The sequence below is a fragment of the Pelobates fuscus genome, chromosome 7, assembly GCF_036172605.1.
Source record: "Pelobates fuscus isolate aPelFus1 chromosome 7, aPelFus1.pri, whole genome shotgun sequence".
NCBI lineage: Eukaryota > Metazoa > Chordata > Amphibia > Anura > Pelobatidae > Pelobates > Pelobates fuscus.
In genome coordinates, this window is record NC_086323.1 from 2,457,125 (window position 1) to 2,529,213 (window position 72,089).

A 72,089-nucleotide genomic window follows, 5' to 3' on the forward strand; every position below is an offset into this window, starting at 1 on the left:
GTATAACTAACTGTAACCTAACCTACACAGTGCATCTAACGTGTGTGGGAGCCTGGAGTGTCCCTTTAATAATATAAACCCACCCAGTATAACCAACTGTAACCTAACCTACACAGTGCACCTAACGTGTGTGGGAGCCTGGAGTGTGCCTTTAATAATATAAACCCACCCAGTATAACTAACTGTAACCTAACCTACACAGTGCATCTAACGTGTGGGAGCCTGAAGTGTCCCTTTAATAATATAAACCCACCCAGTATAACTGTAACCTACCCTACACAGTGCATCTAACGTGTGTGGGAGCCTGGAGTGTCCCTCTAATAATATAAACCCACCCAGTATAACTAACTGTAACCTAACCTACACAGTGCACCTAACGTGTGCGGGAGCCTGGAATGTCCCTTTAATAATATAAACCCACCCAGTTTAACTAACTGTAACCTACCCTACACAGTGCATCTAACGTGTGTGGGAGCCTGGAGTGTGCCTTTAATAATATAAACCCACCCAGTATAACTAACTTTAACCCAATATACACAGTGCAACCATTTTGTTTACAGGTAAAGTATTAATTTAGCATCATAAACCTAATCTTTCTGACTCACTTTTCAACCTGCAACATTTCCCTTTTGCACCAAGGATACGGCTACATATGGTTTTTTGATGAATTTCAACTTTAGAAAACCTCACAAATGAATTTGACTACAGATCCCATAATCCCAGTCACAAATGTAGAATAAAAATAATAAAAAGAAAGACAAAAGCTAAAGAAACAAAACAAAAAAAAATACACAGTCCTTTTATTATGAGTAAAAATAAAAATCTAAAAAAAAAAAAAGCTATCACTGAGTATTTAAAATGCATATAGACTTAATTATTCCATATATACATACACACACAAACACACACAAACACAGGTAAAACAAACTGATAGGAAATTGTCAGATTGCTTCCCATCTGCAATGAAGACACACAAGAATAAGCTCCACTGCACCACTTCTAAAAAGGAGCCACAATGGGATCCACGCGGGCCGGAAACCAGAGATGTCCATATGGGGACTGCTGAGATTACAGCATTATTGCAATTTTTGCCCATTTTTATGATGCCAAAGATAGAGGAAGCCGGTCCAATCTGGCAGAAATTTACAGTGTTTTTCATAAAAGTAAAATCGGCTTCTTTTGTAAGACTTTTGGTACCTGCAAGTCAAGATAACATAGGTCCCCTTACTAGCCGGGAAGCCTTGCGCCTGAATTAGTGTGGGGACAATGCATGTTCACAATCACAAGTATGTTGGACAAATAAGAATGAAGTCCTGATATCAAGAAATCAGCAATTTAAATAAGAGCATTAAATTGATAGTATGCAGTTTTACCACCCCCCAAAAGTGCTTTGTGATACGGGAAGGTAGGCAGCAAACATTTGTAGTGATTCTACAGATCAAGTCATATCCATTATTATATCACAATGCTTAGATGGGATCTGGCCCACCTTCAGCAAAGAGGAAATTATATTTAAAGTACATTTCATAACATTTAGAAATAAAACTTAGCAGAAGGTCAAGGCATTTCAACCTTCACTCAGGAGTTTATAAAGGCATCAGAACATTAGCATTACTTTAAGGCCATTAGGTTTCTTTGCAAATCACACCCTGAGAGGAACTTAGATTCTGGACCACAAATACGTAGTGGAAAAAACTTATAGACACCTCCAACATACAGAGGTGGACATTAACCAAAATAGCAATACCAGCTGTGAAAAAAGGTTTTTAACTATCAAAATAAAATCTACCAAAATTGATTCCTTGTCTAATATTTACAGCAGGCAGTGAGCATTGCATAAGAATAAAGGAGAGAGACACAGAGAAAGGAAACAGGTTATTCTGTTACATATTCACCAGGAGAAAGAACAGTCATGTAACAGAAAGAGGTGCTAGTCTCAGGAACCTTTCTTTTGGATCCAGACGGCATGAACTGGCCGCAAGGTATATCCTCACTTTAGGGAATTGCTGCATTAGGACTTCTGGAAGAGCTGGAAGGGAGTGAAAAAGAAAGGAAAGTTAAATTATATCCCAGCAAACTAAAAGCCATCGGATTCGAATACTTCCCTAAGACAATTCCAAGCTTCCATTTTCAAAGAAAGAGGTGGAATACAAAGCTTACGGGGTGAGTTTTTAATTTGCAAAAAGGTCCTCACTATACTTCAGTCAATCATAGCCACTTAGTAGGACTGAGCAGAGGAGAATTAAACAAAAAGCTACCCAGAGAACTTTGCTACAAAAGGCAAAACACATGATAAATGTAAAGTTCTTTGTTGCCACCAGTGTATTAATGTAGAACTGGCTCTGTTCATACAGTACGTTAGATTATGTAGTGGTCAGTGTCACTCTCTGTTTTTACCTGTCTCTCTGTGGCTGGCGATGTTTGGAGGACGGGGCAGGTGGCAGCAGTCTGACAGATTCTCCCAGACATACGGGCGGTTTGCGCGGATATTTATTTTGTGACACATACTGTTCTTGCTCCGTACCTGAACGGGTTGAAGAAACCAATTTTGGATTAGAAATCAGTGTAATGTAATATTACCAGTTCCCCATATTATCCGCTACCTCCTACTGGCCTTTAATAGTGACGATTTGGGCTCTGCAAAATTAAAGTGCCTGAGCCATGTCACAGAATTACAGACAGATCAGGAAATGTACTAACGAGTGATGGTTCCTCCTGTTAGAGCATAATCTATATCCAGAATAACACAGGACAAGCGGCCGGTCAACTTTCGGGACTTCCTGTGCAAACAACAATGAATGCTCCCTCCAGTCGGTAATATCTTTCTCCCGAACAGGGATCTCCTGACTTGTCTGTGAGCAGAGCAGGCAGGGGAACAGTTTTAACCGAGGTTCGAGGGATCGCGTATCTAAAAAGGGTTCCAGACGCTCTATGACTATGTACCACTGCCTGCATTCGGGAGACAAAATGGCCACCATTCACTAGAGCACGTGTGCTCGGTTATACGAATGGCAGCCACCCAGAGAAAGTACTGGAGCCAATTGCTAATTTGCAGTTAACAAGCCACGGGGTGGTCGGTGTTCAGTGGCTATAAAAAGGGGAAATTAATATTCGTTCAGGAAACAAATAAGGGGTGCACGGACAACCGAACAGAGAGGGGAACAAGTCTGCTACACCTATTGACCATTGCAATTACAAAGTAAAACCTGAAAGCCACGATGTATGCTTAGAACACTTACTAAATAAGGCACTTTGAGGTTTACAGTGATCTGAGCTTTTCCGATCAGAACACACGGTCATGTGCAAGAACTGGTGCTTTAGCCAAATGGCTCTGTCCTCCTCAAAGGTCTTCCTCTGAAAAACAAAAATTCAGTCAAGAGAGGCTGAATACATCCTGGTGAATAGACTAATCATGCAAAGCAGAAGTGTAAAGAATTTAAACAGTTTAATAGCAGAAACCCCTTACTTCGTGACCCAGTCGGATTGCAGCTTCAGTAAAACTCCTCCTTTCACGGTCAAAGTTTTTCTTCTGTTCGTTGAATAACTGCCATTCCTCACGGAGACGTTCCCCATCCTCTAGAAGGTAGCAGTCCTGAAGGATTGTTGAGGAGTCATAGCTGGGCACATTAATCTGCTGCTGCATGAGAAGAGACTGGTCACTGTTACTGTACACATGAGTGCGGGGTATTCAGTCACAGCTCACAGATGGCAACGTGCCAATTTAAAATCAGACAAAGCTCCAATAACTGCAGATATACAGCACATAGAGGTGCTGATTTAAAGGAACACTCATACACCATAATCGCTTCCAGTAGAGGTGCTTCCTAATGAACATTTTCTAAGTTCTGAGGTCTTCATGTATGGAAGCATCATGCTGTTAAACACTATAGCTTTAAGAATACAAAACTGTATTACCAACGGTATACAGTAAGCCCCGGTCTCTAGCTTTAGGTCCACTGTGGTCAACTAGTAAGAAGTGGGAAACCCCCCCCCTTTTTGTCACTTTAAACCAGCACCAAAGTCCCTCAGTGCTGGTTCCTCACTCTCCAACATCATGGTGATGGAGGAACCTAATGCACGGCGTGTGCCATGAATAAATGCTTTCCTGTGGGGATTTTTAAGATGCTGGACAGCCTGGGAGTGGGATATAGATATGAGGTGGGCATTAAGAATACTCAATTTTTATTTATTCTTATAAAAATCAGTCAGCGGTTCATTTGCCCTGATGAAAGTCCCCTAGGAGGGACTGAACCATCGACTGATGTTATATGAATTAATAAAAGTTATGCATTATTAATACTCGCCTCCTCCGGTCTGAAGTCCTTTGAGTGCGGTCAATTTACTTGGATTCTGGAATTAGTCAGACCAGCACCAGGCACAACAAACAACTAGTAGATAAAAAATAACTTCATAGATAAGCCCCAGTTAACACTGGTGACTAACTACCACAGTTAAATGCTGAGACCTGGTATGGATACCCTAACCACTATGTGACTGCAAGAAATAACCGCCACCTGCGGTTAAACAAATAAATAAAAGTTGAGTGCCTATTGAATATACAATAGTGTTGCAGGACTCTGTGGAGATGGTATTTAACGGTAGCTTAAATATGTATTTCACAAACTGGCAATATTCTGCATAAAATGTATCAGCTAATTGTATCTTTTCTTCCCATATTGTGGTAAGGTCTCAGCATTTAACTGTGGTAGTTAGTCACCAGTGTTAACTGGGTTATCTACTAAGTTATGTTTTATCTACCATTTTAACCACCAATTGAGACCAGATATGGCTTTGAACAGAAATTTGGATTTCATTAGAGAAAATAGGAGAAATGCATTCCACCAAATGATGTCTAATGAAGTCAAAAGTTCTGGGATACTCCCATATCACAACTAGGAGAACTATTGGAGAAGGAAACACAGATCTGGTGGGATATCACAAGTTTTGAGTTCTATGTGTCAAATAATTTAGTACCTAGAGGGTTGAGGCTGCAAAACCCCCTGGCCTATAAGAATAAAGATGAAAACATAATGAAGAAATGGGATCAACTATTAGATATGGGGTCCTTACTGTTAATCATCTTTCCTCATAAATGAAAAGAAGAAAGAATTGGAACAATTAGAAGCTCAAATTGAACAAATTAAAAAAGGAGATATCCTCGGAAACACGGGATGGCCAATATGCAGAACCTTTAGATAAGATTGAAAGAAAGGTGAAAGACTTGGATAACAGAATAAGAGAAGGCAAAAGGAAGAAAATCATGAGGGATAAAGAAGACTACGATAGAGGAATACAGAGAAATTGGAGGAAGCAAGCTAAAAGGAACGTAACATCAACAGAATATTACCATCATGAAGGAACATCCAGTATAGGATGGAATCAAGTAAGAAAACAGAGGAATGAAAGAGTAGAATATCCCAGAAGGGAGAAAGAGAGACCACAACACTATCACAACCGGAGTTATTCCCCAAGAAGAGAGAGAGAGAGAATCCATTCCTGGAATAGACCCACACACAATGAGAGGTGGAGAATGAGAACACCACATGAGGATAAAAAGATTGAAAAAGAAAAAAAAAAAGAGAAATTTGATTCCAATCTCCCAAAACGAAACACAGGGATTTTTTTAGGGGATTTTTTAGAGAGACGAGAAGAAACAAGGTCAGCACTGAAGAAAACATGGAGAAAAAGGAGAGATCCACCACGATCTCTGATACAAAGAAAAAAGAATAAGAAGAGAAAAAAACAGAAGAATCGAATCAGAATTAACAACTATACTAGATAAAGATGAAGTTAAGAGTGTATTCAATTTATCGGATCATAATCTGGATAATCATGAAATGGCCTTACTTAAGAAGGGCCTTAAATTTGCTCCGAGTGAAAAAAATTTTTCACAGTTTAACACCTTCATTGATCTCCATAAATTAATCAGGAAACTTACTGTGAAAAAATATTTTTGGGAGAATGAATACACCAAGAATAATGAACAGGTAGAATATATCCACACAGATCTTCACCCACAACAAGTAAAGAGTGACAATATCAAGGCATTTGAAAGATTGGTTGAGAAAGACCTTAGAAATCTGAATAAAGGAAGCAAGAAGAAAGATAACTTGACCCGCAAAGAAAGACAAGTGTTAAAAACACTAATGGAAAACCCTGAAATAATTGTAAGGTCAGCAGACAAGGGAGGGGGAGTTGTAATTATGAATATCACAGACTATGAGAAAGAAACTACAAGGTTATTAAGTGATCAGAATACATATCTACCCCTCACAGAGAACCCTCAGAAACAATTTATGGCAGAATTCCTCGAACTAATTGATGAAGGAAGAGAGAGAGGAATTTTGAACAAAAGAGAATATGATTTTATACGTTGCAATCATCCAAGGACGGCAGTTTTTTATCACCTGCCAAAAATCCATAAAAGTCTTGTCAATCCTCCTGGGAGACCTATCATCTCAGGAATTAATTCACTCACAGCAAATTTGTCACAATATGTGGACCAGTTTCTACAACCGATGGTGATCCAATTACAATCGTATCTGAGAGACACAACACAAATAATCAATGTTCTCTCAACTATCAAATGGAAAAAGGAGTATTTCCTTGTGGCAAAACTAGCCACTTCTGGACTGTAGTTATTAAAGGTTGTCCGTAGGCTGAATATGTGCTGTGTATTTTAACCTGTGTATGTACCGTATTGTGGCCGTTCGCATGCTGGCAGCCGTATGCTGCCAGCACACCAAGCATTCATACGACGAAGCACGGCTATCCTGGCCGTTCGCCGTACGAATACGGGCTCCCCAGGTCGACCACACATTCCCAAGTCGTGTGGTACCAATTCACCGATTGCAACATTGTTGCAATCGGTAATTAAGGGCTCTCCGAGGGGGCCGTCGATCCACTACCGACCATGCGGCGGTCGGCCATCTTGGACCCTTTGTCCCTGCAGCGGTGTTCGGTCGTCGAGAGCCTGGAACTGAAAACGGCTACTCGATGATTTGAACGCCGCTGGACTTCCAGAGCGTTCGGGAGTCCCGCGTTCGGTACATTGTATGTCCCGTACTTATTCGGTACTTTTAAACTCACTTTAATGTTTTATTGTATTATGTGCGGCGTTCGGTCAATTCAGCTGGGATCGGAGCGGTATTCTCACAAAGTGTGCGCTCCGACCTCAGCTATCTACCGAACGTTCAACTATTGCAGAGTACCGAATATTGTGTAATTGCTGTATTTTAATGTCAATTGTCGGTTTTGCTGCACGAGGAGATAATCCACTTAGTCGTCCATTTTAGTGGGAGTATCTTTCTCGTGCAGCAAGGCCTGTTGGGAAAGTCACAGTGCATGGTGGGAGAAATCCCCTGGAATTACTGTCTGGAAACCCCTTGCATGGGGAACTGTATAAATATGCTGCCTGTGAATAAACCGAGTTAGTTGACTCCCAAACTGTGTTTCGTCCGGTTATTGGGAGGATTGGGAATATTGCCTTGCTTTCTACTCTGACTGTGGATTTCCTAGATGTACCAACGGATATCGTATGCTGATACATTGCATTCCGTTACATTCCTAGTTACTGCAGATGTGGCATCTTTATACACAGTGATTGAACATCTTCAAGGTTGCAAAGCCATACAACATTCTTTTGCCAAGTATTCAGAATTAAAAAAAGATCAGTTTTCTTGTACAGTGCATCGCTTTTATTTTAAGTCATAATTCATTTTGGACACAGCAGAAGTTTTATCTCCAAATAGAAGGCACCGCCATGGGAACCAGGTTTGCGCTGAGTTACGCTAATCTTTTTATGGGAAAAGGAATTTATTTGGAATAGTTCCCCATTCAGTGCAAACCTGGTCCTGTGGCGGCGCTATATAGAGGATTGTATTTTTATCTGGGAAGGAAGTCTATCCTCACTTGAAGATTTTAAGAAATATTTAATTTTTAATCCATACAATTTAAAATTTATTTTTACCCATTCTCAAACCTCAGTGGATTTTTGGACTTCGAGATATACATAAAAGAAGAGATGCTTTTTACTAAAACTTAACAAATCCGTCAACTGCAACAGTTTTATCCCTTCAGACAGCCATCACAAAAGGACGTTGCTTGATAATAACCCGTATGGACAATTTAGACGTAATAGGCGTAACTGTACTGAATTGGATATCTGGAAGGACCAAATGGAGAAGATGAAAACGCAATTCATGAAGAAAGGATATAAAGAAGAGAGATTGATTAGTGCTATGGAGAAGGCCCTTAACCTGCCAAGACAAGAAACCCTAGAAAGGAGAAAAGAACCATGTAAATTGAATATGGAGACCCCAGCATTTATAACTCAGTTTAGTAATCAAGCAGGAAAAGTGAAAAACATTCTGAATAAACATTGGAAGGTTTTAAAGGGGGACAACATATTAAGCACAATATTGGAAGAGAAACCCAGAGTGATTTACTCACGTGCACCAAATCTTAAAACAATGCTAGCCCCAACACTAAAAGAAGTAAGACAACATAATGGCAATTCGGAAGACATGGGTTTCCACAAATGTGGTAAATGTTTGGGATGTAGAAACAACCCAACCCAAGCATCAATAATCAAACAATTTCAAAATATGAAAGGGGATGAGGATTTTAAAATTAGAACAAATTTAAATTGCAATTCCAGTGGGGTTATCTACCTTTTGATATGTCCATGTGGAAGACACTATGTAGGACGAACATTTTTCAAGCCATCGCAAAAGTGAATGTACATTGGAGGAGGAGACCCAGAGAAAGCGCTGGATAAAATTGAAGCACGATGGATTTTCAAACTCAATAGTCTTGAACCATGAGGTTTAAACAAAGATTTCGAATTGAATGCATTCCTTTAGTATACTCCACCCGCCTATTTAAAACCGCCTTTTTTTTTTTTTATACAAGAAGATAAATTCTGAGTTAATAATATATATATGAAAGAATACTGTAACGGACCGTTTCAGCATAAAAGGGAATAAAATCCGTTTAGGCGATAATCCCCTTTTTGAGAGACAGGCACAGCTACTGCAGAACACCAAACTCCCGAACTGGATACGAAATAACACTCCGAACAAGAAAAGCATACAATCCGCTTACACTCCTGGCAGTCAGCTTACAATCCAATTCCCCCCAAGAACGAGACGACACTTCATTTTGAGGGTTAAACAGGAACTGAGGACTGGCTCATCCAGCCTGGCTTTTATTTCCAACTCACACATACAGGCCACACCCAGGGGGAGGCATAAAAGAACCAATGACATAGATGTTACCTCCCACACATCCCCTCCCCTTAGTGTGACACATAATCCCATTATGCATACAGTTTAAAATATACTTTTACACAACTTTCATAACTCTAAAACCATACATCACATTCACATAAAAATACATATCCACAATCAATCCATTCAGGGGAACAACATTAAAAAATGGCATGGATCAGACCAGGGGTTCAAAAGTTAGTAAAGTATCTTTTAAAACCCCTAGCTTTCCAGCTCAGACTGTTTTTTACAGAGCCTTCTCTGTGCTGGAGAAGTAATCTAATTATCTCCAGCACATAGACAGACTCCATTAACCACATGGTTACAGAAAGACATAAAACACTTTAAAATACAGAAAGTTGAGCAGAGCAGCACACAGGACGTGTTTATGTGGAGCTCCTGCTTCACTAATCAAAAATTGACCCAAAAAGCCACAAATCTACCGAGCAGAGACCCAAATACCTAGCAGTAACAAGTTTTAGACCCCCTACAGAGAGATGGGGAAGAAAAACAAAAAAAACGCCCGCCTGGAGAGCTCACACCAGCCCGACATCAGGCGAGCTTTTGAAAGGCCGCAGCACGCTCCACAGGCCAAAATGGCGCAGGGTAGGCCCAGAAACGCCAGCGAGTCTGATTCATCCATGGAGGAGAACATACAGAGCGCGACCCCGGCCACCGCATTATATGGGTCGGAGTCGTCGGACTCGGATGACTCACCTTCAACAAAGGGCGATATCAAAAAGCTCCTCCTGGACCTCCGAGAGATGTGGAAATCGGACTTGGCCGGTGTGAGGACAGAAGTGACCGACATGAAGGGGCGCCTGGAGGCAGTGGAAACCCGGGAGGGACAAAGAGACGTCTTACTTACCGACTCCAGAAGGCAAATAGACGAACTGACACTCCAACTCCAAAGACTCACCCGCTCGGTTACGGTGATGGAGACGCACCACCGCAGAAGAAATGTCCGCATACGCGGAACCCCTGAAGATATAGGCCCGGAGGCCTTATTAGCCTACGCAAACAAAGTAGCTGCGACTATGGGGGCAAAAAAGGAGGGAGAAACATGGCCGATTACGGCAGCGTTCAGAATCCGAAAAGCCCCGACCGCCCCAGCGGACGCACCAAGGGACATCATAGCCGTTACCCAAGATGTCACAATCAAAGCGGCAATGATGGCCTCCTCCAGGAAGACCCCCACCGTCACCGTGGACAACCATCACATACAAGTTTTTGCTGACATCCCATTCACAACTCTGCTGGAGCGGAGAAAATTTCTGCCGATCACCCGCCAACTGAGAGACAAAGGCATCAGGTACCGGTGGGGAGCAGCAGGCACGCTAGTGGTCCTACAAAAGGATTCAATCCTCACACTATCTGCGGACGAAAACCCGGCAAGATTCATCCAGGCCCTCCAGCTGCAGCAGCAAGTGCCCACGGACGGGGCGGGCGAGACCGAGAACCGGGAGACAGGTCCGAGAGAACAACACTAGGGCGGAGAGGAAGCGGAGCAAACAGCACTCACACAACCCCCTACAGACCTGAACAGGTTATTTTCAACCACATGACGGGATACCCCCCCCTCATATGCCGGGACTCCTGATTATTAATGATGACTGCCACTGTTACGTCCACAGATCTAACCACAGCAACCCGGGGCTCAGCACCACGACCCATAAGACTGCGCACCTCTGCCATTAATTTTACACTGTTACCCTCACTCCACTAGAGATACGTACAGGGGCTGTCCAGAAGGGTGCCCAAATTTTATAAGTGTCATCGCCGCAGTTTGCTGAAGAGTGTATTCTAACTCTATATGAGCGGCTTACAAACAACACCTGTAGCCACACTAAGACCCCACACACCAAAAGGGCCACACCATAAGTGCTATAAAGGTCTATAAGACTATCAGGGTCACCAAGAGGAAGAACCTCAGCCCTTTATTTTATTATTCACTATTCTAGTTATATACTCGGTCCTGTGCACTCATACCAGTGGCCAGTAAGCTTTAACCCCTACAGGGGGGACCAGCGCGAACCGCCATACGGTCCACTTTGGGTCCGTCTAAGCTGCCAGCATGTTGACCCTGACAACCCGCGCTGCGCATCCTAAATCCGGCTTACCAGCTGGCAAGACATGTTACCTGTGTAAACCCTGAGTCCTCACGAGTCGAAAGCAGGGCATGCGGTAATGTACACCTTAAGCCCAATAGTGCTACTAACCGAGAAGCCAACCCGATATTCTCGAACCCACACGGAGTGCCAAAGAGCTACAGTGCACTGCACACCATGAGTCCGCATAGGCGGCGGGTGTGTTCTACAGATTTGGGTTAATACAGTTCCCTCCCTGTGAGTACCAGAGAAACTAGCGAGTTCAACCAAGAAACACCCATGTTTATTATTAATTATTGTGATGTTTAATTTGTATTCCATTGTATTCCTTTTATCTACCTGTAATGGTTGATTGTAAAATACCATCAAAACCAGTGGGACTGTTCCCACCACAAAAATAAAGAATTAATAAAAAAAAAAAAAAAATACAGAAAGTTACTTTTTATCCATAACACACAGACATTTCACATATCCCCAGATAGCTGGGATCTGAGCACACAAAACTACCGAATAGCGCGCAGATCCTATTCACACAGTACAATTGCCATGGAGCTAAAGTCTTTCATTATATGAATAGGCTCCATGGTATAGCTATCTGGGGTATCACATTCCCATAAAGTCTGGTCCATAGTCCAAAGGCAGCAGGCGGGCAACCAGGCTTCTCCAGTTCACAGTGGCGAAGTTGGTTTCGCCACAAATACGATAATTGAAAGGGAACCTATTGTGGATTGGGAACACAAGAACCGAGTTTATATGGCCATTATCACGTTTTTTTAATATGACGATTTTTTTATGTGTTAGAACATTAACGAAAAATTTTATGTTTTTCAGAAAATTCCTCCAAGGAGAATAAGATATCCCATGATAGAATGATAAAGTGGATTATGGAGTTTAAATATTATAGAAATATGACTTATTTATAATTAATTACATTTTATGGTTCACTGTTTTTAAAAAGTACTAATGTAGTTTTATATTAATGCCATGTGTGCAAAATGTATTATGAAGCAAACGTTCTCTTTTAAAATGAAATGACCGTGTTTACTTATCCCTTTCATGGTTTATATTAAATTAATTATGCTTAAGTTGGATCTACCTTTATACTTTGAAGATGCACAGTGAAGTTCATATAGCAGCATTTCATTTCCAATAGTAATATATTAGGAGATAAAGGGTTAATACGAGATTAGATAGGATATAATAGTTTAGCAAAGGTTTCCTCTTTTTGAATATGATGATATTATTCATTTAATCATTATTATCCTATTGTGGACATCATGTTAAAGTGCAATATGCATTTGTATATTTTGAAGATGAAGAGTGAAAATGTATGTAGTAGAATTTCGATTTTTTAGTAACCTATTAGTAGATAAAGGGTTAATATTCTAACTGTGTAATGAGACCAGACAGTATATAACAGAAGGGAGAACCGAGATTGCCATCCTCTGATCACGAAACGCGTAAGGCGGCACTCTGCACTAATTTCCAGGAGAGCAGGTTGGAACGCATCCGGAGCCGCAGTGGAACGCACGCGGCTGGCAGCAAGTTCTCATACAGCACGAGGAAGTCTATACTCGATACATCCGGCCGCTGAGAGAGTGATTTACATCTTTTGGACCCTCAGACTGTACACTTGTTAGCAACTGCTCTTCACATTGGGAATTTAATTGTTGTTTTTTTATATCAAGTGTGTAAGTTTTAGACAGTTTATTGATGTGAATAAAATCCTTTATATTTTAAAGAAATCTGTCGACTACACAATATAATTAACCCAGAACCTTGAATTTCTACTACAGTGGGATATTTTATTTTTCCTACCTACTATATTTTACCTTATAGTGCATTGGTTTATTTAATTAATAGAACCTTTACTCAGCTATTTTATATTCTTCTTACCACAATATGGGAAGAAAAGATACAATTAGCTGATACATTTTATGCAGAATATTGCCACTTTGTGAAATACATATTTAAGCTACCGTTAAATACCATCTCCACAGAGTCCTGCAAACACTATTATATATTCAATAGGCACTCAACTTTTACAAACAAACATCTATCTACCAGGAGTGCAAGCACATTGGATCTATATATTTATTAAATTAAAAGATCTCTTTATTTTATCTCAATTAATGTATTAGTTAAACCTATACTTCAGAGAAACTGTTCTACAAAATAAGCTGACAATTGGTGTCAAACTAAATATTACTTATAGGACTAGTTAACTGATGCTAGATGCCAAGTAAATATAGGATATATTTCATGCAATAAAAAGTAAAATCAAAAAGTGCAGAATGCTTAAAACAGTCGAAAGAGGGCTCAGTCAAAATAAATAAAAAAAATACAGTACAATTACCACACAAAAAGGAGTGGGAATTCAAGAGAATCCAGACAATAAAGACAAATATCCAAACTTCGATGTGCCAAAATAGTCTCGATATCAAAAGAGGTAAAAGCATAGTCCAAATCTCTCTGAGGTCTGACGATAAGTGATTACCAGTTAGTCAGCCCGGGGGTCCATTCCTTGCAGAGTTATTGGAAGAGTCCAGCGTGCCGACACATGAGGAGAGACTATTCTGGATAATTGGATTTTTACCTATATGAAGTGTCTTTATCAGTCATGTTACGGTTTTTTAGTCCCATTCTTGTGAGTGTGACTAGTGAACAGTGTTTCGTACAATGACCGTTTTGTCAAAGTACTTTTTTGGCGTTTTAATCTCTTTATTAATGGAGTTATTCACTAGAACCTGAATGTTATGAGAGTTGGGGGCAGGGCCGGACCGCCATGCTGCAAGGTCGCATAACAGAGAAGCTCCTGAAACTTATAATATTTTCAGCCCACAAAAACTGAAAAGCTGTGGCCCAGTGTAAGAAGGCATCCTGGCTCTGAGGAGAGGCTTGCTGACTGGTTTTAGTCCCTTGGAGGGGTGCTCTCCGTCGTCCACGATGGGGATCACTCGGGCAGGCGGTGGGGTGGACGGCCGCTGCCCCACTATCCCGCTAACAGTGCCATGCTAGAAGTACAAAGCAGTGTAGGGCCGGCCCTGTTCCCCTCCCCCCCCCCCCCCATGGGACCGGTGGGGGTGCAAAGACACCGGCGTACGGAGCTGTGGCGGTGTCTACACGAGGCTCAGAGGCCGCACGCAAAATGGCGGAGTCCGCATGACGAACCACCACTACCAAAAGAGAGACCAACAATCTTAACACACCAGCACATAGCCAGCGCTGGCCACATAAATATCTACAGGTGCCTGCAAAGAAGCAACTCAGAACCCAGGCTCCGAGCCCGGAACGAGCCAAGACGTGGAGGAAGAGCCAGAGATACACTAAGCCACCACATGCAGCGCTGCAGAGATCAACGGAGGCTGACTCCCACACACGTTCCACCAAGCCCAACCAAGAGCACGGCTTACAGCATGAGATACTGCGTTACAGCAATGCCTGCTATAATTACCCATCTGCCGTGAGAGGACCGCAACGCTCGGGCCGACTACTTACAGCTGAGGGGCTGGAAATACAGAGCAGCGAGGCCGGGAGGATCCACATCCTGCCCACGGAGGGCATTGGTTAAACCGCAGGCTAAACATAAGAGGACCTGCCACTCCGGCGCCAGCCGCAACTACAAACACTGTACTGCATCTCATGATACCGCTTTTAGGCTCTAGCCTGAATACACATGGTCATCTTAATAGCGAGGGGGCTACCAGGGGGCTGATCTTGACTGACATACCCACACCTGTCTGGGAACTTGCCTACTGTTACTTTCAAGTTGTCTAATAAGCCATCCCCAGATGGGAAGCCTAGCAACACAAGCATTTGGATCAACAGCAAAAAACATATGTGAGGAAGGCTGAACTTGATGGACGCAAGTCTCTTTTCAGCTATGTAACTATGTAACTATGTAATAATGAAGCGTCTGCCTACTCAGAGATATACACTCACTCATTCATTCACTAAGCGTCTGCCACACTTATATTAACAGGGCCACTAGATAAGCCTAAACACTCTCTCATACTCACACACTGACCTACACAACTCTGTTTACTCGTATTAAATTGAAAAAATGTGCATAGTTTCTCCATGCCATTTGTATCTATATGTATGAGGAAATCCTGGCATTAGCTATTGTGGCATTGCTGGCGTACATGTAACCTGTATAATCCATGCACAACAAAATAAAGAATTAAAAAAAAAAAAAAAAAAAAAGGACTCATAGTTCGTATATTTAAATTATAGTAGTTAAATGTTTATTGGCAGGTAAAAAACAAAAAAAAAAAAAACAACAACTTTTCATAGGTATTCCCTAAAGTCATGTCTTACCTGGCCCTGCGCTCCCCCACCACAATCTAAAGAGGTGGGTGTTACACTTCCGGTCCGCACGCACTCCTCCGATTTGCCATGCATAGGTGTCACAGTTCTCATCCAAACGAGGTCGCCCCAGAAGTGAACCCGGGTGCTTTATGCGTTCCTGCCTCTGAGCCACTTCGGTCCTTGATTTGGCCTGAAGTCTCCAGCACTGGGTGCTGGACTTAACCTGTGACTGCTCCTGTCAATCGTGGTCCAGCTGTAAAGCATCACTGATTAGCCAGGTACTCTCCCTGAGGGCAGTGTCAGTTCATTGACTCTGGTTCTGCTGTATGGTTCGTTTTTTGTGTATCCAGATAGTTTTGCTCCTGACCTTGGCTTATTCGCATCGTGTATTCTGATTTCTGGCATCCTCTGACCTTGGCTTTCTTACCGTATATCCTGACTTCTGGCATCCTCTGACTTTGGCTTACCCTCGACAATTCTCCTGCTTGTGTCCTTACCTGTACTGCAACTTGGAGCAATATCCTGCACAGCCCCTGTGCACAGACTCACAGGCCAGGTAAATTCTTACATGACCACCGTGGCCTGTGTTTAATTGCAAAGGTGAGCATAAATCTCTGCCTACCGGACTACCAACTAAGGTAAGCCGTGACAATAGGGAACCTTCCTCAAGCAGGGCCAACCTCCATGACGCAGACACGTTGGATTTTATTGCCTGCATCTGAATGGAATGACGTCACGTCACTCCATTCCTACACACCCTAGCAAGCGCCAGCTCTGGAATTACCATAGCAACCACAGAGCAAGCGATTAGCTCGCTAGCCCATTCCTGGGACTAGAGGACTGTGTTGGAGACAGGATCTAGAGTTTTAACATTTTTTCATGGGTCCGGTTTAGTGGTACCTTCCCTACTTATATGCAAGAAGTACCTGCATCTGATTACAGGGAGTTCTTAAAACTACAAAGAACTAAGAAGCATAGATCAGGGTGTTGGAGTGGATGTGATCTACTTGGATTTTGACAACGCGATTGCTACGCATCCTCACAATAGGTTAGTCTTTAAACTAAAAGAATTTGGTGTAGATGGAAATTCTTGTTCTTGGGTAGAACATTGGCTTAAAAATTAGAGTATGACGAGTTGTTATTAATGGTAAATTTTCAAGATGGACAGAGGTGGCAAGTGGTGTCCCTCAGGGTTCTGTTCTGGCACCGCTTCTATTTAACATATTTATAAATGATCTTGAAATGGGCATAAAAAGCCATGTTTCGGGGTGGAGCTTGCTAACCAAACAGAGCAGACGCCAATATTGTAAAGCGCTACGGAATCTGTTGGCGCTATATAAATGGCAATAATAATAATAATAATAATAACCCTCCAGCTGATCTCCCTGATCGGATCTGCATCGATAGATGGCTTTCTTTCACATGCCAAAGCACTAAGCCACTGCCTACTACACCCTGACCATCCCGGGTCTGGATGCTCTCCTATGCGGTAACACCACACAGAGCATGCCAAACAGTGCTTAACGCATCACTGACTCCCCAGGACTCCATGCCAGCGATGGGACGCCACTCCCAAAAGCTGAATCGCGTGGCAGATAGCAGGGACATAGGAGACATGCTAAGGGAGCCGGCCCAGCCCAGACTGATCCCTGCAGAGGGTCAGAGAAGAACACCCAAGCGCAGGGGGAGAATGTAGCCACGCTACTCACCCAGGTAAGTCTGATACACTCTTGAGACCTCTGACGGGTCAGCTTCCACTATCAAACACGACCTGAAAATCCTGCAGGCAGACTATGGGCAGCTGACCCAATGCTTTTAAAAACAGACATACAGGCCATCACTGACCGGTGCGGGCCTCTGGAGGAAGATATGCTTGACACCAGAACAGACAAAGTCATTAAAGAGACAGTGCACCAACTTTAAGCACACCAGTCAAACCTCTCCCTACAACTCACGAACAGCGCCGGAATCACGTCAAAATCCGCGGAATCCCTGCTGAGGTATCGGCCGAGTAGCTCCCACACTATATCCGCAGGCTACTGGCAACAAGCCTACTCCAGACAACGGCCAAAAAGGTGGTTATAGATGGAGTACATTGCATCACTTGCACTGCTAAATTATCACCTGGAGTTGCAGGTCATACTCAGATGCCAAACCTTCCAAAAACAAAACAAATCCTTTGAGGGATCCTCCGTGACCTTTTTTCAAAACCTCACAAAAAGCACACTACTCTGGCATAAATCACTGGGGACTGGCACCTCACAACTTAGAAAAGCTGCCATGGCCTACCGCTGGGGAGCTCCAGGGTCCCTGATAACTTACAATGGAACCACACACACTAATCTCAATTGAAGGGGCACCAGCCTTCCTGAAATCACTGGGACTGGCAGAACCGAGATCCTGCCCACGTCACCCTTTTTGTCCCGAGAAACGGCGACTCACAAGCCACTAACACCTGAACACACTCTGAGACTAAGCTGACCCACCAGGTTTCGAAAATTGAGAAATGTCCTTGGGCAAAATGAACAAACCTGTTAAGATGTTGTTTTACTTTGTTTCTCAATTTTTCTCTTTTCTTCTCTAGTCGCTCTTATCTAAAAATATTTGTCGATTATACAGCAATAGGGGATGGCCATTACTGAACCAAAATGAGGTTTGAGGTCTCCTAATCCCTCTCCCAACCTCCCTTCCCCCAGGCCCCTAGGGTCAGGGCCAGATTAAGAGCCCAGTGGGCCTGGTGCTGACAATTATGAGGGGCATAATTACAGAATCTTATCGACCAAAAACACTAAAACAGTCAAGCGTTATGTATATGGTGGAGATGGTGCCAGAGGGAAACTCATAGGATGCAGCTATAAGAAAACTCAGATTTTCTAAAAATATGCTAATCTCTCTCTAATTAATGCTTTAATCTTTCAAGTAAATCCATTCCACCTAACAGCAGTGTCCAGTGCAACAGGAAGTCAATGGGCGGTGTAAAAGGGTGGGCCACTGACATTAATCACGTGACCAGAACTGCCAAAAGGAGCGAAAATGCCCAAAAAGGGGGCATGTCTGCCCAAAGAATTGGAAGGCCAGCCTGGCATCAGTATCCCTATGTATCACAGGGTCAGTGTCCCCATGTCACCCAGTCCACTAGTCTCCCAGTGTCTGTGTCCTCATTGCTCCCAGTGTCCCCATGTCTCAGTGTGTCCTGTGTCACTAGGATACTAGGGGACACTGAGAGACATGGGGACACTGAGACACTTGGGGACACTGGGAGACAGACATTTGGGGACACTAAGACACTAGGGACACTGAGAAACATGGGAACACAGACACTAGGGACACTGGCTGGGAGGCATGGGGACACAGACACTTGGGGACACTGGGAGCCATGGGGACACAGAGACACTAAGGACACTGGCTGGGAGACATGGGGACACTGGGACCTATGGGGACACTGAGAGACATGGGAACACACACTGGGAGCCATGGGACACAGACACTAGCTGGGAGACATGGGGACACTGGAAGACATGGAGACACTGTGTCATTAGTGTCTCTCAATGTCCCTATGTCTCACAGCATCCCCTAGTGTCTCAGTGTACCCAGGTCTCCCAGTGTCCCATAGTGTCTCAGTGTCCCCATGTGTCAGTGTGTCCTGTGTCACTAGGATACTAGGGGACACAGAGACATGGGGACACTGAGAGACATGGGGACACTGAGACAGACATTTGGGGACACTGAGACAGACATTTGGGGACACTAAGAAACATGGGAACACAGACACTGGGAGACATGGGGACACAGACACTAGGGACACTGGCTGGGAGGCATGGGGACACAGGGGCACTGAAACATTTGGGGACACAGAGACATGGGGACACAGAGACACTAAGGACACTGGCTGAGAGACATGGGAACACAGACACTGGGAGCCATGGGGACACAGACACTAGGGACACTGGCTGGGAGACATGGGGACACTGGAAGACATGGAGACACTGTGTCATTAGTGTCTGTGTCCCAATGTGTCTCTCAATGTCCCTATGTCTCACAGCATCCCCTAGTGTCTCAGTGTACCCAGGTCTCCCAGTGTCCTATAGTGTCTCAGTGTCCTCATGTGTCCCCTAGTGTCTCAGTGTCCCCATGTGTCAGTGTGTCCTGTGTCACTAGGATACTAGGGGACACTGAGAGACATGGGGACACAGACACTTGGGGACACTGAGACACAGACATTTGGGGACACCAAGACACTAGGGACACTGAGAAACATGGGAACACAGACACTGGGAGACATGGGGACACAGACACTAGGGACACTGGCTGGGAGGCATGGGGACACAGGGGCACTGAAACATTTGGGGACACAGAGACATGGGGACACAGAGACACTAAGGACACTGGCTGAGAGACATGGGAACACAGACACTGGGAGCCATGGGGACACAGACACTAGGGACACTGGCTGGGAGACATGGGGACACTGGAAGACATGGAGACACTGTGTCATTAGTGTCTCTCAATGTCCCTATGTCTCACAGCATCCCCTAGTGTCTCAGTGTACCCAGGTCTCACAGCATCCCCTAGTGTCTCAGTGTACCCAGGTCTCCCAGTGTCCCCAGGTCTCCCAGTGTCCCCTAGTGTCTCAGTGTCCCCTAGTGTCTCAGTGTCCCCTAGTGTCTCAGTGTCCCCTAGTGTCTCAGTGTCCCCTAGTGTCTCAGTGTCCCCTAGTGTCTCAGTGTCCCCTAGTGTCTCAGTGTCCCCTAGTGTCTCAGTGTCCCCTAGTGTCTCAGTGTCCCCTAGTGTCTCAGTGTCCCCTAGTGTCTCAGTGTCCCCTAGTGTCTCAGTGTCCCCTAGTGTCTCAGTGTCCCCTAGTGTCTCAGTGTCCCCTAGTGTCTCAGTGTCCCCTAGTGTCTCAGTGTCCCCTAGTGTCTCAGTGTCCCCTAGTGTCTCAGTGTCCCCTAGTGTCTCAGTGTCCCCTAGTGTCTCAGTGTCCCCTAGTGTCTCAGTGTCCCCTAGTGTCTCAGTGTCCCCTAGTGTCTCAGTGTCCCCTAGTGTCTCAGTGTCCCCTAGTGTCTCAGTGTCCCCTAGTGTCTCAGTGTCCCCTAGTGTCTCAGTGTCCCCTAGTGTCTCAGTGTCCCCTAGTGTCTCAGTGTCCCCTAGTGTCTCAGTGTCCCCTAGTGTCTCAGTGTCCCCTAGTGTCTCAGTGTCCCCTAGTGTCTCAGTGTCCCCTAGTGTCTCAGTGTCCCCTAGTGTCTCAGTGTCCCCTAGTGTCTCAGTGTCCCCTAGTGTCTCAGTGTCCCCTAGTGTCTCAGTGTCCCCTAGTGTCTCAGTGTCCCCTAGTGTCTCAGTGTCCCCTAGTGTCTCAGTGTCCCCTAGTGTCTCAGTGTCCCCTAGTGTCTCAGTGTCCCCTAGTGTCTCAGTGTCCCCTAGTGTCTCAGTGTCCCCTAGTGTCTCAGTGTCCCCTAGTGTCTCAGTGTCCCCTAGTGTCTCAGTGTCCCCTAGTGTCTCAGTGTCCCCTAGTGTCTCAGTGTCCCCTAGTGTCTCAGTGTCCCCTAGTGTCTCAGTGTCCCCTAGTGTCTCAGTGTCCCCTAGTGTCCCCTAGTGTCTCAGTGTCCCCTAGTGTCTCAGTGTCCCAATGTCTCCCTGCAGCCTTTGCCCTCATCCCTCACTTCCCTAAGATGTAGTCTGTCTCTGCAGACTGGGAGCTGCTCCCCTGTGGATTAGTGAGTAGAGAGAGGCAGGGAGGGATATGCTGTAACTTCCTATCCCTGCCTCTCTCCACACACTGACCCCTACTGGCCGGCGCTGGTATTGCAGAGTAATTTCTGTTTATACTGAGAAAAATATCTGCATTTGTATTGCCGGTATTACTGCAATACCGGCACGGCCAGGCAGCCTCACATACCATCTGTGCCAGTAAAATACCAGTCAGGTGGCAAACCTAAGAGTAGAGTGTTAAAAAAAAAAAAAAAAAAAAGTAGAATTTTTTTTTTAATTCCATGGGCCTAGAGCTGCAGCTCCATCAGCCCCTATGTTAATCCGGCCCTGCCTAGGGTTTAGGGGTAACTCATTGACACCGAGGATTGCATTGCTGCAGAAGAATTTAGACAGATTGAGGGATTGAGCACTCAAATGGCAGATTAAATTGAATGAAGAAAAAGTTATGCTCACAAAAGTTACTGAATTAGAAACAACAACACGCGAGAAGGAACTGTTATAGACAAACTAGTCAATGTGCTATGTCAATCAGCAGTGGCTAAGGCCAGTAAGGTATGCATGAATGAAAAAGGGTATTAATTCTCATGATGAGAATATCATTTTGCCTCTTTATAAAAAGTCACTGGTAAAACTACATCTTGAATATGCTGTACAATTCTGAGCACCGGTTGTAAAGAAGGATACTATGGCATTAGAAAAAGTGCAGAGGTGGGCTACAAAATTAAAGGGACACTTTAGGCACCCAGATCAGTTCGGCTCATGTCCCATGTCCCATAACCGTGCAGAGGTACAGAGAAGCTGCTATATTTACCTCTGAGGGTTAACTCTTCCTCTAGTGACTGTCATTGAATAAAGCTTTCCTATGGGGAAATCCTAATGAGAGCGCGGCCATTGCCGCACATGCGCATTAGGTCGGAGCCTGACTCCGCGCCGAGCGACATAGGCGTTGAGTTCAGGTAAGCTAGGTAAGTAGCACGGAAGGGGGGGGGGGGGGGGGGGCACTGCAGGATTCTACAGTGCCAGGAAAACAGCTTTGTTTTCCTGGCACTATAGAATCCCTTTAATAAAAGGAATGGAGCATTTTATGTATGAAATAAGGTTAACAAATTGAAACCTCTTCAGTTTAGAAAAATGGTGCCTTATAGGGGATATGATGGCATTATACAAATATATCTGGGGGCCAATACAAACCACTTGTAACGGCACCCCCAGGCATAAAAGGGTTAAACCGCCGTTTATTAGATCTCCCCTTCCAGAGACACAGGCACAGCTACTGTAGACACCAATCCACCGAACTGGAGAAGCATATGAATGCCATAAACAGCTGAACCGGAACTATACGAATGCTGTAAACAGCCGAATAGGAAAAAACATACAAATAGGTTTACACTCCTAGCAGTCAAACTGGAAAAGCATACAATAAATCCCCCCCAAGAACGAGACAAAGCTCTGTGTTGAGGGTCACGCAGTGAACAGATTTACTTGGGCTACCTGCCCGGCTTTTATGCAGGTCTCCCACCTGGTGGACAGTCCCCTAGGGGACCAGATGGAAGACTGGGAAACATTGGACATTGACCGATCACAAGCTTACAATCCCACAATGCATCACAATCCCTCCTCTCTGTCATAGAGATAATTGTGAAGTAATCCAATTATCTCCAAGGACAGAGGCAAAACACCACTAACCACATGGCAGACAGAGGACAATAAAAGACATAAAATTACATACTGTTACATTTAGTATATAAAACATACACATTCTACCTATCCCCAGATAGCTTAGATCTGCAGGGAACATTATTACCAGATGGCGCTCAGATCACATACATACAGTTCAATCGCCATGGAGCCAAAGTCTTTCATACAGTCTTTCAGTATACGGCTGGGCTCCATGGCATAGCTATCTGGGGTAGCATGGCTTTAACAGTCTGCAGAAAGGCACAAACCAGCCTTTCTGCAGGGAAAAAGAACAGGGGCCATAGTCCAGCAGCAGGAGGCGGGCGACCAGGCTCCACCAGTGGCCAGTGGCGAGGTTGGTTCCGCCACACCACTGTAAGGAAATCTATTCATGAACAGTACTATACCTAGGACACAAAGTCACCTATTTTGACTTGAAGAACGATGATTAAGTTTAACCCCTTAAGGACGCAAGACGGTTCAGGACCGTCATCGGCATTTTTGCGTTGCCGACCGACGACGGTCCTGAACCGTCCTAAATTTAAAATGTACTTACCCGATCGCCGTCGTTCCCCCGGCGGCGATCGGCGTTGCTCCCGTTGTGGGGAGACTGCCTGCAGCCCAGACAGTCTCCCCATGGCGGATTAGGACCCCTGGGGCCATGTGATCGCCCAATAGGGCGACCACATGGTCACAATAGGTGTCCTAGTCTCTGCCTGCAGGGGGACTGTCTGTGCTGACAGGCAGTCTCCCTGCCAGTGTAAAATCAAAAAAAAATTAAAGTTATAGTGAATAAAAAAAAAAATAGAATTATATATGTGTATATATATATATATATGATATATAGACATATTATACCTATATAATATATGTCTATATATCATATATATAATGTCATGCTAAGTGTATTTTTATATTAATATGTACATATATTAATATAAAAATACACTTATAATTAATTTACACACGTATATATATAATATATATAATAACTATATATATTGTATATATATTATTATAAAATACGAATAATAAATCATTTAAATTAAAAAAATTAAAAATAATAATAAAAATTAAAAAAAATTATATATCTATACGAAATGTTATTCTAACTGTATTTTGATATTAATATATATATATATTTATATCAAAATACACTTAGAATGAAATTGTATATATATCTATGTATATATAAATAAATAAAAAGAATACGAACTATTCATATGTCCATATACAAAATGACAAATAATTATATAAATATACACGTAGACTTCAAATATATAAATATGCATATATATTTAAATTCTACGTGCGTATTTATGTAATATTTTTACATAATTAAGTTATTTTATTGATTGCAATTTAAGGGACCTGCCTGCCAACCCAGGCCAAAAGTCTAGAGAATTTAATTTGCTAGCACTGTATTTTACCCTGTAACGTTCTACGACACCCTAAAACCTGTACATGGGGGGTACTGTTTTACTCGGGAGACTTTGCTGAACACAAATATTAGTGATTCAAAAGAGTAAAACATATCACAGCGATGATATTGTCAGTGAAAGTGACTTTTTTTGCATTTTTCACACATAAACAGCACGTTTACTGATGATATAATTGTTGTGATACATTTTCCAGTTTTGAAACACTAATATTTGTGTTCAGCAAAGTCTCCTGAGTATAACAGTACCCCCCATGTAAAGGTTTTATAGCGTTTTTGAAAGTTACAGGGTCAAATATATGGGTCAAATATTTTTACATTGAAAATGGCCAGGTTGGTTACGTTGCCTTTGAGAGCGTATGGTAGCCCAGGAATGAGAATTACCCCCATGATGGCATACCATTTGCGAAAGAAGACAACCCAAGGTATTGCAAATGGGGTATGACCAGTCTTTTTTAGTAACCACTTGGTCACAAACACTGGCCAAAATTAGCGTTCAATTTAGTTTTTTACTTTTTTCACACACAAACAAATATGAACGCTAACTTTGGCCAGTGTTTGCGACTAAGTGGCTACTAAAAAAGTCTGGACATACCCCATATTGAATACCCTGGGTTGTCTACTTTAAAAAAAATATGTACATGTGGGGTGTTATTCAGCGATTTATGACAGATAATAGTGTTACAATGTCACTATTGATACATTTTAAAAAATATATGTTTTGAAACCGCAATATCCTACTTGTACTTATAGCCCTATAACATGCAAAAAAATAGCAAAAAGCATGTAAACACTGGGTATTTTTAAACTCAGGACAAAATTTTGAATCTATTTAGCAGTTTTTTTCATTCACTTTTGTAGATGAATAAAAGATTTTTCACATAAAAGTCAAAAAACATGTATTTTTTTCAATTTTTCATCATATTTTTTCATTTTTTAAAAATTAAATTATGAGTATAAGTCGACCCGAATATAAGCCGAGGCCCCTAATTTTACCCCAAAAAACTGGGAAAACTTATTGACTCGAGTATAAGACTAGGGTGGGAAATGCAGCAGCTACTGGTACATTTCTAAATAAAATTAGATCCTAAAAAAATTATATTAACTGAATATTTATTTACAGTGTGTGTATATAATTAATGCAGTGTGTATATGAATGCAGTGTGTGTATGCAGTGTGTGTGTATGAGTGCAGTGTGTATATAATGAATGGAGTGCAGTGTGTGTGTGTGTGTATGAGTGCAGTGTGTGTATAATGAATGCAGTGCAGTGTGTGTGTATGAGTGCAGTGTGTGTGTATGAGTGCAGTGTGTGTGTATGAGTGCAGTGTGTGTGTATGAGTGCAGTGTGTATGAATGCAGTGTGTATATAATGAATGCAGTGCAGTGTGTGTATGCAGTGTGTGTATGAGTGCAGTGTGTATGCAGTGTGTGTATAATGAATGCAGTGCAGTGTGTGTATATGAGTGCAGTGTGTATGAGTGCAGTGTGTATGAGTGCAGTGTGTATGAGTGCAGTGTGTATGTATGAGTGCAGTGTGTATGTATGAGTGCAGTGTGTATGTATGAGTGCAGTGTGTATGCAGTGTGTGTGTATAATGAATGCAGTGCAGTGTGTGTATATGAGTGCAGTGTGTATGTATGAGTGCAGTGTGTATGCAGTGTGTGTATAATGAATGCAGTGCAGTGTGTGTATATGAGTGCAGTGTGTGTATATGAGTGCAGTGTGTGTATGAGTGCAGTGTGTATGCAGTGTGTGTATAATGAATGCAATGCAGTGCAGTGTGTGTATATGAGTGCAGTGTGTATGCAGTGTGTGTATAATGAATGCAATGCAGTGCAGTGTGTGTATATGAGTGCAGTGTGTATGCAGTGTGTGTATAATGAATGCAGTGCAGTGTGTGTATATGAGTGCAGTGTGTATATGAGTGCAGTGTATGTATGAGTGCAGTGTGTGTGTATGAATGCAGTGTGTATATAATGAATGCAGTGCAGTGTGTGTATGCAGTGTGTGTGAGTGCAGTGTGTGTATAATGAATGCAGTGCAGTGTGTGTATATGAGTGCAGTGTGTATGAGTGCAGTGTGTATATGAGTGCAGTGTGTATATGAGTGCAGTGTGTATATGAGTGCAGTGTGTGTATGAGTGCAGTGTGTGTGTATGAGTGCAGTGTGTGTGTATGAGTGCAGTGTGTGTGTATGAGTGCAGTGTGTGTGTATGAGTGCAGTGTGTATGCAGTGTGTGTGAGTGCAGTGTGTATGCAGTGTGTGTATAATGAATGCAGTGCAGTGTGTGTATATGAGTGCAGTGTGTGTGAGTGCAGTGTGTATATGAGTGCAGTGTGTATATGAGTGCAGTGTGTATATGAGTGCAGTGTGTATATGAGTGCAGTGTGTGTGTATGAGTGCAGTGTGTGTGTATGAGTGCAGTGTGTATGCAGTGTGTGTATAATGAATGCAGTGCAGTGTGTGTATATGAGTGCAGTGTGTATGTATGAGTGCAGTGTGTATGTATGAGTGCAGTGTGTGTGAGTGCAGTGTGTATGAATGCAGTGTGTTTATAATGAATGCAGTGCAGTGTATGTATGAATGCAGTGTGTGTATGTGCAATGTGTGTGTGTGAGTGCAGAGCATTGGTGGGGTATTTAATTATTATTTTAATATTTTTTTTAATGTTATTTTTTTTTTAGGTAACTATTTTTTTTTATTTTATTATTATTTGTATTATTATTTTTATGTTATTATTTTAATAATTTTTTCCTTATTATTATTTGTTTTATTATTAATATTTTAATTTTTTCGTCCCCCCTCCCTGCTTGTTAGCTGGCCAGGGAGGGGGGCTCTCACTCCCTGGTGGTCCAGTGGATGGGCTGTAGGAGGGGGCTGTCAGGAAGCTGTAACTTACCTTCACAGCAGCTCCTGTCAGCTCCCTTCTCTCTTCTCCGGTGCGTGCAGCTCCCAGGTCAGCTCCCTCTGCAACTCTCGCGGCCGCGCGGAGCGTTGCCACGGTAACCCGTGGCAACGCTCTGACCCCGCGGCTCTCGCGAGAGTTGCAGAGGAAGCTGACCTGGGAGCTGCACGCACCGGAGAAGAGAGAAGGGAGCTGACAGGAGCTGCTGTGAAGGTAAGTTACAGCTTCCTGACAGCCCCCGGTCCTTGTCTGTATTATGGCAATGAAAATTGCCATAATACAGACAACTGACTCGAGTATAAGACGAGTGGGGGTTTTTCAGCACAAAAAATGTGCTGAAAAACTCGTCTTATACTCGAGTATATACGGTACATGAGATTATATAAATAATGGTATGTAAATAAAGCCCCTTTTGTCCTGAAAAAAAAACTATATATAATTTGTATATGAACAGTAAATGAGAGAGCGGAAAATTACAGCTAAACACAAACACCACAAAAGTGTAAAAAGATGCCTGGTCGCAAATGTACAACATCGCAAAAAAAGTCCAGTCCTTAAGGGGTTAAAGCAAAGGAAAGGTTTTTTTGTGTTTTGGTTTTTTAACAGTAAAAACAATAAAGATATGGAATTCTCTGCAATACATAGCAATTGGATAAATACTTGCAAAATCATTATATTCAGTGATATAATTTGTAATAGCTTCTTGATCCAAGGATAAATCTGACTGCCATTCTGGGGTGAAGAAGGAAGGTTTTCCCAGCTTGTTGCTAAATTAGAAGTGCATCTAACTGGTGTTTTTTTAGCTTCTATTGGGTCAACATCATGTTTAAAAAGGCTTAATTGATGCAGTGTCTCTTCAACTATGTAACTGACGATGGAATGTTTCCTCTGCACTCTGAAAGCCCTCTAACCCCCACCCGTGACATTTTAACTAAGAGGGTCTCTCACAGCAAACCCTGCTCACTCAGAGAAGGAAGAAAGGACCTCAGTAAAATGAAGCAAACAGAGTGTCTACCTGAAAGAGATGTTGTTGATTTCTAATGGTTTCTTTACATCTTTGAATCTCTTCTTTAAGTTTTTCAACCTCTTGTTCATGGTCTTCCCTCGAAATTAAATTTTTCAAGTCTGGGGACGTCACTTGTACAATAGAAGCTGCAAACAGACAAGCACATTCTACATTGAAGGAGTGAAAATCTTTAATTCTATACAGGTATTCCCACTTTAAAAACTGAACTAACTGGATGGCTTCTCTATTTTCTAAAACAAAGTATTTTTAAAACTGAATTTATCTTTTTCCATCTATTCTCTCTCTGGTACATCCGATCCAACACATCATATGCAGCACCTTTACTGATCATCCAACACCTCATATGTAGCACCTTTACTGATCATCCAACACCTCATATGTAGCACCTTTACTGATCATCCAACACGTCATATGTAGAACCATTACGGATCATCCAACACGTCATATGTAGCACCTTTACTGATCATCCAACACGTCATATGCAGCACCTTTACTGATCATCCAACACGTCATATGTAGCACCTTTACTGATCATCCAACACGTCATATGTAGCACCTTTACGGATCATCCAACACGTCATATGCAGCACCTTTACGGATCATCCAACACGTCATATGTAGCACCTTTACTGATCATCCAACACGTCATATGTAGCACCTTTACTGATCATCCAACACGTCATATGTAGCACCTTTACTGATCATCCAACACGTCATATGCAGCACCTTTACTGATCATCCAACACATCATATGCAGCACCTTTACTGATCATCCAACACCTCATATGTAGCACCTTTACTGATCATCCAACACCTCATATGTAGCACCTTTACGGATCATCCAACACGTCATATGTAGAACCATTACGGATCATCCAACACGTCATATGCAGCACCTTTACTGATCATCCAACACGTCATATGCAGCACCTTTACTGATCATCCAACACGTCATATGTAGCACCTTTACGGATCATCCAACACGTCATATGCAGCACCTTTACGGATCATCCAACACGTCATATGCAGCACCTTTACGGATCATCCAACACGTCATATGTAGCACCTTTACGGATCATCCAACACGTCATATGCAGCACCTTTACGGATCATCCAACACCTCATATGTAGCACCTTTACTGATCATCCAACACATCATATGTAGCACCTTTACGGATCATCCAACACGTCATATGTAGAACCATTACGGATCATCCAACACGTCATATGTAGCACCTTTACTGATCATCCAACACGTCATATGCAGCACCTTTACTGATCATCCAACACGTCATATGTAGCACCTTTACGGATCATCCAACACGTCATATGCAGCACCTTTACGGATCATCCAACACGTCATATGCAGCACCTTTACTGATCATCCAACACGTCATATGTAGCACCTTTACGGATCATCCAACACGTCATATGCAGCACCTTTACGGATCATCCAACACGTCATATGTAGCACCTTTACGGATCATCCAACACGTCATATGCAGCACCTTTACGGATCATCCAACACCTCATATGCAGCACCTTTACGGATCATCCAACACGTCATATGTAGCACCTTTACTGATCATCCAACACGTCATATGTAGCACCTTTACTGATCATCCAACACGTCATATGCAGCACCTTTACTGATCATCCAACACGTCATATGTAGCACCTTTACGGATCATCCAACACGTCATATGCAGCACCTTTACTGATCATCCAACACGTCATATGCAGCACCTTTACTGATCATCCAACACCTCATATGCAGCACCTTTACTGATCATCCAACACGTCATATGTAGCACCTTTACTGATCATCCAACACGTCATATGTAGCACCTTTACTGATCATCCAACACGTCATATGTAGCACCTTTACTGATCATCCAACACGTCATATGCAGCACCTTTACTGATCATCCAACACGTCATATGTAGCACCTTTACTGATCATCCAACACGTCATATGTAGCACCTTTACTGATCATCCAACAAGTCATATGTAGCACCTTTACTGATCATCCAACACGTCATATGTAGCACCTTTACTGATCATCCAACACGTCATATGTAGCACCTTTACTGATCATCCAACACGTCATATGTAGCAAACTCGCCCTCGTGTTCCTTTATCCCTTCCTTTTTACAGGGTTTAATTAATTTCTGTCGGTCAATTACTGGTTGTTAAAGAAACCTATTGTAGAATGGTAAAGTGCTATTCAAATAAGAATATCTCCATGCTTAAGTGATGAAAACTCCTACTTGAATCTTTCAAACAATTTAGCAAACACAAAGTACTGGTTCCATGTTTACGTGAAGGTTTTAATGGATAAATGGTGGTTACCTTGGCTGTCCAGTCTCTCCACGTGGTTTTTAACTATACGCCATTGCTGCCGGATGCTATCAATAAGTTGTGCACGCACAGTTTCACAAGATAATTCGGATATGGTCTCTTTGCTAGAATCAGCAACATCTTCATCGACATCAGAAAGGACCTGGGACTAAGAACAAACCACAAGATCTGCCACTAAACTGAATATGAATGCTTTCAATTATTCGCACAATGAGAAACTGGCTAAAGAGATGCCATTAAAATATGGATTGTGGGGATAGGGGGTCCTGGGACATGCCTTCAAGAGGGAGAAGGTACCAGGATACTTCTTTAAAAGGAGTATGGAATTAGAGAATTAATATTTCTCCTCATGATTATTTTTATAACTACGTTTACTTATACCAATATTTAATTACATTTAGAAATCCAAATCTCTTTATCCTACAACAGGGCAACTACATCTTCGCTCCATATTAGTCATTGCTATAGCACGAGAGGGGTGATTTTCAAAAATGTAGTTACCAGAGAAGTGGCCATTCCACTTTAACAAGATGGGAAAATGGGGTGTTCCTATAAACCCTCACGACAGGAAGAGAGGAAGTAAGGATCTACCTTTAATGGAGGAGAGTAACCAGTGACTATCAATTTAAAGTGATTTAACATGATGCAGTCTGTAGCAGACTTACCACTCCCAAGCTGTCCTCTGCATGGTCCACAGTGGGATATTTTTGTGGGCCCAGAATGAACACCATTTCTTTTTTCATTTGCTGAAGGACTTTTTTAAGTTCCACGTTTTCCATCATGAGATCTTTTTGTCGTTTCTCATAGTCACTCAACAGAACCTTATACATCTCCTCTTCATTCCTTAGAAATAAAGAACACCAAGTAAAAGGGCCAGTTTTCTTGCATCCAGCATCCTCTGTGTTAGGTTATCACTCACTTACTTGGCTTCAGTACGACTGGTCTTCCAAACGGACCGCTTTCCATCTGCTCGACCCACATAATTCAGGACATCCATCGCTTGAAATAAACCAAAAACAAACATAAAAAGCTCTCCTCCATATGGATTTAAAGAATAGTTTTACAAGTGGAATTTCTTCTAATGCAGAACCAACAGAAGTTAACTCCTCAACTATACGAGAATGCGGGTGTAATGCACAGTGCATAATCTATTCCAAAATTGTGAAGGTTAATGCAGTAAATGCTTGCAACACATTTCAGGTTTTGCCGAACCGTCTTTGATCATGGGCAATGTATATTATTGCAGATTTTCTCTATTCTTCGGACTGTAGAATGGTCAACTTGGCATTCCGATGAAGTTGCCAGATGCTGGACTTCTATAATAAAGTGTCTTCTTACATGCCCCCTGGCATGTAAAGATGCAAACACAACACTTGTTTACGCTCCCGATTCCAGATATCCATTGGCATTACACCTTCTTTGAGAATGTGCGGTGAGTGCATTAGGGCCACCCCATAGGTTAGCATTGACTCAATGCTCTCCTATAGTGTTTTCACTGACTCTGGATGTCCTAATGCAGAGCAACCTATGGTCTGGTGAACTCCCGGAATGGACAGTCCTAGTTCTGCACTATAAACATTACAGTTTCTCTACATTGCAGGACTAAGAGGGACAGGGAGAATGCACCCAGACCACTTCAAAAAGCTGCAGTACTCTGGGTGCATATAGTGTCCCTTTAATGAAGGAAAATAGCCATATCAGCTGCCCTGGGACCTAGCTTGGCTTGTTCAATGTGGCAAAAATGTACTATAAAGAAAAAACACTTTTTAGACAGTGTTAACATGGTCAAAATAAGGGTAAAATTTAACGTTCCAGAACACTGATAAATATCCCCCAATGTACTACAAAATGTATGTTTAACTAACTTTTTCAGGCTCGGTGCATTAATAGGATTAACTCTTTGTAACATGCAGCATAACCTTGGTGCCGAGGCGGGGCACATCGGTGATTATATGAATTTCTAACAGTAACTCACAGATCTTCTTGTCTTTTTTATCCATCACAAGTTGATACAATCGCTCTTTCAGTTTGTTGAACTCTCGCTCTTTTCTTTTCATATTGTGGTTATATTGAGTAGAACGACTGGCAATGATATGCTGCAGCTTCTGAAACTGGAATAAAATAAACACACACAAATCGACCAGTGACCAGGTTATTCACTAAAATGAGAATCTGATATTAAAAAAAAAGGTAAAAAAAAGTGGAGTTGCTTCCAGCTTTGGCTATTTTGGCTTAAAATGTGAAATTTCCTTTGAATTCTTAGTTTAGTGGATAACAGACAGTGACCTCTCTAATAAACATACAGTATCCTTTCTATTACAGAGTTCCTCCAACCAGCAGGACTAATTCGTCTTTTTGAAGTGGTCATGGTGAGAAGAGTCGGGATCAGGTTGAAACTCTGCACATCCAGAGTTATTGTTAATTGTGTGCTGGGAAATAGCTGCCCCTAGTGTGACATTAGGTAGCACAAAAGTCTGTTCCAGACTGCCCAATGTCAATTTGGTGCATAAAAAAAAAAAAAAAAAAAAAAAAAAAAAAACTTTTCAAGCATTCCTAGGGATAGGACACCGATTGGTTAGATCAATTCCCCCCCATCCCCTATTTTATTTCAGCCTGCAGAGTGAGGCAATCTTCTCAAAGCTAAAGCAATGCATTACTATGTAACCCCTGTGGTGCCTCCAACAGAGCTCAGCTACAGCCCTGATGCAAAGTAATTTAACCCTTGCTGTGCTTCCACCAGCTTGTACCTCTTCCTTCTCATTTTTCAGCAGCTGTAACAGACTCCTGTTCTTACACTGGGCCTGCCGTTCACGCTCTTGCAGGGTAGCATTTTCTCTGCGAGTGGTCTCTAGCTGATCCTGGGAAAAACAAACTCATTTGTCAAAGCAACATTTAATTACAGACCTGAACGCAGAGCGGTTGGCTGCGACGAGGGGGCAAAAGGAATGGTCTGTGTGAGTGGGAGCTCAGGATGGAATGACCCAGATACCAATCTGCACCATGTGCTATTTATTTGAAAAATGCAGAGGTTTAGAAAGACAAGGTCTTTCCGTACTAAACATCCCTCCATCCCATTTGCTGATATAATAGGCTAAATGAACTTTGTTACTTAAATTGTGCAACAGAGATCACACTTGTATTACCTACTGACCCCAGTAGAAGTACTTGGCCAGATACCAAGTACACGCAATATTATTAGTAAACACCTGGAGCACTTTCCCAGTTATTACGTGTACTGGACTATAGGAGGACATGTGGACTCACTTTTTGCCTGCAGTGGATGCTCTGCAGATGATCCAGATCACTTTTTACTTTCAGAAGTTGCATTTCGGCTTCCTCTCTGCCTCGCAGGTATCTGGAGTGACGTTGCAGTAACTCATGAATACAATTCACAATCGAAACCACATTCAGCTTTTTTCCTTCTCCGTTTTTGGATGCAGTTTGTAAAGAAGGGTAGCCTAAATTTGCAAGCTCCTAAGCAATGAGACCGAAGGAAGCAGTTTAATGTGTGATTCAGTCAGAGAGATTAAACAATGAGCAATCCAGGTCTACGTGCCCACAGCAAATGGCTAGTGAAAGTTTTTAGCTCTGATGAGGTGAGATGCATTGTGCTGGGTCCTTGTAATGGATCCACAGCCCATATTAAAAAAGTTAATTCCACTAAATCCCCCCCCCCCCCCCGCCCCTCCCCCGAGTGGGCTTATGGAGCAATGCAAAGAAATTAAAAAGGAAAAACATGGAAAGAAACTGGCACACAGACTGCCCCTAAACTTGCTTGTGCTGGAAAAGGCCCATCACTCCATCTCTACTGAGCACCCCAATGTTTTGGAAGTGGCCTTTAACCAGATTAAATAGTGTTTAGTTACCGGACTAAAATGGCCATATCTGTCTCTGTTGACAAAAGAGACGTAATATTGTATGTATTCACATGTGGCTCCAAGAAACTCTCTCACCAATGTCAACATAGCAGAAAAGGAACAAACAATTCAGTCACTGCATGAGTCTGTAAAATAATCCATATAACCAAAATGGTTTTGGTGCATAGACTGTCCCTGGAGCCTGACAAATATAAACATGACTGTTTCGCGAAAAATGGAAAGAGAACATGCCTCTAGTCTCAGTTAGACCGACAGATCTTAATGAGGAAAAGTCTCTAATGACTTGAAAAAATTGAAGGTCTTCATATTTGGCATCTTCAATGTCTCTCACAGAGAAGAAATGGATTCAACGCTTCTCTGGGAGAAGTCAGTTTAATCAGAAAGTACAATTGCATTTGATGTAAAATGGGGAGCATGCATACAGACAGGTGTGGGCATAGGAGCCACCTACCAGGCAATTTACAATAATGCCATCTAAGAATATCTTCAGGACATACACCCCCCGACACAAAAAATAGCACAACAGGGGTCATTAGCCAGGATACCCATATAGGGTAACCTCATTAATGGGGGACACAGTCAGGAAATCCAAATCCCGTTTTTTTTTTTGATTATAATTCAGACAGATAGTTAACATTCTGTGCATTGCTTACCTGCTCTATGTATGCCACACACTGCTCCATATTATCCTCTGTACAAAAAGAAGTAATGTCGCCCGTTGCAGCTTTGGCAAGAGACAGTGTGGTTTGCGGCAAACTGACTGGTGACATCCTGGGTTTATGTTCGTACCGTTTTCTAGGACAAAAAAATAAAATAAGTCTCTGCGTTACTGTAAAGCACGCGCAATGGAAGACCTGAGTGAGAAGCAGCAATTCCATGTTTTTTAATCTCTGATCCTATGCCATCATGTCGGCAATCAGAGTTTGAGCGCCCAACCTCGTTGGAATTACTAGTAATAGGAGTGTTACATTTGTAGCTATTAAAGCAGACGTTGCTTAGCAATATAATACTCCCTAACACGGCAATGACAATCGCCCTACTAGCTGTAATTAGCGCCACTCTTGTATGAGTTTGGGTTTGTTATGTTATTGTAGAACATCTCTGTATTCACTTGGTTATCACTAGAGCAAAAAAATGGATGTATTATGCATTTCTTTTTTAAAATTAGTATTTAAGCAAAGCTCGCTTGGAAGTTTTCTAATGTTATGTGCAGCACAAGCATGTGCCAGTTACCCATACTCTGCTTTATCCTCTACAACGACTACCGTACATTCCAATTTCCCTTCCACGTACACCAGGGGTTAATGATCTCTTAACACTACACAAAGCACCAAGTAGGACTGGGTGGGTGAGGTGAATCAGGAGAACAAACAGAAAAGCCAGGATGGGTTAAGCACAATTGATTCTACCGCAGACAGATTCCAAACGTCTCATTTTGAGGACCCTGAAATGCTCTTCTAAAAACTCTTTTGCTGTATCCCAAAAACTGAAGACATATACATAAGTAACCATTAAGCAATAGTGATCAGTTCACAATGATCGAGGAGACCGGATATTTCAGAAAGGTAAATTATCTTCTAAATTTTGTACATTTGACAATCTGGTACAATCTAGGTTAAAGAACAAAGTGCTTAATATACTAATCACACAATGGTTATTGTGACATAATGCCCACTTACAGAATACAGTAACTGGATTCAGCGCAATATAAGGCAAACACACTACATGGGGTAGAAAGGTTAAAACTTGGGACTGGAGAACAGAAGAATGGGGAACCAAGAGGGTCCCTTGAAAACAGAAAATTAGCAATTGTCAGGAGTATCTGAACTAGTCTGAGGACCAGGTTAACAGCAGTGTTAGGATTTGTAACACTGCAAACGATCGCCCTAAAATTACAGTTAGTCTTGGTCGTCTGAGGGATCACAATAAGAAATGCGTACTGACTACCCAACATATATAACAAGACAGGAGGGTCAGATTTAAACATCCTACAGATGCGGATTATGCATGCAATTCCTAAACAACTAGTTCTGACGATTCATTGCCTGGCAAAGAAACAAAATGAACACACACAGTGATACCAAACACAGTCTCAGACAGAATTATTCATCCAATACAAAGATATCAGAACTATTCTATCAAAAAGAAAAGGAAATGTAAGAAAACCAAAAAGCGGGAATAGCAACGCAGCAATCACAACACCCAGCTCTTGCTCCCCTTTAGTACATAAAGCCCACAGAGTTATTCTTACGATATAAAGTAGGGATTGTGGGACATCAACCTGGGAATCGCAAGCTGGACTCCAGAATACCCAAGTAGCCCAATAGGTTTATAATACAGTCTAGTTAAAATCTTATAGTGATTACCTGTGCCGGGATTTATCAGAAAATAAAAATCACAGACGGTGCCAGGGGATGTGATGGCTGAATGGGACGGACAGCTTAGGTCTCTACATTATTACAAATTCAATTGTGGTGTTTCAGCTCCCCGCCAATAGCTCTAACGTCCCAGTGAGACTGGATGGAGAGGGCCCCAGAGCTTGTTCAAAACAGAGGGACAGGAGTCTGAGATACAGCAACGGAAAATCAGAAAAAAGCACTTACTGGAACGTGTTCAACAGAGCCACCTGCTGCACTGACAGTTAAGAAGCTTACACTGTGTTAAACCGTGCCAAGACAGCCCAACTGGGTTAAAAGCCATCAGCAGGATGAGCCGCCCTCAAAGGGAATGAGTGGATTAGAGAACATTAAATTAGATGGACACACAGAGCAGCCCCAATTTCTTACAAACAGGGAGCTCGTAATCCCTTCTCATCACCCAATGTCAGCTCTCATTAACCTTCATAAATCATTTATCATTAAAGGGACACTATAGTCACCTGAACAACTTTAGCTTAATGAAGCAGTTTTGGTGTATAGAACATGCCCCTGCAGCCTCACTGCTCAATCCTCTGCCATTTAGGAGTTAAATCCCTTTGTTTATGAACCCTAGTCACACCTCCCTGCATGTGACTTGCACAGCCTTCCATAAACACTTCCTGTAAAGAGAGCCCTATTTAGGCTTTCTTTATTGCAAGTCCTTTTTAATTAAGATGTTCTTATCCCCTGCTATGTTAATAGCTTGCTAGACCCTGCAAGAGCCTCCTGTATGTGATTAAAGTTCAATTTAGAGATTGAGATACAATTATTTAAGGTAAATTACATCTGTTTGAAAGTGAAACCAGTTTTTTTTCCATGCAGGCTCTGTCAATCATAGCCAGGGGAGGTGTGGCTAGAGCTGCATAAACAGAAACAAAGTGATTTAACTCCTAAATGGCAGTGAATTGAGCAGTGAAATTGCAGGGGAATGATCTATACACTAAAACGGCTTCATTAAGCTAAAGTAATTTAGGTGACTATAGTGTTCCTTTAAAGATCTACTGCCAATCCAATCTCAGTCACATCCAATATCCTCACACTACACGAGAGCGACCCCCATTCTCCAATATCCGCACCCTACAAGAGAGCGATCCCCCTTCTCCAATACCCACACACTATAGGAAGAGGAGACTCTCGTGTAGTGATATATACAAACACACACACACTCTACAGGAGGGGGAGACCCCAATATCTACACACTACAGGAGGGGGGACCCCCCAGTATCAGTCTCTATGTTGGAGGGGGGAGAGCCCCACACACACTATAAGAGGGGGAGACCCCAATATCCACACACACTATAAGAGGGGGAGACCTCCAATATCCACACACACACACTATAAGAGGGGGAGACCTCCAATATCCACACACACACTATAAGAGGGGGAGACCCCCAATATCCACACACACACACACACACACACTATAAGAGAGGGAGACCCCCAATATCCACACACACACTATAAGAGGGGGAGACCTCCAATATCCACACACACACACTATAAGAGGGGGAGACCCCCAATATCCACACACACACACTATAAGAGGGGGAGACCCCCAATATCCACACACACACTATAAGAGGGGGAGACCCCCAATATCCACACACTATAAGAGGGGGAGACCCCAATATCCACACACACTATAAGAGGGGGGAGATCCCCAGTATCCACACACACTATAAGAGGGGGAGACCTCCAATATCCACACACACTATAAGAGGGGGAGACCCCCAATATCCACACACACACTATAAGAGGGGGAGACCCCCAATATCCACACACACACTATAAGAGGGGGAGACCCCCAATATCCACACACACACTATAAGAGGGGGAGACCTCCAATATCCACACACACACTATAAGAGGGGGAGACCTCCAATATCCACACACACTATAAGAGGGGGAGACCCCCAATATCCACACACACACACTATAAGAGGGGGAGACCCCCAATATCCACACACACACTATAAGAGGGGGAGACCTCCAATATCCACACACACACTATAAGAGGGGGAGACCTCCAATATCCACACACTATAAGAGGGGGAGACCCCCAATATCCACACACACACACACTATAAGAGGGGGAGACCCCCAATATCCACACACACACACACTATAAGAGGGGGAGACCTCCAATATCCACACACACACACACACACACTATAAGAGGGGGAGACCCCCAATATCCACACACACACTATAAGAGGGGGAGACCCCCAATATCCACACACACACTATAAGAGGGGGAGACCCCCAATATCCACACACACACTATAAGAGGGGGAGACCTCCAATATCCACACACACTATAAGAGGGGGAGACCCCCAATATCCACACACACACACACACTATAAGAGGGGGAGACCCCCAATATCCACACACACACACTATAAGAGGGGGAGACCTCCAATATCCACACACACACTATAAGAGGGGGAGACCCCCAATATCCACACACACACACTATAAGAGGGGGAGACCTCCAATATCCACACACACACTATAAGAGGGGGAGACCCCCAATATCCACACACACACACTATAAGAGGGGGAGACCTCCAATATCCACACACACACACTATAAGAGGGGGAGACCTCCAATATCCACACACACACTATAAGAGGGGGAGACCCCCAATATCCACACACACACTATAAGAGGGGGAGACCCCCAATATCCACACACACACACTATAAGAGGGGGAGACCCCCAATATCCACACACTATAAGAGGGGGAGACCCCCAATATCCACACACACACTATAAGAGGGGGAGACCTCCAATATCCACACACACTATAAGAGGGGGAGACCCCCAATATCCACACACACACTATAAGAGGGGGAGACCTCCAATATCCACACACACACTATAAGAGGGGGAGACCCCCAATATCCACACACACACTATAAGAGGGGGAGACCCCCAATATCCACACACACACTATAAGAGGGGGAGACCCCCAATATCCACACACACACACTATAAGAGGGGGAGACCCCCAATATCCACACACTATAAGAGGGGGAGACCCCCAATATCCACACACACACTATAAGAGGGGGAGACCTCCAATATCCACACACACACACACTATAAGAGGGGGAGACCCCCAATATCCACACACACACTATAAGAGGGGGAGACCTCCAATATCCACACACACACTATAAGAGGGGGAGACCCCCAATATCCACACACACACTATAAGAGGGGGAGACCCCCAATATCCACACACACACTATAAGAGAGGGAGACCCCCAATATCCACACACACACTATAAGAGGGGGAGACCCCCAATATCCACACACTATAAGAGGGGGAGACCCCCAATATCCACACACACACTATAAGAGGGGGAGACCTCCAATATCCACACACACACACTATAAGAGGGGGAGACCTCCAATATCCACACACACACACACACACACTATAAGAGGGGGAGACCTCCAATATCCACACACACTATAAGAGGGGGAGACCCCCAATATCCACACACACACTATAAGAGGGGGAGACCCCCAATATCCACACACACACTATAAGAGGGGGAGACCTCCAATATCCACACACACACTATAAGAGGGGGAGACCCCCAATATCCACACACACACACACACACTATAAGAGGGGGAGACCCCCAATATCCACACACACACACTATAAGAGGGGGAGACCTCCAATATCCACACACACACTATAAGAGGGGGAGACCCCCAATATCCACACACACACACTATAAGAGGGGGAGACCTCCAATATCCACACACACACACACTATAAGAGGGGGAGACCCCCAATATCCACACACACACTATAAGAGGGGGAGACCTCCAATATCCACACACACACACTATAAGAGGGGGAGACCTCCAATATCCACACACACACTATAAGAGGGGGAGACCCCCAATATCCACACACACACTATAAGAGGGGGAGACCCCCAATATCCACACACACACACACACTATAAGAGGGGGAGACCCCCAATATCCACACACTATAAGAGGGGGAGACCCCCAATATCCACACACACACTATAAGAGGGGGAGACCTCCAATATCCACACACACACACACACACTATAAGAGGGGGAGACCCCCAATATCCACACACACACTATAAGAGGGGGAGACCCCCAATATCCACACACACACTATAAGAGGGGGAGACCCCCAATATCCACACTATAAGAGGGGGAGACCCCCAATATCCACACACACACACTATAAGAGGGGGAGACCCCCAATATCCACACACTATAAGAGGGGGAGACCCCCAATATCCACACACACACACTATAAGAGGGGGAGACCTCCAATATCCACACACACACACACACTATAAGAGGGGGAGACCTCCAATATCCACACACACACTATAAGAGGGGGAGACCTCCAATATCCACACACACACACACTATAAGAGGGGGAGACCCCCAATATCCACACACACACTATAAGAGGGGGAGACCCCCAATATCCACACACACACTATAAGAGGGGGAGACCCCCAATATCCACACACTATAAGAGGGGGAGACCCCCAATATCCACACACACACTATAAGAGGGGGAGACCTCCAATATCCACACACACACACTATAAGAGGGGGAGACCTCCAATATCCCCACACACACTATAAGAGGGGGAGACCTCCAATATCCCCACACACACTATAAGAGGGGGAGACCCCCAATATCCACACACACTATAAGAGGGGGAGACCTCCAATATCCCCACACACACTATAAGAGGGGGAGACCCCCAATATCCACACACACTATAAGAGGGGGAGACCCCCAATATCCACACACACTATAAGAGGGGGAGACCCCCAATATCCACACACACTATAAGAGGGGGAGACCCCCAATATCCACACACACACTATAAGAGGGGGAGACCCCCAATATCCACACACACTATAAGAGGGGGAGACCCCCAATATCCACACACACACACTATAAGAGGGGGAGACCCCCAATATCCACACACACACACTATAAGAGGGGGAGACCCCCAATATCCACACACACACACTATAAGAGGGGGAGACCCCCAATATCCACACACACTATAAGAGGGGGAGACCCCCAATATCCACACACACTATAAGAGGGGGAGACCTCCAATATCCACACACACACACTATAAGAGGGGGAGACCCCCAATATCCACACACACACACACTATAAGAGGGGGAGACCCCCAATATCCACACACACACACTATAAGAGGGGGAGACCCCCAATATCCACACACACACTATAAGAGGGGGAGACCCCCAATATCCACACACACACACTATAAGAGGGGGAGACCCCCAGTCTCAGTCTCCAGGTTGGAGGGGGGGGGGGGACCCCCAGTCTCAGTCTCCAGGTTGGAGGGGGGGGGGGGACCCCCAGTCTCAGTCTCCAGGTTGGAGGGGGGGACCCCCAGTCTCAGTCTCCAGGTTGGAGGGGGGGGGACCCCCAGTCTCAGTCTCCAGGTTGGAGGGGGGGGGACCCCCAGTCTCAGTCTCCAGGTTGGAGGGGGGGACCCCCAGTCTCAGTCTCCAGGTTGGAGGGGGGGGGACCCCCAGTCTCAGTCTCCAGGTTGGAGGGGGGGGGACCCCCAGTCTCAGTCTCCAGGTTGGAGGGGGGGACCCCCAGTCTCAGTCTCCAGGTTGGAGGGGGGGGGACACCCAGTCTCAGTCTCCAGGTTGGAGGGGGGGACCCCCAGTCTCAGTCTCCAGGTTGGAGGGGGGGGGACACCCAGTCTCAGTCTCCAGGTTGGAGGGGGGGACCCCCAGTCTCAGTCTCCAGGTTGGAGGGGGGGGGACACCCAGTCTCAGTCTCCAGGTTGGAGGGGGGGACCCCCAGTCTCAGTCTCCAGGTTGGAGGGGGGGGGACCCCCAGTCTCAGTCTCCAGGTTGGAGGGGGGGACCCCCAGTCTCAGTCTCCAGGTTGGAGGGGGGGGGGACACCCAGTCTCAGTCTCCAGGTTGGAGGGGGGGACCCCCAGTCTCAGTCTCCAGGTTGGAGGGGGGGGGACCCCCAGTCTCAGTCTCCAGGTTGGAGGGGGGGACCCCCAGTCTCAGTCTCCAGGTTGGAGGGGGGGACCCCCAGTCTCAGTCTCCAGGTTGGAGGGGGACTCACCTTTAGTTTGGTGACGGCCCCGGGGTAGGAGAGGTCAGGCTGAGTGCTCGCTCCGGGCCAGGCGGGGGAGGGGAGGCTGAGTGCTCGCCCCGGGCAGTGCAGGTTGAGTTTAAAGGCCGCAGCCACCATCCCCGGGCGGTTACCAAGCAACGGGCGGCGGGGGCGGGGCCACGGCACCTGTTACTGTTAGAGCGCGCGTGCGCAGTGTGTCTGTACCTGATCTAGCGACACCACGTGACCTCAACGGACGGCCCCACCCACCGACCGACCGACTGATATACTGACTGGCACAGTGACCTGACTTATACTGACAGACTGACTGACACTGACTGACTGGCACAGTGACCTGACTTATACTGACAGACAGACTGACACTGACTGACTGGCACAGTGACCTGACTTATACTGACAGACAGACTGACACTGACTGACTGACAGAGTGACCTGACTTATACTGACAGACAGACTGACTGACACTGACAGACCAAATATACTGACTGGCACAGTGACCTGACTTATACTGACAGACAGACTGACACTGACTGACTGACAGAGTGACCTGACTTATACTGACAGACAGACTGACTGACACTGACAGACCAAATATACTGACTGGCACAGTGACCTGACTTATACTGACAGACAGACTGACACTGACTGACTGGCACAGTGACCTGACTTATACTGACAGACAGACTGACACTGACTGACTGACAGAGTGACCTGACTTATACTAACAGACAGACTGACTGACACTGACAGACCAAATATACTGACTGGCACAGTGACCTGACTTATACTGACAGACAGACTGACACTGACTGACTGACAGAGTGACCTGACTTATACTGACAGACAGACTGACTGACACTGACAGACCAAATATACTGACTGGCACAGTGATCTGACTTATACTGACAGGCAGACTGACACTGACTGACTGGCACAGTGACCTGACTTATACTGACAGACAGACTGACACTGACTGACTGGCACAGTGACCTGACTTATACTGACAGACAGACAGACTGACTGACACTGACTGACCAAATATACTGACTGACACAGTGACCTGACTTATACTGACAGACAGACTGACACTGACTGACTGACAGAGTGACCTGACTTATACTGACAGACAGACTGACTGACACTGACTGACCAAATATACTGACTGACACAGTGACCTGACTTATACTGACAGACAGACTGACACTGACTGACTGGCACAGTGACCTGACTTATACTGACAGACAGACTGACACTGACTGACTGGCACAGTGACCTGACTTATACTGACAGACAGACTGACACTGACTGACTGACAGAGTGACCTGACTTATACTGACAGACAGACTGACTGACACTGACTGACCAAATATACTGACTGACACAGTGACCTGACTTATACTGACAGACAGACTGACACTGACTGACTGGCACAGTGACCTGACTTATACTGACAGACAGACTGACTGACACTGACAGACCAAATATACTGACTGGCACAGTGACCTGACTTATACTGACAGACAGACTGACTGACACTGACAGACCAAATATACTGACTGGCACAGTGAGCTGACTTATACTGACAGACTGACTGACACTGACTGACTGGCACTTATACTGACAGACAGACTGACTGACACTGACAGACCAAATATACTGACTGGCACAGTGATCTGACTTATACTGACAGGCAGACTGACACTGACTGACTGGCACAGTGACCTGACTTATACTGACAGACAGACTGACTGACACTGACAGACCAAATATACTGACTGGCACAGTGAGCTGACTTATACTGACAGACTGACTGACACTGACTGACTGGCACAGTGACCTGACTTATACTGACAGACAGACTGACACTGACTGACTGGCACAGTGACCTGACTTATACTGACAGACAGACTGACACTGACTGACTGACAGAGTGACCTGACTTATACTGACAGACAGACTGACTGACACTGACAGACCAAATATACTGACTGGCACAGTGACCTGACTTATACTGACAGACAGACTGACACTGACTGACTGACAGAGTGACCTGACTTATACTGACAGACAGACTGACTGACACTGACAGACCAAATATACTGACTGGCACAGTGACCTGACTTATACTGACAGACAGACTGACTGACACTGTTTCCGGGGAACTATCAGTTGGCGTTTTTGCCGGGGACCGGGTGCATTGACCCGGATCTCCGTGAGCCTGTATAAACGGCCCTTTTCCCAGACGAACTGCTTCTTTTCTAATCCTCCCCGTTCTCTCCTAGCCTTTTCCCTGTACTTTCTGAGGGAGGGGTCTCCGGCTACTTCCCTCCCAAAGTCCTCCGGGGTATACCAGGGGAGGGGCTCTACAGTCAGGGGTATGTCAGATTGGCTTACCTGGGTCTCTGTAGGGAGTGGATGGCTCTCGGCAGTGCGACTTTGTGCTCTGGTGGTTACTGCGTTGTGGGGTCGATGCAAAAGCGGAAGTCAGCGGGCCAAGATCATTGCCCAAGACGGCTTCGGAGGGTAACTCTTTCATCACGCCAACTTGAACATTGCCATCCCCAGCGCCCCAGTCCAGATGCACTTGCGCTGTAGAAATCCGATACACTGCCACTCTCACAGCAATAGATTTCCCCGGTCTTTTAGAATTGTCAATAAGATGTCGTTGAACCAGAGTGATGGTAGCGCCACTGTCTCTCAGTGTAACGAGATTATACCCCAACACGCAGGATCCAGCTAAACAGAAGACAACACAGAGGGAAGATACGTCTACCGGTCCTTAGAGTGGCCGGACTCGACGTATATAGGAGAAGTACAGAGTCAGGAACGATCCGAGGTCAATGGCACTAAGAGACAGCGTAAACTAGGAGTAGCCGGGGTCTGGTACACAGTAAACAGCAAGCCGGCAAGCAGAACAGATAAGGATAAAGAGTAAACAAAGTCAGAATACAAAGCCAAGGTCAAAACGAAGAAACACAACTGAACACCACAAGCGCTAAAGGGAACTGTAGCAGAAACCACGATAGGGCAAGGAACAAAGGGAAAGAGGTAAGTATAAATAGCCAAACATCATTTATGATTGGTCCCTGTCATATCCACACCCCCAAAAGGTCATTGTATGGGGAGTGTGGCATGACAGGGACCAATGGGAGACCTTTTCTAATTAGGCTCCCACTGTCCCTTTAAGAGCGCGCCCGAGACTCGCGGCGCGCTCTTAGTGTCAAGCGGGACACGTGACCGCTTCTCGCGGTCACTGCCCGCCCTCCATTTCCAGCCGTCGGATGAGCCGCGCGCGGCTCGTGCTGCAGCTGAGCCGCGCGCGGCTTGAATAGAGGACCCCGGCCGGCACCCGGAAGGGTAAGTACCGCTAAAGTACCCCCCCCTGAGGACACGGCCTCCGGGCGGGGAGGGCCAGGCCTGGCATGAAAACGAGAATGGAAGGAACGCACCAGGCGAGGAGCGTGAACAGCATCAGCGGAAATCCAACTGTGCTCCTCAGGCCCATAGCCCTTCCAATGTACAAGGTACTGAAGTCGACCCCTAAGGAAACGAGAGTCAAGAACGGCAGATACTTAAAATTCCTCATGACCCTCCACAGAGACAGGAGGGGGAGGAGGAGTAAGCCGTGTATAGCGGTTGCGTACGTAAGGCTTCAACAGGGAAGTATGAAAGACATTAGGAATACGCAGATTCTTAGGAAGACTCAAGGCATACGAGACAGGATTAACCTTATGCAAAATACGATAAGGGCCAATAAAGCGGGGAGCCAATTTCATTGAAGGCACCCGGAGACGAATATTTCGCGTGGAAAGCAAAACCCTGTCCCCCATGACATAAGAAGGAGCCGCCCTGCGATGCTTGTCAGCCTGCAACTTCTGTCGAGCAGCGGAATCCACCAAAGAACGTTGAACCTGCTCCCAAGTAGTACGTAAACCAGCTAAATGCTCATCCAGAACTGGCATCCCCTGTGAGGAGAAAGCAGCCGGAAGAACAACGGGATGCTGGCCATAAACAACGTAAAAAGGACTTTTGCCGGAAGAATCATGAGTAGCGTTATTCCGAGCAAATTCAACCCAAGGAAGGAGGTCAGACCAATTATTCTGATGGTGGGACACGAAACAACGAAGGTATTACTCCAGAGATTGATTGGCACGTTCAGCAGCTCCATTCGATTGGGGGTGGTATGCGGAAGAAAATGAGAGTGTAATACCCATTTCTGAACAAAAGGCTTTCCAAAACCTGGAAATGAACTGGCTACCCCTATCAGACACAATAGATATGGGAATGCCATGCAACCGAAACACCTCTCTAGCAAAGATAAGTGCCAGTTCCCTAGACGTGGGCAGCTTGCGAAGAGACACAAAGTGGGCCATCTTGGAAAACCGATCAACTATCATTAGGATAACAGTGTTACCATTCGAAGGAGGTAATTCCACAATAAAATCCATGGACAGGTTAGACCAAGGCCTCTCGGGAACGGGTAGCGGATGCAACAGCCCACAAGGAACCCTACGAGAAGATTTCATACAGGCACAAGTGGTACAGGCACCTATATAGTCGGTGACATCCTTGCGCAAGGAATCCCACCAGAAATACTGAGAAATAGCCGACACCGTTTTGGAAATACTAGGATGTCCAGCAGTCTTAGTGTCGTGATATAACGACAGAATATCCAGTCTCTCGGGAACATCAACGAATAGTTTATCAGTAGGCCTCTCGCTAGGAGCCATGCTTTGTTTCGCTTGTATGGCCTGCAAGAGGGATGAGGAAATAGACAAAATAGTAGTAGCTATTATCCTTTCTGAGGGAATGACAGGAGTAACATCAATCTCCTGTTTGTCAGTAGTTTCGAACTGTCTGGACAGAGCGTCCGCTTTAGTGTTGCGATCACCCGGCCTATAGGTGATAATATAATTGAAGTGGGACAAAAACAGTGACCACCTAGTCTGCCTAGAAGACAATCTTTTAACCTCACTAAGGTAGGATAGGTTCTTGTGATCCGTAAATATGAGGATAGGATCCTTGGTTCCTTCTAGCAAATGCCTCCATTCTTTAAGTGCTAAAATAATAGCAAGGAGTTCGCGATTACCCACATCATAATTCTTTTCCGCTTTGGACATCTGTTTGGAAAAGAAGCCACAAGGATGCAATGGCTTTTCAGGCTACTCTCTTTGAGATAAGACAGCACCTACCCCGATATCGGAAGCATCAACCTCAAGAATATAGGGCAGTGAGGGGACAGGATGCTGTAAGATAGGTGCAGAGGCAAACGTAGTTTTAAGAAATTCAAAAGCCTGAAGTGCCTCGGAAGACCAGACACGAGTATTGCCTTCCTTTTTTGTCATACGGTTAATAGGTGCTACAATAGACGAAAAACCTTTGATAAAACGTCTATAATAATTAGAGAAACCAAGAAAACGCTGAATGGCTTTCAGACCTGGTGGTAGAGGCCATTCTATGACAGCAGCAAGCTTCTGGGGATCCATACGAAAACCTTTAGCAGAAATCAAATACCCCAAAAACTGGACTTCGGATTGGTCAAATAGACATTTTTCCAGTTTACAATAAAGACCATTAGCAAGAAGGGTCTTCAGAACTGTCGTAACATGTCTGTGATGAGTGTATACGTCTTTAGAATATATTAATATGTCATCCAAGAACACAATTACAAATGTGTGAATAAAGTCTCTTAAGACGTCATTAATAAATTCTTGAAATACTGCTGGGGCATTGCAAAGCCCAAATGGCATAACATTATACTCATAATGGCCTGATCTAGTGTTGAATGCTGTCTTCCATTCGTGGTCTTTCTTGATACGTATTAAATTGTATGCACCTCTAAGATCCAGTTTGGTGAATACCGTAGCATGTTTGAGCCTGTCAAACAATTCCGTGATTAATGGTATAGGCCTAGGGTATGCATTTTTGATGGTGATTTTATTTAGACCTCTATAGTCGATACACGGTCTTAAATCACCTTCTTTCTTCGATACAAAGAAAAACCCCGCTCCAGCCGGAGAAGAGGATCTCCTAATAAATCCCTTGTCTAGTGATTCCTTAATATATTCCTCCATGACACGGTTTTCTTGAACCGATAAAGGGTACACCCTGCCCTTTGGAGGTATAGTGCCAGGCAATAAGTCAATAGCACAATCGTAGGGTCTGTGAGGCGGTAATTTGTCAGCTTCCCTTTTATCGAAGACAGTCTTTAGAAATAAATGCTGAGAGGGTATAGCCGTAGACAAAGGAGGAGTGGAAGGAACATTAATGGAATTCAAAGGTGTGACTTCAATAGTACAAAACTCGTGGCAGGCTTCACTCCATGATTTTATTTGCCCTGTTTCCCAGTCAAAAATGGGATTGTGAGCACGTAACCATGGGTACCCTAACACTAAGTGTGAAGAGGGAGAGGTGATGACCTGGAACCGAATGGTTTCAAAGTGTAAAACCCCTGTATACATGTGTAACGGTACAGTCTCATAAGTAACAACTGGAGAACTTAATGGTCTACCATCTATGGCCTCAACGGCCAAGGGTATCTCCTTCTCTCTGATGGGAATGTTGTTTTTCTTCACAAAACCAGAGTCTATAAAATTTTCAGCTGCCCCAGAGTCAACCAGAGCGTATATGTGTTCAGCTATACAACTCTTTCCCATATGTAAAGAAACAGGGAGAAGCAAACGGTTAGGAGGCAATTTAGGAGACTTAGATATCACACCCAAGGCCAGTCCCCTATAAGGTCTTAGGTGCGAGAGTTTTCCGGAAGCAAAGGACATTCCTTTACCATATGGTCTCTCCTACCACAGTATAGGCAGAGTCCGTCCCTTCTCCTGTGTAATTTCTCAGTATCAGAGAGTTTGGCAACCTCTAATTGCATGGGTTCCTCATCAGATACTTTAACACTCTCCGGTATATTAACTCTGGGGTTAATAGGTGTAACAAAACGTCTATTCCTGTTCTTAGTATAGAGCCTGTCACGAATCCTATTATCTGTATCAATGAGGTAGTCAATAAGGTCCTCTAATGCAATAGGAAGCTCCTTAGCTGCTACCTCATCCAAAATAGTGTCTGATAAACCTTCCATGAAGGCAGTAGTTAACCCATTGTTGGTCCAATCTACCTGTGAAGCAAGGGTACGAAACTGAATAGCATAGTCAGCCACAGACCTAGAACCCTGTTTAATTCTCATTAATGCTCTTGCGGCATTTTTTGACCTTTTCGTTGTATCAAAGGTTCTACGAAAAGCCGTAAGAAAACTGTTGAAATCATGCACCATAGATCCATTAGCTTCCCAAATAGGATTTGCCCACTCAAGTGCGTTATCGGTAAGTTGGTGCATAAGGAACCCAACCTTAGACCTCTCTCTGGGAAATGAACGTGGATACATCTCAAAGTGGAATTCTATTTGATTAATGAACCCTCTGCATGTCTTAGAGTCCCCTCCATACCTAGGAGGAGGTGTTAAATGGGACGAAGTATTAGGCAAAGTAGATAATTCAGGAAGAAGGGGTGTAGGAGGGTTAGGTGTGGTTGCTGGAATGGAGCGTCTGGAGAGCCTGGGCTATCTGACCAGGTGATCCTGCTCTACAAATCTAGCCTCATGGGACGCCATCTGTTGAGCTAAATCTGCGGGGTCCATGGCCCTATCGTAATGTAACAAGATTATACCCCAACACGCAGGATCCAGCTAAACAACACAGAGGGAAGATACGTCTACCGGTCCTTAGAGTGGCCGACTCGACGTATATAGGAGAAGTACAGAGTCAGGAACGATCCGAGGTCAAGGGCACTAAGAGACAGCGTAAACTAGGACTAGCCGGGGTCTGGTACACAGTAAACAGCAAGCCGGCAAACAGAACAGATAAGGATAAAGAGTAAACAAAGTCAGAATACAAAGCCAAGGTCAAAACGAAGAAACACAACTGAACACCACAAGCGCTAAAGGGAACTGTAGCAGAAACCACGATAGGGCAAGGAACAAAGGGAAAGAGGTAAGTATAAATAGCCAAACATCATTTATGATTGGTCCCTGTCATATCCACACCCCCAAAAGGTAATTGTATGGGGAGTGTGGCATGACAGGGACCAATGGGAGACCTTTTCTAATTAGGCTCCCACTGTCCCTTTAAGAGCGCGCCCGAGACTCGCGGCGCGCTCTTAGTGTCAAGCGGGACACGTGACCGCTTCTCGCGGTCACTGCCCGCCCTCCATTTCCAGCCGTCGGATGAGCCGCGCGCGGCTCGTGCAGCAGCTGAGCCGCGCGCGGCTTGAATAGAGGACCCCGGCCGGCACCCGGAAGGGTAAGTACCGCTACACTCAGGCCCCGTGCTGTCTTTTCGTTAACCATTACCAGCTGACAATGGTGTTTCCTATTGTCCGTTATGGTGGATTGGGCCAGGAGCGTTTCATATAGAGTACCCAAGGGTTCTTCCTGACTCAGCTCCTTGGCGTCCCAGTTAGACGATGCTGGATAATCCACACAATGGGCGGCTGCTGGGGGTTGATGGTACCCAGGCCAAGTCCAATTGGACATGGCGGTGGCGTTCATAGGGCACTTGTACTTGATGTGACCCAGTTGGTTACAACCGTGGTAACGTCGGTCATTATCAGCCTGTCATGGGTAGCGATGGTTGGAAACTACCGGTCTGCTGGGGGGTTGATACCTGGTCATTGTTGGGTTTGACGGTACTGCTGGTCGAGGGGGTTGGACCCGTGGTGCGACCCGTGTGGTCTTGCGAGTATCCGCATACTCATCCGCCAACTTGGCAGCCTCTGGTAAAAAAAAGTGGTTTGCGGTCTCTCACCCAGTCTTTAATATCTGCCTGGATGTGGTCGTAGAACTGTTCCAGGAGTATGAGTTGTAGGATGTCCTCCGCGGTGGTAGCTTGGCTACTGTTGACCCAATTGGATGCAGACAGGTATAACTGGCGGGCCCACTCTACATAGGAATCCTTGTCCGTTTTGCGTGAGTCCCTGAACTTCTGACGGTATGACTCTGGGGTTAACGCATAACGAGCCAGGACTGACACTATATTTATATCTTTACAGTGACCCTTTTACCCATTGGTCTATAGTATTTAACTGCTGTGTCTGCTCTAGCTAACATTTGTTAGTATTTATCTCACTTACCTGTACTCTCTCTGGGGGTACCTTTTTCCTGGCCATCTATAGAGCCAGTTCTATATTTTATCACTGTCTGTAGATTTTTGTTCTATTAAAGGTATCAGTACCCATGTTTTTTCCCCCCTCCTTTTTGTTTTTGTTTTCTCCCTTTCTATGAAAGTACATTTATTTAAAGGGGTATAGATTATTGAATGAGCAGTCTCCCACCTTCATATTTCTATATACGGTGGACTTTCAGCTCATTCTTTTCTTTTTGTCTATATTTACTCTCGGGGTCAAGCCCCCTATACCTCTTGTAACCTTCTCAGAGTTTGGAGAGTTGGTTTCCCACAACACCCCATATTCTCTGTCTCTTTCTTCTATTTTCATATTTTTATAACAAATTGTGATTTTATTATATGGAATACATTTCACTTACAGGATAACGATCTTTGGGATCTGAGAATTGAAATAGTGGGCAATTCTCAACTTTTTACTATTATTATCCCATAAATATCCCCACAGTCTTGTCTCTTATTGGGGGGAATGGCTATATCACTACAAGGGATTGCTATGATCATCAGACTCCCTTGGATAATCACTAGCTCTTGTAAGAGCTGTTCCTGCATGACTCTCTGGAACCTGGAGCCTTATTGTAGGTCCAGGGTTGGTAGGAGACGGCGAGTTCCCAGCCAAGCTGTAACGCTGGACATGGGGACTGCAGTGCTGATGGTGTCTGGTGGAGTGCTTGGAGTCCTTGGTGAGCACTAGGAGCATCAGTCATCGGAGGTACCCAACCGGGGTACAGGAAGCTCTGTTACACTTCTGTAGTTAAAATTGTTGAAAAACTTAGTGCTGGCCATAATAAACAGATTATGTGTAATGTCAGAACACACAATACATCGCAGTTTGCTGTGTATGGGGGTTTTGAAGCCACAAACCATTACAAGTGCCCATGATGAGCCCTGTCCACCGCCGAAAATACCTTGAATGGGGACGTGAGTGTCCAAACTGGACCATGGAACAATGGAAGGTTGCTTGGTCTGATGAATCGCATTTTCTTTTAGATCAGGTGGATTGCCGGGTGTGTGTGCGTCACTCAACTGGGAAAGAGATGGTAGCAGGATGCACTATGGGAAGAAGGCAGGCCGGCGGAGGCACTGTTATTGTCTGGGCACTGTACTGCTGGGAAACCTTGGGTCTTGCATTCATGTAGATGTTACTTTGACAGGTACCACTTACCTAGAGATTGTTGCAGACCATGTGCACCTCCTCATGGCAATGGTATATCTTGATATGACAGTGGCCTCTTTCAGCAGTATAATACACCATGCAAAACATGTTCAGGAACATATTCAGGAATGGATTGAGGAACATGAGTATTTTCTTGTCCTCTAAATTCCCTAACTCTCAATAAGATTGATCATCTGTGGAATGTGTTGGAACAGCAAATCCAATCCATGGAAGCTCCACCTCGCAACTTGCAAGACTTAAAGGATCTACTGTGAGCATGGGGCCAGATACCACAAGAAGGTGTAATTGGACGCTGGGCACTTACTCTATCCTCCAGCCTGGATATATCCTACACATTAAACGCTTGACTGAAAGATACCCTGATTTGCTATAGAATTGTTCACCAGACCGGGACTGTGCCTTAATCCAGTGAATCTTTGGTCAAGTATCACTCAGACCCCGACCAGCAATCCAAGCACTATTTGGAGAGGATTTCAGGGAGGTAATGAGGAATCAGATTATGCTCAGAAGATGAGGGCCCTCCTCTCCCCATGGCTCCAAGAACCCCTTTTAAGAGATTGGGACAAACCAACCACACACCTGGAACTGCCCACTGAATCAGACAATAGCTGCGACCCGGTAAAACCGTAACACTAGACATGTGCAATTCGTTTCGGTCCGAATATAGTGTGTAGTGAGTGCAGTGTGTATAATAAATGTAGTGTGTTTGTAGTTAGTGCAGAATGTGTATAATGAATGTAGTGTGTAGTGAGTGCAGTGTGTATAATAAATGTAGTGTGTTTGTAGTGAGTGCAGAATGTGTATAATGAATGTAGTGTGTGTAGTGAGTGCAGTGTGTATAATGAATGTAGTGTGTTTGTAGTGAGCGCAGAGTGTGTATAATGAATGTAATGTGTTTGTAGTGAGTGCAGAGTGTGTATAACTCGCGAGAGTTAGAGCTGGAGAGGGAACACAGCGTGTGATGGGCCCTGTGTGCAGGTAGCAGGGCAGGTCCTGCAGGACTGGGAACGGAAACGGCGTTCCTGCTTTGGAAAAAGTGCAGGAACGCCGTTACCATGCATTCCTGCAGGACTCGAACCCTGGTGGTAGTGGTACTTGCGGGTGGGTCTGCAGGTGTACACGTGTGGCTTTTGCCACACGTATAAGGGAAAGGGATTTTTGTTAACCCTGTTTGAACTGTTGAACTTATTTGCACTGTGATGCATGTACTGTATTTATACTTGAATATTGTTTTCATTGTCTGTCACGCTGGTTCCTGTATTTACTTTCATCTTACTCTCTGTATCATTTACACTTTCCCCTCCTATTTCTCTGTTCTGAGAGAAGTGATTGGTCACACACTTCTCGCCTCGCTCCAATCCGCGGCTACCGTGGGTAGGCGGAATCAGTGACTAGTCTACATTTTGGGAAGACGTACGTTGGAATTTATTCTTGCGTAGCAGTCGAGCATTGTAGACATTCTCTTTCTATTTATCTCTCGCTCTCTCTCTCTCTCTCTCTCTCTATATATATATATATCTGGGACGCCTTATATAGAGGGTATGGGACAGAAAATAGGAAAACCCAGTAAGGGGTGGTTCGCGTGTGATTTGGTAGAAGATAGAGAAGGTGAAGAGATGGTTAAGAAGGTTGATAAGATTGCTAAAGTGTGTGGAGTTGCCGTACCTCTGTGCGGTAGATTGCAGCCAGAGAGCTGGCGTAAGTTACTGACAGAAAAGAAAGGAAAGCTTTCAGATCATGATTTAGTCCGGACAGCTGAGGCTTGGTACCGGGTGGCAAAGGCTATTCAGCTAGAGGGATGGATTGAGGAAGAGGTTGATCATAAAGGTGTAAAACTGTTTGTGTACTATAAAAACTTTGTTACATGGAGGCTCTCCCAGCCGGCGCTCAGTTATGGCGCACACGAGGTGACCCCTCCCAACATCACTTCAGCAATGATTGAAAAGCAACTGACCATAGCTCCCGCTCCTAGTCCCCTCTCTGCCACTGCCCCCGTTTACCCAATCCTGAATGCTGATGGATCCATATTTTCCCCACCATCAGTCCCGCAACTCCCATCATCCTCATCCAACCCTTCACCCCGTCCAGCCCCTTCCATCCCTCCAACATGACGTCCCTCCGCCCGTCCCCACCCACACGCCCTCGTGCCTGTCCATTTTCCACTCCTCCTCCCACTGACCCATCCCCTTTGCCTGTCTCTCCTCCTTTTGCCTCCCCTACTTCCCCTGTCCCACCTTCTTCTCCTCCTACTCCTCCAGCCCCGCCTACTCCACCCTCTTCCCCTCCTACTCCACCCGCTTCTCATCCCTCCCCTTCCACGTCCTCATGTCCGTATCCTCTGTATCCTTCCGCCCTTCCTAGTCCCTACTCGTCACCACCGCCCTACGCCTACTCCACCCAACTGCCTTGGCCCCTCTCATATCCACTTCCGCCCTATACACCCACTTCCCCTGTGCCTCCCGTAGTCACGCAACCAGCCCCTCTTACACCTGCCCTTGTTATGCCCACATCCAACATGGCCGCCACTTCCTCACTGAACCCAAACGTCACTTCCTTCCACGCCTCCAATATGGCGTCCCCCAGTAACACAGCACCTCTTATGCCGGTCCTTCCGAATGATCTACTTCCACCAACTGTTAGTACACCGGCAGCCCCAGCCGGAGGAGTGCCACTTCTGCCCCCAGCCTTGACACCCCAAGTAGTGTGCCCCCCGGGCATCCGGGTGACACAAGCAGATGAATCTGACTCGGTTAGCACCCATGGCTACCAGGTGCCACCGGACACCAGGGAAGCTTCGCCCCTATCATCCCGGCGTTCTTTAAATGGCCCTTTTGGCCGAGGCTTCATGGAGGCGAGGCCCCTGTAATGTATGTCACCTTTAACCCAACACAAGCCAGTACACTGATGAAATCGCTCCTTGACCCCGAAAAACAGCCCATGCCCTTCTACAGAGCAATAGTTCAGATCCAGCAAACTTATTCCGCCGCTTGGCGAGACTTACTGAGCCTTTGTGCCATTAAAGCTGGGGATGCCTACTGGCCTAGCATTGCCCGCCACCTCTGTACTAATTGGTTAGTCAGTGACACAGATTATTTGTCTGGTATTGAGTTCTGTGACCAACTGAGGGCCTGGGCTAAAGATAAGCTTGCAGATTTAGCAGCAGGCCTAACCGACATTGTTCAGGAAAAAGGTGAATCTGTAGAAAGATTTCATGCTAGACTTTTCCAAGTGTTCACTGACCTAGGGTTTGAACTCAGTGACAAAATACACGCTCAGATGCTTTCCAGTGCCTTTGTACTAGGCATCAAAGACTCTATACGTAAGGGTATTATTGCTGCCCACCCTGAGTATAGAGTGGTTCCCCTTGATAAGCTGCTCCTAGTTGCCAGGGGCTTAGAAGCCGCACAGGTTCCAAGGAGGCCCCATCCCACTCCCCTTATGGTGTCACGACCACCGATCCCTAAAGGCACTAAGCCTGCAGATGGAATCTGCTTCAACTGTGGGGAAAAGGGCCATTTTAGGAGTGATTGCCCTGCACCCCTTAAACCCCAAAGATCAAACAGGCCTAAATCTACCACAAAGGCCCCAGCACCTCCTTCACCTGATTCAGCCCAAGAAGACTAGGATATTGGCAAGCCTGTATCATTAACCCCTGTTATGGCAGTATCTGCAGGGGAACAAGGGGGGCCATTAGCCACTGTTACTTTACCCATTGAAGGCCACCCCACCACATTCCTTGTTGATACAGGTGCAGCCCGAAGTGTTCTGTGAGAACAAGACCTGCCTGATTCTTCATTTCTGTCCAATATTGATGTCTTCTGTGTGGGAGTGGATGGTCTTCCAAGACAAAGTCCATTAGCTACTCCTTTACGGGTTGGCAGCTGCCCTAGTCTGCTTGCCCGTTTTGTGGTGTCATCCACATGTCCCATTAACCTGTTAGGTGCTGATGTACTTTCCCGCCTGCAGGCATCAATCACTTTCACACCTGATGGCCAAGTGGAATTATCTTCTGCCCTGTCTGATTCAGATACCTCAGCCTTGTGTTCCTTACCTCTGATGCTTCATCTAGAAACTCCCCATGGTTATGCAGAGGACATGAGAGACAATTTTCCCGAATCTCTAATGAACAGTGTCCCTAAGACTTTGTGGTCCTCAGGCCCAGAGGACATAGGCCATCTTAAAGTCCCACCAGTGATGGTCAAACTCATTCCAGGGGCAAAGCTACCAAGAAAGTCCCAATACCCATTGAAACCTGCCCAAGCGGCAGCCATTACCAAGCAAGTCCAAGCACTGCTGGAGAAAGGGGCTCTTGTTAAATGTGAATCTCCATGTAATACTCCGTTGTTTCCTGTGAAAAAGAAGACGCCCAAGGGTGAACCAGAGAAGTACCGAATGGTCCAGGACCTCAGAGCAGTAAATGAGGCAACAGTCCTGGACACCCCAATTGTGCCAAATCCGCACACACTCCCCTCTGGCGTTCCACCTTCTGCCAGATACTTCACAGTGATTGACCTGGCCAATGCATTCTTCAGTGTTCCCCTGGAACCAAGCTGTCAATACCTGTTTGCCTTCACACATGAAAAACAACAATATACATGGACTGTTATGCCCCAGGGGGCACAGAATTCCCCAAGCCAATTTGCAAAAGCAATGAGTACCATCCTTGACCCTTGGCAGTCTGACCATCCGGAGGTTGTCCTACTCCAATATGTAGATGACCTGCTCCTTTGTGGAGATGATGTCCCCACAACAGAAAAATGCTCTCTGGATCTCCTCTGTTATCTTGCAGATCAAGGATGTAAGGCGTCTCTCATCAAACTTCAATTCTGCCAGCCTACTGTAATCTTCCTAGGCCACTGCCTGTCACATGACACCAGACACCTCACACGTGATCGTGTCAGAGCAGTGTTGGCCATTCCACCTCCAAAGAGCACAAATTCCCTACATGCTTTCCTAGGCCTCATCTCATACTGCAGAGCCTGGATCCCTGAGGCCTCTTTGCTCATGCAACCCTTGTATGACGCTCTCAAATCAGACCCCTTCTGCCTGTCACCAGAGGCACTTGACAACTTCTATACTCTTCAGCGAGCAATTGCCTCTGCCCCTGCTCTTGGCCTACCAAATTATGACAAACCTTTCAAATTGTTTGTATCTGAAAGACAAGGCCATGCTACAGGCGTCCTCACTCAAACACATGGTCCTGGCGGACGTCAGAGGCCCATTGAATTCTTCTCCTGTCAGCTGGATATCATAGCCAGAGGCACCCCCTCCTGCCTTCGTGCTGTCTTTGCAGCTCAAGAACTTATTGACTGTACTGGGGACCTGGTTCTTGGTCACCCTCTTACTGTTTTGGCACCTCATGACATTTCTGCAATAATTAACCAGGTCCAAATCAAACATGTCACAGCTGCCAGACACCTTCGACTCCAGTGTCGCCTCCTATTACCTGACAACGTCACCCTCCAAAGATGCCAGGTTTTAAACCCGTCCACTCTTCTGCCACTCCCTGAGGGGGGTACCTATTATGGATTCATCATGGATGAAGGATATGTCCTACTCCTTACACACACCCTGGCAAAACTGCTCCCCAATTTGCCTCCCTGGGACGGGCCTGAATATGCTTTTTGCACCATGTGGTACAAACCAACCATCAACCCTGACCCTCGCTATGAAGATTAACTTTTTCAATTGGTTGAGGTAACATTCACCTTGCAGAACTTCTACTATGATACTGAAGGTAACAGCATGACTTTAGTCCAACTGCCACATGAACTTAAACATCTGTACCATCATTGGGACACAGCCATTCCACATGTCCCTGTAACCAAGTCAAAGACTAAGTCATGGGGTGATCTTGGGGCCATGGCAAAATTATGGGCCACCATGGATGATTCACAACTTCAAGAAATAGGTGTTGCCAAGTATACACCAACTGAACGTGAACCTGTAAGAGCATGGCCACGTTACTTTCTGGAAGAAGAATTTGAAGACCTGGTCATACAGCATGACTATGATCCAGAAACCCCCCATGACTGCTTTGAACAGATGAAAATGGAAACCACACACCTACCAACCGTGCATGAGGATCCACTAACAGACCCTGACATCACCCTGTTTGTGGACGGCTCCAGATATGCTGATGAAGAAGGAAAATATCATACAGGATATGCCGTCACCACAACAGATGAAATTATTGAGTCATCATCACTACCATCAACAAAGTCTGCACAAGAAGCTGAATTTCAAGCCCTAACTTCAGCATGCAAGATTTCTGAAGGAAAGCGCGCCAATATCTACACAGATTCAAGATATGCACTGGGCGTGGCTCATGACTTCGGACTGATTTGGAAAACAAGAGGATTTCTTACCACTGCCGGTACACCAGTCAAGCACAGTTTTGCAATCAAGGAGCTGATGGATGCCCTCCTACTTCCAGAAGAAGTGGCTGTTTTGAAGATAAAAGCACATGGGAAGTTAGACTCGGATGAAGCAAAGGGCAACCATCTAGCTGATCAAGCTGCAAAGCAAGCTGCAAGAGGACCACAGGAAGTGGGAAGAAGAGTGTCCGGAAATGAAGAAACTCCAATAAATGAAGAAACTCCAATATTCACTTTGCAGACTCTTCCAACTGACCTAAAGATCTTACGAGAACAACAAGCTACAGTAGCCCCTGAGGAAATACAAAAATGGAAACAGAAAGAGGCTGTTCTAAAAGATGGAGTGTATTACAACAACCTCAGATTCTGTCTCCCTAAAAGTTTGTACCCAGCAGTTGTTCAATGGGCGCATGGCCCTGCACACTTATCAAAAGATCTGATGAATGCTCTTGTACAGAAGTACTATGAAGCTCCTGGAATTACCACGCTAATTAATAACTACTGCAAAGCGTGTGTCATCTGTGCTAAATGTAATCCTGGGAAAACAGCTAAAGTCCCCTTGAAACACCTGGCCAAGCCCATGTATCCATTCCAAAGAATCCAGATAGATCATATCCAGATGCCAAAGAGCGGCAACTATGAATATGCACTAGTAATAGTGGACATGTTCTCAGGCTGGCCAGAAGCCTACCCAGTAATTAACATTACCGCTAAAACGACAGCACGACGTCTACTTACAGAAATTGTGTGTAGATTTGGATTGCCGGAAGTCATTGAAAGTGACCAAGGTCCGGCCTTCACAGCATCAGTTACCAAAGAAATTTGGACTGCTCTAGGAGTGACTCTTGCTTTTCACACCCCTTACCACCCACAGAGTAGTGGTAAGGTGGAGCGTATGAATGGTACCTTGAAAACTAGAATGTTAAAAATGTCACAAGAAACAAAAATGCCCTGGCCTGAAAGCTTGTCAATAGCCCTGTTCAGTGTCAGACATACGCCCAGGGGAAAGCCCTCATTGTCCCCGTATGAGATTCTATTTGGGACTGCACCCAGACTAGGTTGCTATTTTCCCCAACAACTGCAGCTTCAGACTGATGTTTTAGTAGATTATGTGACTGAACTTGCAAGTGCCTTAAACAAAATCCATGCCCAAGTTTTCTCTTCAATTCCAGATCCTGATTCTGACACAGGCAACCACAGTCTGCTCCCTGGTGATTGGGTCCTAGTCAAGAAATTTGTGCGAAAACACACTCTGGAACCAAGATTTGAGGGACCATTCCAGGTTCTCCTGATCACCGCTACCATTGTCAAGCTGGCTGATAGGCCACATTGGATTCACGCCTCCCATTGCAAGAAGACACCCGCTCCAGAAGAAGCTAATTCCGCACAACCATGTACTTCTGGTACCTAATCCCCTTGATTGGCCTTCTTAATGCCCAGCAGGTGGCCATTACTAAATATGCTAGTGGGTACACCTTCTGGTATAATTCATCATGTACCCGTGTAGCTACCTTTACCTTTGATTACTGTGATATTGTAGATTGCCCATTCCCTAAATCACAGATTCAAGCCATTTATGAAGATATAACACAAGCCAAAGACCCCTATGTTTGTGTAGTTGACAAACAGTGGGGGCACAACTGTAACCATTGGGGGGCGGCGGGATGGAATGCCGGGCCTGCCTGGGGTTACAAACCAAAAAGTGCTTTATCAAAGGTAGATGACCATGGTCGATCCCTCCTTCAAAGAATGACTTTAAGAAAGCCTGGAGGAGGTACACCTATGAAATTAATGTTAAATATTGAACATCCTGGCCCAGAGGATGCTGATCAATATGTGATGGGAATGTATTGTAGAAGAGGCTCCTATAATAAACTAGGCCATTTCTACCTCAGACATGTGTCACTCTCCAGAGTGGCAAGGGGCTGAACATATGGTCCCAAATCCGCTAAAACCACATATCCAGTCCTTTAAGGACATGATGGCCATTACTAACCCTACTTTTGAAGATACTATGGCTGCTGAAACAGGCTTTAATGATATAAATTTGTGGTTAGAATGGATGAGATATAATGCCAATAAGCACAATAAAACCGCCTGTTATGTATGTGGAGGTGCCCGACCCCATCTTGGCACCGTCCCTTTAACTATCCCTTTAGAAATAGAAACCTGTTTTCTAAGTCTTTTTGCCTTTAATTATGGTTCCAACCAGTCCCTCTGCAAAGCATGGGCAGCAGAATACCCTCTCTTAGTTGGAAATGTCAAACCCCCTGACGGAGTTACAATCTACAAAGGTAATTATACTTGCTATACCAACTATGACGGAACTGGTAAATGTGTGGGTAACTTTTCAAAAGGTTATTGTGCCACCTACAGAACTGTCCCTAAACACCTGCTACAGCAGGTCACTGGGGGATATTTACTGGTTATGTGGGGATCTACTGATAAGATCTAGACTGGAGATTGAATGGTGGGGTGAGTGTGCCCTAGCTAAAGTCATTATGCCCATACACATTATTTCCGATAATCATACTGATACACCCGGCCCACCACATCGACCAGCCAGAGCCAAACGAGAAACCCCAGTAAAAGGCAGTTTTGACCCACATGTTTACATAGATGCCATTGGGGTACCTAGGGGGATACCTAATGAATGTAAAGCTAGAGATGAAGTTGCAGTGGGTTTTGAATCACTGTTCACTATAGTCACTGCCAATAAGAACCTTAATTGGATAAATTATATCTATTACAACCAACAGCGCTTTGTTAACTATACCAGGGATGCCCTCCAGGGTTTAGCCGAACAACTACAAGCCACATCCCAGATGACCTTCAAGAACAGACTGGCCTTAGATATGATTTAAGCCGAGAAGGGGGGTGTATGTAAAATACTACCCAACACTATGACTTGTTGCACTTACATTCCAGAAAACACAGGCCCTAATGGTAAGGTCACCCTGGCCATAGAAAAATTAAATAAACTCTCAGAAGAGTTGAAAAGGAATTCTGGGGTGACAGATCCCTGGGAAAAATGGTTTGGTTGGATGACTGGTTGGCAAAAAGCTTTAGTTCATATTGGTATGGCTCTACTAATTTTTCTTTTTATTCTCGCTCTTCTCGTTTGTTGTGTCCTCCCATGCCTCAGAAAATTCCTACAGAAGACTGTAGACCAAACGACACCAACCTTTACTCATCTGGAAATTGGTGATCAAGATCTCACATCGCCCTGCATTCCGCTACAAACTCTTCCCTATGATGATGAAGTGCAGAAATTCTAGGAAGGGACAGCTAAGGGATAGCTTCCGTCTGTATGGGTCAGTCTACTGTGTGGAGAAGTGGTGGACAAGCCACCGCGGGATACCCATGGAGTGAAGTGTTCGAGAGCCGTACTGATGGATGAGCTGCAGCCTATTAGGGTCAGATTAGGGATAGACTTGCACTTTGCATTAACACCAAATTAGCGGACATGGGGTTTTATGTGTCTTTGTCAGGGCTCCGCGGGCAGCGGTGAGGGGAGGCTGCAATCCTCTCGCAGCACTCACCCTCGGTCCGTCGCCGCCCGCGGTCCCCTCTCCCCTTACCGTTAAGCGAGCGGCGTCCTCTCCTCCTGACACGCCGCTCGCGTCCTCCTCTCCTCCTCCCAGCGGCAGCATGTCTAACGCTGCACGCTGGGAGCCGGCACTATTATCTAAGCGCCGGGGTCACTCACGTGACCCGGCGTTAAAGCTACAGTGCAACAAACACAGTGGGGGGTATAGATATCCTCCACGTGTGTTTGTTAATACTGATTGGTGGTTAGCCAATCAGGATTCAGGCTAGGATTTAAATACTTACCTTTCCTGTCTATCTGTGCCCTGTTGTGGTCTTTGCTTTATAGTATCGATTGTGAACGTGTGCTTTCTGGTTACGTACCCTCTGGCTTGTTATACTGACTTTGTGACTTTCTCCTACCCTTTGACCTCGGCTTGTTTCTCGTTATTCTGTTTTCTGGTTCCCCTTACTCGGCTTGTCTCCTGACTATTCTTTGTGTGCTTAGCCCGGCCACTCTAAGGACCGGTACAGCACACTTTCTGTGTGTGTGTCTGTGTGTGTGTTAGCGTGTTGGGTTCCCCGGGATCGTGACATTACAACAGGGCCATAATGGAACCTGCTGACATACCACAGCTCCTAGTTAATCAGGAGGCTAGAATGGATGGCTTGGACCACCGTATGGATCAGTTTGCTCCAGCTTTGCAGACCATACTGGCTCGTACTGCACACCTGCAGCCTGCCGTCCAGGAGGCGGTTGCTGCTGTGTCCGAACCCATTGCCACTCCAGTACCCGTTCCTGCTCATATAGTCCATATGACACCGCCACAGCGCTATAGTGGTGACCCAGCTTTGTGTCGTGGTTTCCTCAATCAAATTGACATCCATTTGGTACTGAATCCACGTTCCTATCCCACTGACAGAACTAAAATTGCCTTTTTGATAAACCACTTGTCAGGGAGAGCTTTAGCATGGGCTAATCCCATGTGGGAGAATGCTTCCCCAATGTCCTTTGCAGACTTTTTGACCGCATTCAAACGCACATTTGATCAACCCGGTAGGGTTGCTTCTTCTGGCAAAGCTCTGCTTAGGGTCCGACAGGTTAACAGATCTGTAGCGGATTACACTATCGAATTCCGCACTCTAGCAGCTGAGGTGGTTTGGAATAATGATGCCCTCGTTACAGCCTTTCAGGAGGGTTTGGCTGCTTACATCCTGGACGAAATAGCGTCCAGGGAATTGCCTGTCCTTCTGGATGATCTTATAGATTATATCATCCGTATTGATAACCGTATTAGAGAGAGACGCAGTCAGAGGCGTATGTATACACAGATGTTACCTGCTTTACCCAGTACTGCGTTACTGGCATTACCCCCTTCTAGCCAACCTCCCCCTGAAACCTTGCAATTGGGTGTTACTGGGTTAACTGAGGTAGAAAAATCATACCGAAGAAGGGAAGGCTTATGCCTTTACTGTGGGAAAAGGGGACATCTTCTAAGAACCTGCCCTGAATTGCGGGGAAAACTGCAGCACCCAAGGCCTAAAGAGGGGTCGACCTCGGGTGTTATGTCGTTTACCCCTCACGTCCCCATTACTAGACCGTTTATTACGGTTACCCTTTTTGTTGGTAATACTACCGTGATTACCAAAGCCTTGATAGATTCAGGGGCTGCTGACAATCTTATGGATGAGAGTTTTGCTAAAACCGCATCTTTGACTCTGATCCGAAAGGTTACTCCCTTGGCTGTGGAGGCCATAGACGGTAGACCACTGGAGAAACCTCTGGTGACCCATGAGACCAAAGAACTGGTTATGTCTGTGGGTGCCTTGCACAAGGAAAGATTGTCCTTTCAAATAATCAACTCCCCTACAGCCTCTGTCGTTTTGGGCTTTCCCTGGTTGGTTAAACACAATCCGATGATTGATTGGGGTTGTTTGGAGATTCTCTCCTGGGGGAAATCTTGTCAAAGGGAATGTATGACTCGTGTTTGTCCTGTTGGCTTGCTTAATGTACCCACAGCCAAGCCACTTTCTGTTTATGTTCCTCCTGTGTATGCAGACCTAGCTAAGGTGTTTGAAAAAAGGGAGGCAGATAAACTACCCCCGCACCGTGAATATGATTGTGCCATAAACCTCTTACCTGGTACTATGCCGCCTAGGGGTAAGGTATACCCTCTTTCTGAAAAAGAGAACCAGGTAATGGAGGAGTACATACGAGAGGCCTTAAGTAAAGGTTTTATTAGAAGGTCCTCCTCTCCTGCTGGTGCTGGTTTCTTTTTTGTGGCAAAAAAGGAGGGCGATTTGAGACCGTGTATAGACTACAGAGCCCTAAACAATATAACGATTAAAAATGCCTATCCGATTCCCCTCATTACCGAATTGTTTGATCGTGTCAAAGGTTCTAGATATTTTACTAAACTAGACCTCAGGGGGGCTTATAACCTTGTTCGTATTAAGGAGAATGATGAATGGAAAACGGCGTTCAATACGCGTAGTGGGCATTACGAGTATCTGGTCATGCCTTTTGGATTGTGTAATGCTCCTGCCGTTTTTCAGGACCTCATAAACGATGTCCTTAGAGATCTACTGCATGTCTGTGCTGTAGTCTACCTAGATGACATACTTGTATATTCTCCAGATTTGAAGACACATCATACTCATGTTAGGATGGTGCTTAAAAGGTTGTTGCAGAATGGTCTTTATTGTAAATTAGAGAAATGCTTATTCGACCAAACCTCTGTACAATTCCTGGGTTATGTTATTTCTGAACAAGGATTCAGCATGGATCCTTCAAAATTGGAAGCTATACTGTCCTGGCCCCTTCCCCAAGGACTTAAGGCAATACAGCGATTTATAGGGTTTGCCAATTATTATAGAAAGTTTGTTAAAAACTTCTCATCCATTATTTCCCCTATCACTAAACTGACAAAAAAGGGTTTACACCCCAGGGTTTGGAATCCTAATGCTATTGTGGCCTTCGAGACTCTAAAAAAGGCATTTGCCACTGCCCCTGTGTTACACCATCCTGATCCTTCCCTTCCCTTTGTACTGGAAGTAGACGCCTCTGAATCAGGTATAGGAGCAGTGTTGTCACAAAGACAATCATATGACGAACCCCTCCTTCCCTGTGGGTACTTTTCAAAACGCTTGTCAGAGTCTGAAAAGAATTACGACGTTGGGAACAGGGAATTATTAGCTATAGTGATGGCATTTAAAGAATGGAGGTACTTGTTAGAGGGAGCTAGACACAAGATTTTGGTTATAACCGATCATAAAAATCTATCCTATATCGCAGATGCTAAGAGGTTATCCTCTCGTCAGGCTAGATGGTCTTTATTTCTCTCACGTTTTCAGTACATAATCACATACAGGCCTGGTTATCGAAATGTCAAGGCTGATGCCATCTCCCGCCAGTACGAACCTGTAGATTCTATTACCTCCACTCCTGAGCCCATTGTACCCACAACTAATATAATAGCTACTACCCGTTTGGTTATCTCGTCTCTTTTTCTTGATGGTATCAAGTCATACCAACCCCAAGCACCCTCTGAGACCCCTACTGGTAAGCTGTACGTGAAAGTAAAAGACAGAAAGAAGTTGTTGACTTTATTTCACACAGCCAAAACGGCTGGTCATCCAGGGGTTACCAAGACTTACAAGGGTCTTCTCCAACAGTTTTGGTGGCCCTCACTCAAAAAAGACGTGGTAGATTACGTGCAGGCTTGCCGTGTCTGTACACAGTGTAAGTCCCCTAATGTTAAACCCCTGGGACTCCTTATGCCCCTATCTGTACCCAAGAAACCGTGGACACACTTATCCATGGACTTTATTGTGGATCTTCCTTCATCTGATGGGCAGACAGTAATTTTGACTGTAACGGATAGGTTCTCCAAAATGGCGCACTTCATTCCGCTTAAGAAGCTACCTTCTGCGGTTCAGTTGGCTCAGGTGTTTGCCAAAGAAGTGTTCCGCTTGCATGGTATACCACAAGATATCGTATCTGACAGGGGCCCTCAGTTTGTCTCTCGGTTTTGGAGAGGCTTTTGTGCTGAGATGGGGGTCTCCTTATCGTTTACTTCCTCCTATCATCCGCAATCTAATGGAGCTGCCGAACGAGCTAATCAGTCTGTGGAGTTGTATTTACGCTGTTTCACGAATGCACACCAGGACAACTGGCCCCGTCTCCTTCCCTGGGCTGAGTTTGCCAGGAACACTGTGTCTCATTCTTCTACTGGCGCAAGTCCTTTTATGGTGGCTTATGGGTTCCAACCCGCTGTCCTTCCCGGTGTATTCTCCGACAAGGGAATGCCCGCTTTGGACGAGCACCTCGCCTCCTTACGGAAGATGTGGGATCAGGTCCATGCTGCTCTTTGTCGTGCTGCTGCTACTCAAAAGAGGTTTGCTGATCGTCGTAGGTGTGCGGCTCCTTCTTATGCTCCGGGTGATAGGGTTTGGTTGTCCTCTAGGAATCTCCGCCTTAGGGTTCCCTCGATGAAGTTCGCGCCCAAGTTCCTTGGTCCCTATAAGGTGTTGCGTAGGGTGAATCCTGTATCCTACTCCCTGGCCTTGCCCCCTTCCATGCGCATACCTAACACCTTTCACACCTCCCTTTTGAAGCCCTTGCTCTGTAATCGGTTCTCTGGCTCTCTCAGGCGTTCCGATGCCCTCCGCGCGGTCTCTAGTGACGTATATGAGGTGGCTGCTCTCCTTGATTCTCGTTTCTCTCGAGGTCGGTTGCAGTATCTAGTTGATTGGAAGGGTTATGGCCCGGAGGAGCGGTCGTGGGTTTCTGTCTCTGACTTGGACGCCCCCTCCTTGATCCGCTCCTTTCATGCGCGGTTTCCTTTGAAGCCTTCGGCTTCCCGCCCCCTGGGCGGTCTTCGAGGGGGGGGTTATGTCAGGGCTCCGCGGGCAGCGGTGAGGGGAGGCTGCAATCCTCTCGCAGCACTCACCCTCGGTCCGTCGCCGCCCGCGGTCCCCTCTCCCCTTACCGTTAAGCGAGCGGCGTCCTCTCCTCCTGACACGCCGCTCGCGTCCTCCTCTCCTCCTCCCAGCGGCAGCATGTCTAACGCTGCACGCTGGGAGCCGGCACTATTATCTAAGCGCCGGGGTCACTCACGTGACCCGGCGTTAAAGCTACAGTGCAACAAACACAGTGGGGGGTATAGATATCCTCCACGTGTGTTTGTTAATACTGATTGGTGGTTAGCCAATCAGGATTCAGGCTAGGATTTAAATACTTACCTTTCCTGTCTATCTGTGCCCTGTTGTGGTCTTTGCTTTATAGTATCGATTGTGAACGTGTGCTTTCTGGTTACGTACCCTCTGGCTTGTTATACTGACTTTGTGACTTTCTCCTACCCTTTGACCTCGGCTTGTTTCTCGTTATTCTGTTTTCTGGTTCCCCTTACTCGGCTTGTCTCCTGACTATTCTTTGTGTGCTTAGCCCGGCCACTCTAAGGACCGGTACAGCACACTTTCTGTGTGTGTGTCTGTGTGTGTGTTAGCGTGTTGGGTTCCCCGGGATCGTGACAGTCTTTGGGCTAACAAATCTTCTGATATTAACAAATAAAGTTTATCCTTTTTAGTAATTAACATTCTATAGGGGGGACTGTTGTAGAATTATTAGGCCCCTTATAAAATATACCCTTACTGGGCCCCTTTAATACTATACTCTTATATTCATTTCTCAGGCCTCATAGTTTAAATCTTACAAGATTGCTTTGTTCATAGAAATAGCATGTCAGCAGGAAATGCTAGAATCCTGTTAAAAGAAACACTGTAGCAGATAGTCTTAATAGAATGTATAATTGCTAAAAAGGCCTTGAGGAAACTAACCTTGAATGACTAACGTGCCAGTTGCTCATTATGGACAGCTGCCAAAAGCCCCCTCCCATCGAGAGAGCTCCCTCGTGCCAGCAAGATGGTGCCGAAACCTGTAGGAGCTCGTCATGACGTCAGCTATGACATAAAGATGTAACACCCAACAGGGAGGGCATTTAACTAACCACTTTACACCTAAGCCAATTGACAATGTTTATTTACTGATATCTTGATTTCTTTCAATGATGTAATTTTGCCTTTAAAAGGGTCTGCATACCCGCTTTTTAACAGATGCCATTACATTTTCTGAGGTTCTTTTAACCTGAACTCCGTGTGTCAGTGTGAATTTACTTCTGCGTATACGCAATTTAAACATCTCTAATTTGGTCAGGAACAGATAGTCATTCAAACTTATTGGTTTGTTTAAAAGATTCCCTTATCATATATTTGATCGTTTTCCTATATATGTTGCCCTATGAAGGTTCAGTTATATTTATTACAGATTGTTGAAAAACTATCCATTGTGTGCGCCAACCTCTCTCTTTTTTATCCAGTGCTGTACTATGTCCATTTCTATATTTTTACATGCATCCTTGGACACTGAGATATGAGAGATGGCCAAGTCCTGAAGATTTAAAGTGGAATGGATATTGTTTGTATGAAGTACTCCCAAACGGAAAAAGGGTAAATTAGACGTAATGAGGGGAAAACACATGAAATAGGTGGTAAGTTCTGCCGTACAATTTTATTTTTTACTTATTCGTTCATACTCTATAAAAAATTTTATTGGAAATTAAAAACTATAAGCAATATGCAATGCCCTTTGTCCAGCAATATTTCACACTGGTCTGAAATGTAAGAATAATAGTAAAAATGCAACATTGCTCACGTATAGTAGGTATGACAAACAATAGATATTGTCAAATACTTTGCGTATAGTTATTCGAACGTATTACGAACAGAAAAGCTTACTGAAAATGGAAAGAATGTAAAATGTAAGTCTGCATTGAGCTTAATTTCCAACTACAGTTAAATCTAATTAATATTATATTGGATATAAATCTAATTACTTATATTCAGTAATCTCAACCCAGTGTGTAATATTCAGTAATCTCCACCCAGTGTCTAATATTCAGTAATCTCCACCCAGTGTCTAATATTCAGTAATCTTCACCCAGTGTCTAATATTCAGTAATCCCCCCAGTGTCTAATTAATATATATTCAGTAATCTCCACCCAGTGTCTAATTAATATATATTCAGTAATCTCCACCCAGTGTCTAATTAATAGAAATTCAGTAATCCCACCCGGTGTCCAATTAATAGATATTCAGTAATCTCCACCCAGTGTCTAATATTCAGTAATCCCCCCAGTGTCTAATTTATATTCAGTAATCCCACCCAGTGTCTGATATTCAGTAATCCCCCCTGGTGTCCAATTAATAGATATTCAGTAATCTCCACCCAGTGTCTAATTAATAGAAATTCAGTTATCCCACCCGGTGTCCAATTAATAGATATTCAGTCATCTCCACCCAGTGTCTAATATTAAGTAATCCCCCCTGGTGTCCAATTAATAGAAATTCACTAATCTCCACCCAGTGTCTAATATTCCGTAACCCCCCTGGTGTCCAATTAATAGATATTTAGTCATCGCCAACCAGTGTCTAATATTCCGTAACCCCCCTGGTGTCCAATTCATAGATATTCAGTAATCTCCCCCCCAGTGTCTAATTAATATAAATTCAGTAATCCCCCCTGGTGTCAAATTAATAGATATTCAGTAATCTCCACCTAGTGTCTAATAAATAAATATTCAGTAATCTCCACCCGGTGTCTAATAGATATTCAGTAATATCCACCCGGTGTCTAATTAATAGATATTCAGTAATATCCACCCGGTGTCTAATTAATAGATATTCAGTAATCTCCACCCGGTGTATAATTAATATAAATTCAGTAATCCCGTCCAGTGTCTAATTAATAGATAATCAGTAATCTCCACCCAGTGTCTAATATTCAGTAATCCCCCCTGGTGTCCAATAAATAGATATTCAGTAATCCCCACTCAGTGTATAATTAATAGATATTCAGTAATCTCCACCCGGTGTATAATTAATATAAATTCAGTAATAACCACCCGGTGTCTAATTAATAGATATTCAGTAATCCCCACGCGGTGTCTAATTAATATAAATTCAGTAATATCCACCCGGTGTCTAATTAATAGATATTCAGTAATCTCCACCCGGTGTCCAATAAATAGATATCCCCCACCCAGTGTCTAATTAATAGATATTCAGTAATCCCCACCCAGTGTCTAATAAATAGATATTCACCAATCTACACCCGGTGTCTAATTAATAGATATTCAGTAATCACCACCCGGTGTCTAATTAATAGATATTCAGTAATCTCCACCCGGTGTATAATTAATATAAATTCAGTAATCTCCACCCAGTGTCTAATTAATATATATTCAGTAATCTCCACCCGGTGTCTAATTAATAGATATTCAGTAATCCCCAACCGGTGTCTAATTAATAGATATTCACTAATCTCCCCCCAGTGTCCAATTAATATAAATTCAGTAATCCCATCCGGTGTCTAATTAATAGATATTCAGTAATCCCCCCGGTATCTAATTAATATATATTCAGTAATATCCACCCAGTGTATTATTAATAGATATTCAGTAATCCCCACCCGGTGTCTAATTAATAGATATTCCCCACCCA

The 72,089-nt window shown here is 44.7% G+C and overlaps 1 protein-coding gene across 6 annotated transcripts; it reads right to left on the bottom strand.

Annotated features, from left to right (window-relative positions):
* Positions 1 to 1,862: 1,862 nt before the first annotated feature.
* On the bottom strand, positions 1,863 to 43,438 carry SSX2IP (SSX family member 2 interacting protein). Of its 6 annotated transcripts, none has more exons than XM_063427635.1 (13): positions 43,257 to 43,438; positions 35,336 to 35,477; positions 34,069 to 34,278; positions 33,552 to 33,662; positions 32,780 to 32,915; positions 31,728 to 31,803; positions 31,470 to 31,647; positions 30,796 to 30,952; positions 28,431 to 28,567; positions 3,467 to 3,631; positions 3,240 to 3,354; positions 2,398 to 2,524; positions 1,863 to 2,029 (listed from the first exon to the last, which is right to left on the bottom strand). In XM_063427635.1, exons 2-13 carry the CDS (start codon positions 35,450 to 35,452, stop codon positions 1,996 to 1,998), a joined length of 1,563 nt encoding a protein of 520 aa, XP_063283705.1. In that variant the 5' UTR covers positions 35,453 to 35,477; positions 43,257 to 43,438; the 3' UTR covers positions 1,863 to 1,995. The 6 variants fall into 6 exon arrangements, with proteins under 6 accessions (XP_063283705.1, XP_063283704.1, XP_063283706.1 ...); XM_063427634.1 differs by having other exon boundaries at positions 3,467 to 3,634; XM_063427636.1 differs by having other exon boundaries at positions 3,264 to 3,354; positions 3,467 to 3,637.
* Positions 43,439 to 72,089: the final 28,651 nt, after the last annotated feature.

Bases quoted from the DNA above. Each gene is read 5' to 3' on its own strand.
- SSX2IP (XM_063427631.1), bottom strand. From the start codon at position 35,452: ATGTCACCAGTCAGTTTGCCGCAAACCACACTGTCTCTTGCCAAAGCT. The intron at 32,916-33,551 runs GTACAAGCTGGT...ATTTTATTCCAG, and splicing joins TGAAAAATGAGAAGGAAGAG to TTTCAGAAGCTGCAGCATAT. The intron at 2,030-2,397 runs GTAAAAACAGAG...ACTCCCTTCCAG, and splicing joins CGCCAGCCACAGAGAGACAG to CTCTTCCAGAAGTCCTAATG.